The 72,089-nt window shown below is 40.4% G+C and overlaps 1 protein-coding gene across 1 annotated transcript; it reads right to left on the bottom strand.

The window, feature by feature from the left end:
* Positions 1-40,672: 40,672 nt before the first annotated feature.
* On the bottom strand, positions 40,673-71,493 carry LOC134624525 (uncharacterized). The gene is made up of 34 exons (XM_063469522.1): positions 71,388-71,493; positions 66,437-68,968; positions 64,968-65,029; positions 64,585-64,623; positions 64,056-64,475; positions 63,622-63,845; positions 63,217-63,392; positions 62,875-63,009; positions 62,165-62,263; positions 61,186-62,062; positions 60,183-60,284; positions 60,048-60,082; positions 58,711-58,863; positions 58,402-58,530; positions 58,151-58,189; positions 57,506-57,631; positions 56,938-57,064; positions 56,120-56,290; positions 56,001-56,035; positions 55,612-55,776; positions 55,352-55,486; positions 53,631-53,669; positions 53,409-53,549; positions 51,225-51,304; positions 51,088-51,111; positions 50,501-50,846; positions 50,073-50,126; positions 46,981-49,788; positions 46,813-46,891; positions 43,583-43,693; positions 42,348-42,638; positions 41,483-41,599; positions 41,277-41,398; positions 40,673-41,186 (listed from the first exon to the last, which is right to left on the bottom strand). The coding sequence occupies exons 2-34, from the start codon at positions 68,693-68,695 to the stop codon at positions 41,112-41,114; spliced, it is 9,795 nt and encodes a 3,264-aa protein (XP_063325592.1). The 5' UTR covers positions 68,696-68,968; positions 71,388-71,493; the 3' UTR covers positions 40,673-41,111.
* Positions 71,494-72,089: the final 596 nt, after the last annotated feature.

The following is a 72,089-nucleotide window of genomic DNA, read 5'->3' as shown; positions in this document are numbered from 1 at the left end:
TCTTTGGCAAAGGGTAGTCCAAAGGCTAAGTCCACCGGTAAGCGAGGTTGGTGGCCAAACATGAGCTCATATGGTGAGAAACCTGTAACATCATTTCTTGTGCAATTGTATGCATGCACCAGGGGCTTTACGAAATCTTTCCAATGAGATTTCTGTTGAGCTGTCAGTGTTCCTAGCATATCCAGCAATGTTCGGTTAAACCGTTCAACAGGATTGCTTCTTGGATGGTATGGAGTGGTTCTTATTTTGTGGATCCCAGCCATCTCACAAAGCTCTCGGATGATTCTGGATTCAAAGTCAGGGCCTTGGTCACTGTGCAAACGTTCTGGGATACCATAATGCACAAGAAAGTTGTCCCATAAACATTTGGCAACAGTCCTGGCTTTCTGGTTGGGTGTTGGCACAGCACTGGCATATTTTGTGAAATGGTCGGTTATGACAAGTATGTCTTTGACTCCACGATCTGGTTCCACAGAGAGAAAATCCATACACACCAGTTCCATGGGATGAGAGGTTTTGATATTGACCAGAGGTGTGGCTCGTTCAGACAGAGATTTGCGTCTCACACATCTTTCGCAGTGTCTTATTTTATTAACCACATCACTAGTCATCTTAGGCCAATAAAACCGGGAACGGACCAAGTCCAGCGTTCTGTCAATTCCCATGTGACCCATTTGATCATGAAGTTGGTGTAGTACAACTGGTCGATATTCCTTGGGTAGCACTAACTGGTATGTGAAGTCACTTCCCACTTGTCTCTTCCTGACGAGAAGGGTGTTATGGAGCTCCAGTTTATTTACTTCTCGCAGTAATAGAGGTAGATCGGGAAGTTCTTCCCTCAGAAATGGCGGTGGTGACTCTCCTTGCTCAACCTGATCTATGACATGCCGAATGACAGGGTCAAAGCGTTGTTTGGGTGCAAGGTCAGCTGTTGAGATTTGGGGGAGTACCATGGAGGCAAACTGGATGTCGTCCGTAAAACTGTCAGGCAGACTTTTGACATTGACAGACATGGATAACACCAGAGCAAGATCAGGATCAGTGCTTGAACTGTACACCAGATGACGGTCACAAACTGCTTTGATGGTATGCTGGTCAATAGAGACGTAATCTGGTTCATTGAGATGTTGCCATGCAAATCTCCAGATTCGCTCACGTTCTTTCTGTGACAGAGGATCATCAGACAGTTCACCATGAGGTGGAGGTGGGCGAGACAAACCATCAGCATCCGAGTTCTGTTTTCCTGCTCTGTAGATTAATTTGAAGGTGAAAGTGGACAAAGCTGAAAGTCATCTGTAACCGGTAGCGTCAAGTTTTGCTGATGATAAGAGGTATGTTAATGGGTTGCTGTCTGTCACAACTGTAAACTGAGCACCATAAAGATAGTCGTGGAATTTTTCAGTCACCACCCATTTCAAAGCAAGAAACTCCAATTTGTGGGCGGGATACTTTGACTCACTCCGGGAAAGACCTCTGCTGGCATATGCTACAACTCTGTTTTTTCCATCCTGCTCTTGATACAGCACAAAGGGGAATCTCAAAAGTTGTATTGTGGTTGAGATGGAGGTAACGACTCTGTAGACTGGTCTGAATACTGGATGTGTTGCTCTTTGGAAATGACTTCCTGGAAGGCGCTGATTTCTGCGATAATGGCTCGAGCTGGAATGTGGATTTCATGGTCAGACTCATTACTCACTACAACAGGCAGAAAACATGGCAGACGTTGAGGTAAGTCCACAAGGCAGGTTTTTACCATGAGTCCACCAGGCAGAGAACTGGAGGTGGGGTGTTCCAGAATAACTGCTTTCTCACCTTGGAATAGCCTTTTGACCAGGCATCCCTCAAGGACAGTGGTTTGGCCAGCAGTAATGGTATGTGGTTGGTCTGACTTCAAGATTACAGGAGCATACTGGTCATTCGAATTCTGGAAATGGCGACACTGGAGGATTTTATAAACTGCAATGTAACCAGAACCAGTTGGCAGAAATGACTGCTCAGAGTGGGTATCACAGTGTTTGCTGTAAGCAACATCAAGAGTGTTGGTGCCAACAAGTATCATTGGGTATGATTGCTGGACGTCAGGCACGACAAGGGCAAGTGTATCAACATTAATGGATGAACCAAGAAAATCAGCTGGGAACATCATGTTAATCTCAATGTATCCCAGGTAAGGTACGGCTTGTCCATTTGCTCCTTCTACTTCCAACAGATCATTTAGTGGTTTGATTGGATGATCTGAAAGATAAGTATTATAGAAGGAATAAGGAATGGTAGTAACCTGGGAGCCAGAATCAAGAAGACAGTTGAAATGGTTGCCCTTGATTTGAATTTGTCCTGTGCTTTTGGTCCCCACAAGTCCTTTTGGCAGCAATGGAAATTTGTTGTGGTTTCTGGGACTGTTAGTGCACGCAGCTCCTGTGTGTCCCACCACAGAAGCTGTTTCTAGTTTAAAGATGAAGTATCTTTAGCATCCCATTCTTGCTGTTTTTTCCTTAATTTTTTCTTTTTCTGTTCAACAAGACTGGGGTTTGCTCTGTTGTTGCAGGTGGAAGAAACGTGGCCATCTTCTCCACAGTTAAAACAGTACCATGGCTTGGGTTTGGTATTTGACTGAGGTGAAGAATGACTGGACTTGTTTTGTCGTGGCTTAAACATTGACTCGGTTGGACTTTTTCAGGACAAAAGTTGGGACATTTGCTGTTGGAGGGTTTGGAGTTGTTTTTTCATTTCTTTTAGCTCTTCATTGGCTGTAGAATGCCCACAAGTACAAGTGCTTTGGGATTGGATGTTGGCTTTTTGTTTTGATGAACCAATGTATTTTTTCATAAGTGACTCCTTAGCAATTTGTCTGTCTTCTTCTGTCCGTAACGACAACAATAAGTCAGAGAAAGGTGGTGGGTTGTTCTTTTGCTGTTCTAATTGTAATTTGGTTAGTATAGTGTTATCCCAACACCCACGATAAAACTGCTTCAGCAGATGTTTATCCATGTCAGCAGCCGCAAGTCCTCCTTGCTTTACAACAGTGCTGAGGGTTAGCTGCAGTCTTTGGAGGTAAGCAGATGGTCGTTCACCTGGATTTTGAAGAATATTTAAGTATTGAGCATACAATTCTTCACCATCTTGAATGGTTCCAAAAGCTGAGTCAAGTACACTTAGTATGTCTGAAAGCAATGTGTTAGACCTTTAACCAAATCAGCAGCAGGTGACAACAGGCTCTCTATAATACGTCTGGTGACGTGTAGAGCTGACAAACTGGGGTCGGCAAGCAGTAGATCAATTTGGGAACGCCATGATTTAAAATCTGCTTCACTACTTGGCTTAGGAATCCTTCCTGAAAAAGCACGAAGACGTAGTGAAGTTGTGGCGCTCATGTCTTGGTTTCGGACCACATGCTCAACAACCACCCTTTGTATTTGTGGCGGATTGAGATCATGTGCTGTGAGTGATACTCTTGGAGTTGGTCCAGTCTGGCTTTGACGGGGTCGTGCCCCCTGCTGGTCAGTGGAAACCTGTCTGGCAGGAGGTGAAGACAATTGCTGCTGCTCCAGTTCCCTTAATTCTTCCTCTACTCTAATGTCCTCATCTACTCCATTTTCCTCATCATATTCATGTTCACTTCTTCCATCATCATCTGCTCCTGCTTCATGCAAATGTTGACCAATCTGCCTCATTACTGTCTTCAAGACATCCTCAAACCGGTGCCCGCTGCGATCAGCAATATGCTTGAGCTCCTTGAGGTAGTTGGGAGGGGGACTGCTGCTGTCTTCTGTGGCGGCATATTCACAGGCCAAAACTGTGACGCAGAACACAAGGTCGGCAACAGTTTTAGAACAGTAGGTGTATGGCAGAAACGGCTCTAGAGTTGTAAAAGCAGTGGTATCTACAAACTCAGCTATCAGGTTTTTAAAGAAAGTACTCGCAGGATCATTTACGTAAAAATGACAGTTAAGATTACCATAAGTACACAAGTAATCAAGAATTTCGTTATCAGCTTTTGTGTTAGACACACCGGAGATCATCACAGACTGTGATATATTTATGCCGGAAAGTGCAACTGAATCCATTTTTGATTTTCAGCAAAAACAAAGTAATTAAGAAAAGAAAAATTGTATGTATGACCCCAAAATATTCACACACAAAGGCTCCTGGCTGGCTCGCCACTTGTAACGCGGTAAAGGACCAGGGTGCCTGACTGCAGCTTCATAGATAATGAGCAACCAGAAGTAGAGTTTCGACTATGGAGCCTGAGTGTGTGAATAAAACACAGGAAACCAAAATAGAGCTCAAAAAATATATATATATTATGTATGTTATGAGAAATATATAGACAGATGTACAAAAAAATAAAAAATATATATGCATATATATCACAAACAAAAATAATGTTGACAATACAAAACAGCTTATTAGGTTCCAAAAGGAGGTGGGATGAGGCAGAGGTGTCAGAGAATGTGAACTATCTGATAAAGACTTTAAGATAAACACGACATCACTGCTTTGTTGCATTGTCTGAGATATTGTCTGTGGCCTTTTTACAAAAGCTACAACTGAGTCGGAAAACTAGACCTAGACGCTATGTTACTCTGTTTGTGTCGGGTGACCCGATTCTTGGGGTGGACCAGTTTTTGGCGTAGCGTGTTTTGGGGTTTAAAAGCCAGAGAGACGCAGTGTTTATAAAAAATACGTCTCAAATGCTCCAATACTCCTGACACATACGGGATCACTACAGGTTTTTGCTTAGGCAGCGGTTGTCCTTCTCTCTTGGATTTGCTGAAGCTTTCTTTAGGCGCCTTCCCAGCTTTGACAAAAGTCCAGCTGGGATAACCACATTTACTCAGGGCCTTCTTGATGTGATGCTCTTCTGCTTCTGTGGGGATGGTGTTCGCTCTGTGTTGTAGCATCCTGATGACACCCAGTTTATGCTCCAGTGGATGATGAGAGTCAGACCTTAAATACTGATCCATATGCGTAACTTTGACCCAGACATGCTGGGCCAAAGGTCAGCTCGTGGTTAAAGTTTGTAATCCAGCCAGGGTGTAAATTCACTCAGCAGTCAGTCGTAGAGCTGAAGCAGGTAGCACCAACACATAAATCTACTCTACCCAGCTTAAATCACAAGATTTTTCTTGTTTGCACAAATGAATTCAGATTCACATTAATTCTGTTCACAGCTCCAACAAAATGAGGAAGAGGAGGGGGAGAAACACAATTAGGTTGAATTACAATTGGATGGAAGTTGAGAACACAGAGAAGGAAGCTTAGGATAAGGAGGAAGAGAAGCAGCAGGAGCATCTTTAGGGATCTCTATGATGTCATTGAGGTTTGTTTCATTAATATGGTCCTCTCACAAAGAAAGATGACTTGTTTTAGTTCACCTACTTCCTGTATTAAATAGTGGTGTGGAAAACGTTGTGGAAAACCACAGAGCAGGCACGTATAGGGCATCTGCAGGTAAATGAACATCAAATCTCTCAGACTAAAATCTGTATTATACTTTTAGTCTTAAGACCATATATTGTACATTTATCACCCTTATGATAAAACCCATGTCAGCCATTGGTTTATGGACTTTGTATTTTGAAGCCTCAACTTTTGCTTTATTGCTATTGCTATGTGGGTTTTTGTGAGCCTTTTGGGACCATATTAGGATGAGGGATCAGAATCTGGAGTTGTGCACACTATTGTTTCATTTAACGTGTATCCATAAGATTTGTGCAGCAGATCCAAGTTGTGCCTTGAAAACAGGAATGTTGTCTGCATAGAGGAGAACTTTAATAGAGATTGAAAATGTGACGTCATTCAGGGGTAAAACCGCAAAGGATACTGGGAAGTAGTGGCAAGAGGTAATAGCGGGCACAGGCTTTCAATAGAAATCAGTTACACAGCGATAGAAAGAAACATAAAATGGCAAGAAGCTGTTGTATTATTAACTGCACAAGCCGGGCGAACGGCAGCCGCGTGAAGTCGACGGGAAATGAGATTGGTTTTCATCGGATTCCGGCGTGGAAGAGAAATTGTCCAAGCCATGTCTCCGAAGTCACGAAGAGGCGACGGATGGCCTGGATTGCCGCTATCAGAAGACCTAATATAACGTTCGAAAACACTCCACCGCACATGTTAGTCTGCTCCAAGCATTTCCACAAAGGTAAGTGTTTTGTGGTAGTTAATATGTCTTATATGGCGCTGAACAGAAATCATCACGCTATGCTCCTTTGTTTATTGTGGCTGTGTGTAATGTTGGCTGTATTTTGTAGGCAAACCAGCCTACGAAATGCTGGAATGCGAGCCAGACTGGGCACCCTCTCTCAAACTGGGCCACACAGACTTTAAAGCTTCTACCACAGCGAGATTTGATCGGTTAAAACAGAGATCGAAATCAAAACAGCCACGAAAAGGCCCGCGTTCCTCTGGGGCAGAGACAGCTCATCCAGGCGAAATCAATGCAGGTAAAATTGTCAATGTACATAAATAAATTCCACTTTTTCCACATTAAGCACTGTCTTGTTTTTGCACATAAAATGATCTTGTCTTTGTCTGTGTGCATGTGTGTCTTTCAGCACCAGTCACTACGGAAACTACAGCTGAGATCGAACCACAGCAGCTAACTCCACAGCACGAGGATGAAGATCTGCAGGAGTGTAAAATGTGTTCTCTAAGGTTACAAGAAATAGCACACCTGCAGGAAGAAAACCTAATATTAAAAAAAGAACTGTCCAAAAAGAAATTAGACAAGGAATTCTTGAAAGATGATAACTCTAAAGTTAAATTCTACACAGGGCTGCCTTCTTTTGCTTTACTAATGGGGGTGCTTGTTTTGTTGTGCAGCTGTGTTTTTAAACAAATCAACTATTAATGCACAACGGTATACTATTTTGCCTTTGTCCTGTAAGCTTCAATAGTAACATGTAACACTGTTGTCAGTTATAAATAAAGACAGTCCTGATGAAAGACTTGTGCAACACTTACTTTATTTGTATTGGTTCTGACACTGTATATTAGTACAGACTAAAAAGAAAGATTGTGTTGGCCCATTCTGGACATAAAGAGATAATTTACAGCACAGCTGTAAAGTGCAGTGGTGTGACAGACATTTATAGCAATTTAAACACGTTCTAATAATTCACTGTGCATAACAGAACAACAGGTAACACAAACCATAAAGTGCAGAGTACAGGAAGATGGGTCCACCGTAATGTGACACTAAACATGAAATCACAAGAAAGTCCTTCAATATAAGAGTTGTCTCTGAATGGGTGTGACTGAAGTACTTTCTGGTTAGTTTTCTATGCAAGCTTTTTTCTTTCTTTTTTTTTTGTCACAGTAACATCCATGGAATGTGGCCCTTGTGAAACACTGGTTTCTGGATCACTGTAGTGATTGGCCAATAGCTCAGGCATCACAACTTTGTAGAAGAAATCCTGAGCGACAGGCAACATTTTAGTCCACAAGTCTACATCTGGCATCACACGTGTAACAACACAAGCTTTTGTTGTCCACACAACAAAGTCACAAAAGTGTGACTTTGTAACAAAGATCTGTGTTTGTACCTGCTTGTAGTAAATGTGTGTCTGTTTCAACTCCACCCTTCCATCTGTTAACCCCAAACAAAACCTGTCATCTTCACAGGCCTGCAGGAGGTTGTTGTTGCGGTGTTTATACGGGCACTTAATTTCCACACATCCTTCACCACAACATTCACATTTTACGAGCGCATCAGGGGTGGCACCTAATTCTGGGAATGAGGGGTTGGTTATGAAACCACACTTATCAACTTTAAGTTCTCTATGCTGCACCTTTCCCTGTGAGGTGTACCACTCTCGTGCTGTGTTTTCATTGTCTCTTCCCCACTTGAATTGTTGCGGTTCATGGTTGGAGAGCTGATGTGACAGTTTTTGTGGGTAGCACACTTTCTTAACAGTTGACAACGCAGGAGTGGCAGTGGAGGTGGACACAACCGCATGTATGTTTGACGCAGTGATTCTTCCTGCTCGTGCTGTGTGCCAAAGGTCACATTTGTGCTGCTCCCTGGTTTTCTCTTCCAGTGCCTCTGCCTCAGCCTTTGAGACAATGACACAGTGCTTCAGACGATCACAGTGCTGCAGAAGGACAGATAGCTCACAGCCCTTCATCTGTGGGTCATAGATACGTAGCAGTGATTTGGGGAGGACACGAGGCTGGACAGGGTCAGCATATAGGTGGCAGAAGTCCTCCATAACAGTGCATAGGCCTGACCGGTTTTCATGCATGAGATCTGTGAGAGGCTTTAAATCGGCCAGTGTACGCACTTGTAGTGAACTGCCACCAGTGCGAGTCCGGATTTTGGGATTTGGAGAACAGTCACTTTGTCCAGCACTAAAGGATTGGTCGAGTGCCCTTTTTCTTGCTGCACTGGTGGTGTAGTCAATTGTGTGGCCTGGTACTCCTTGCACTCTCTTGATGTTGGAGGGCATTATCCAGTAAGCTTGGACATCTGTCGGCGTGATATTACCTCGTAGACGCACAGTAGTGTCAACTTTGTAAAGGAGAGCCGCCACATGCACACACTTCTCTGCCACACCAGCCATGCATGTGCAATGTGCACTTTCAATGTCCCCATTAGATTGCAGAATAACCCAGGGCTGAAGAGGCTTTTGGCTGAGGCGCATGGAGTGATTTACCTGAAACAGTCAATGCAGAAAAACGTGTTTGTGAGGACAGAATGTACAGTAAATATGCAGCTTTGCATAAATGGTAAATTGTCCGCACAGAATGTTGCGTTTCGCTTCTGCTATTACCATGGTACATAGACAAAAACATATACTTTTATTCACAGGATATATGACAGATTTTTGTATCACTAATTGCCCAGTACGATTACAGCATACAATTTATTGTCACTGCTACATTTCTGTAATGCATACCAGAAATTATTTCTACTACTAATTAATTACCGTTGAGCTCAAAGGTCCTATTAATAAACGGTTAACGAATGTGTATTTATGAAGACGATTTGTGAGACAGGTAAACTTACCTTTGTTCGTACGATGGTCTTGTGTTCTACACGGTGCATTTCAGAGTCCTGTACCCATCCGTCGGTAAACTGCACCTGGGCTTGTTGCAGTGACCTGAAGTTACTAAAAACTTCATGAGTGTATGCACTCACTCCAAGAACCATATAATTATAAATCTGAGCGTGGTGAAAGTTGGGCAGCACGCTGACGTCTTTTGTCCAGTCTGTGTGCTCGTAAGAGTCTAACCCTTTCACTCCTTTGATTTTTTCCTCGTACCTTTTCTTTGCCTTTTCGTCGAGTCTGTCTTTGTACGGACCGGCATTGTTCTCCTTCGTTTTGTACATTCCTTTTTTGGTGAGGAAAGAAAAAGCAAGACGGTATTGGAACGTGAGAATAAACGTTTTGCGGTGCTGCAAATGCCTGCATTTAATGCGGTAATTTGAATGTCTTGCCACCACCTCCCGGCATGCAATGCGCGAAAGTCACGTGGTCTGTCAATCTCTATAGCAGGCTTGTACAAAGTGAGGCTTTGTGCTCACATTTGCTGCAAACACTCGTTTTAATTCTGTCACCCTGTTTTGATGCAGAATTCAGTTGAAATGAGGCAAGAACTGGACTTATTTTTTATAATGTGTTCTTGTGAATTGATTGTGTATCGCATACATTTGATTTGACTTTCTGCAAGACAACAGTCAGCCGCTGGCCAAAAAAGTTTTCTTTTTCACCTCCACGTGATCAAGCCTGGATTTAGAAAAGAATAGCATCAATCAAATGAATCAAATGAAATGAGAATAATGAGTGGAAAATGGCATTTAATATCAATATCTATATATCTATTAGGGGTACAACAATACTCGTATCGATATTGAATCGTTCGATACAGTGCTTTCAGTTCAGTACGCATATGTATCGAACAATACAAAATTTTTTATTTATTTTATCAACTTTTCTTCTGACGATGCTGTCTGTGTTGTCGCGCTCAGTGGATCTGCGTTCGACTACTCCGCCTAGGCTGCACTGTCGAGTGCAGATCCACTGAACGCAGCGCAAGCTAGCAAGACAGAAGCTAAGCTCGTTGCAACATGGCAACTGCCTCAACGCTACCCGAAATTGAACCTCCCCCACCCTCATTCAGATCTGGCGTTTGGAACTATCTTGGTTTTCATGTGAAGTATGACCCTGATGGTAAGCGCATCATGGACAAAAGTAAAACAGTATGTCGGATGTGTCACGCAATGCTCAATTGGTGGGAACTACTGCGTTAGCGCAGTTAGCTTGCTCGTTAACGTGTTGACGCCATCCAGCCCCACGCACGGGGCGATCCGCGGTAACACGTTAATGGAGATTTGCCGTGTTATGGCGTTAATGTCATTTTAACGAGATTAATGCTGACAGCACTAGTGGGAACACAATGAATATGACTGCACATTTACGCTGACATCATCCTAGTGCAAAGACAAGTGGAAGCAGACAAAAACAACAAGCACGCATGCTACAAACTTTACCCGAGTCATTTAGACAGCCGTTAGCACATGACTCTCATTATGGGGACCTGATATGTTTAATATGCTGCTGAGAATATACCCCAGAAGAAGCGTATAGTATAGCTTTTATTTTGGAAAGAGCCATTTCTCTGTAATAAACTCTCTTTTCCAAAGATGAGGGATTTCTCGATCAGATAGATTTTTTTTTATTATTATTTTGTTGTTTCAGCAACATTAAATTTAAAAACTGTACTTTTGAGTTAAAATATATATTTATAATTTTAATAAATGACAAATTAAAAAGGCATGAACATTTTTTTGTATCGAAAAAATATCGAACCGTGACACCAAAGTATCGAACCGAACCGAACCGAACCGTGAATTTTGTGTATCGTTGCACCCCTACTATCTATCTATCTATCTATCTATCTATCTATCATTTGTGGATGTGTGGGTGATTGGATGCTTTCAGCAATATAGTTGTCATGGTGCTGGGTCGTTGACCCAGCGTTTTGTGTTTATTATGATTATTTTCCTCTGTTCTAGTTATTCTGATTTTGGTATTCTGTGTGATTTTGGGGGTCCAAAATGGTAATAAATATTAGAGATGGACCGATCCGATATTACGTATGCTATCAGTCCGATACTGACCTAAATTACTGGATCGGAAATCAGAGAGAAATAAAAAATTTAATCCGATCCATTAAATATCACAAAAGCACCTCACAAAACTTGCGACATGGCATAACTCAGCTCATAACCTTAGCACGTCGGAGCAGTATGCATCACGTGATAGAGCGGCTGTGGCATGCGAGACCTCTCGGCGGTCTGGTTGAGCATTTAGAGCCTCGCATTTAATCTCAGAGAAAGTGATCCCAGAGAGAAGTAAAGTAAGTGTATAAGTTCATCTCTGAATGTTTGTAAAGCATTCCCACTTAAGCTTCACAACCAATATACGGAGCGACTGCCTCTCATTCCCTCCCTCTCCTGTTGCTACTTCAATCATGAAACTGATCAATGATCAGCTGATCGGCTTTTCTCGTTTGTCCTCATTTGTTTCAGGTTCCAGAAGTCATTTAATGAATTGATGCAAATTTTATTCTTTAATACTTTAGCTTGATTTATTTTACCAAGTTATTAATCACATGATCTGTGACAACACCTCCTATTAGTCCACAAACTACTACACCTGAACCAACACCTACTAGTCAACCAAACACTACTATGCCTAAGCCTTTTAAAAACAACATTCCCAGGCAATACAACAGTGACAGACAGTAACCATTATCAAACACTAGAGCTTGGTGTGGCACCAAGAGTAAAGATGAACTTGCTTGCTTTAATGACCACTGAAATCTTAACATAAATTTTTATATCAGTTTTACTTGATTCCAGGGAAACTGCTGAATGGAAATGGAGCTTGGAAAGAATAGCATCAAGACTTCTTTAAGTTGCTTGAAACGTCTTCAAGCAACTTAAAAGAAGAAGTCTTCAAAGAAGAGAGGTGAAACATTTTCAAGCAACTTAAAGTAGTCCAGATGCTTTTCTTTCCAAGCTCCTTAGACTACAATGACCTGGGTAACTGAGAACCTTCACAGACATATTGCTGAATGGAAATCATTCTGTCATGGCAGTGCTGATCTGTCAGAGCAAAGATGAAGAAACTGACTTGGATTTGATTTGTGTGATACTATATACTACTGGTGTTGGCCAGAGGGGCCGAAGGCGCGATATGGCAGCCTCACTTCTGTCAGTGCGCCCCAGGGCAGCTGTGGCTACAACTGTAGCTTGCCTCCACCAGTGTATGAATGTGAGAGTGAATGAATAGTGGAATTGTAAAGCGCTTTGAGGGCTCCGAAAAGTGCTATATAAATGCAAACCATCATGATATATATATATATATATAGTGGCAGACATCCAAGAAAGGGTCTCCAGTATGAAGAATTGGACAGCACCAGGGCCCGACATGGTTCACGCCTACTGGCTGAAGAAGCTGACTGCACTCCATGAGCGTCTGGCAGCACAAATGAACCAGCTGCTAGTTAACGAGAGACACCCGGAATGGCTAACGAAGGTCGGACGGTCCTGATCCCCAAGGACCCCAAGAAGGGACCGGTCCCATCCAACTACTGACCAATAACCTGCCTCAGTACTACATGGAAGCTCCTGTCAGGCATCATATCGGCTAAGATAAACAGGCACATGGGTCAATACATGAGCGGGGCACAGAAAGGGATTGGCAAGAATACCAGAGGCGCAAAACACCAGCTACTGGTAGACAGAACAGTCAGCCGAGACTGCAAGACCAGACTGACCAACCTGTGCACAGCCTGGATTGATTACAAGAAGGCCTATGACTCAATGCCCCACAGCTGGATACTGGAATGCCTAGAACTGTACAAGATCAACAGGACCCTAAGAGCCTTCATCAGGAACTCAATGGGGATGTGGCATACAACACTAGAGGCCAACTCCAAGCCCATAGCACAAGTCACCATCAAGTGCGGGATCTACCAAGGAGATGCTCTGTCCCCACTGCTGTTCTGCATAGGCCTGAACCCCCTCAGTGAGATCATTAACAAGACCAAAGAGAGGGAAGGTAGTCAGAACTGAGGGGATTGAACTACCAGAAGGCAACATTGCAGACATAGAGGACAGTTACAAGTACCTGGGGATCCCGCAGGCAAATGGGAACCATGAAGAGGCCGCTAGGAAAGCTGCAACCACCAAGTACCTGCAGAGGGTCAGGCAAGTCCTGGGGAGTCAGCTGAATGGTAAGAACAAGATCCGGGCTATCAACACCTACGCCCTGCCCGTGATCAGGTACCCTGCTGGGGTAATAGGCTGGCCAAAGGAGGAGATAGAAGCCACTGACATAAAGACAAGAAAGCTCCTGACCATGCATGGAGGGTTTCACCCCAAGTCCAGCACCCTGAGGCTGTACGCTAAGCGGAATGAAGGAGGCCGGGGACTGGTGAGTGTCAGCACCACAGTCCAGGATGAGACAAGAAACATCCACGAATACATCACGAAGATGGCCCCAACTGACAGTGTGCTCAGTGAATACCTCAGGCAGCAGAAACCCAAGAAAGAGGAGAAAGGCGAGGAACCATCATGGAAGGACAGGGCCCTGCACGGTATGTACCACCGGCAGATAGAGGAGGTGGCTGATATCCAGAAATCCTACCAGTGCTGGACAAAGCTGGACTGAAAGACAGCACAGAGGCACTAATCATGGCAGCACAAGAACAAGCTCTGAGTACAAGATCCATAGAGGCTGGGGTCTATCACACCAGGCAAGACCCCAGGTGCAGGCTGTGTAAAGATGCCCCAGAAACAATCCAGCACATAACAGCAGGGTGCAAGATGCTAGCAGGCAAGGCATACATGGAACGCCATAACCAAGTGGCCGGCATAGTGTACAGGAACATCTGTGCCGAGTATAACCTGGAAGTCCCGAGGTCAAAATGGGAGATGCCCCCAAGGGTGATGGAGAATGACCGAGCTAAGATCCTGTGGGACTTCCAGATACAGACGGACAAAATGGTGGTGGCTAACCAACCGGACATAGTGGTGGTAGACAAACAGGAGAAGACGGCCGTAGTGATCGATGTAGCGGTTCCGAATGACAGCAATATCAGGAAGAAGGAACACGAGAAGCTGGAGAAATACCAAGGGCTCAGAGAAGAGCTCGAGAGGATGTGGAGGGTGAAGGTAACGGTGGTCCCCGTGGTAATCGGAGCACTAGGTGCGGTGACTCCCAAGCTAAGCGAGTGGCTCCAGCAGTTCCCGGGAACAACATCGGAGATCTCTGTCCAGAAGAGCGCAGTCCTGGGAACAGCTAAGATACTGCGCAGGACCCTCAAGCTCCCAGGCCTCTGGTAGAGGACCCGAGCTTGAAGGATAAACCGCCCGCAAGGGGGCGAGATGGGTGTTAGTTATTATATGTATATATAATACACACACACATATATATATATATATATATATATATATATATATATATATATATATATATATATATATATATATATATATATATATATATATATATACATATATATGTGTGTGTGTGTGTGTGTGTGTGTATTTATACATATATGTCACGATGAATTTGGTGGTTTGTTCATGTTCAAACTCTAGCCAGTGACACACTCAGGTTTTAATTGATGTTTAACAGAACAGCAGCAAACACATAATGCTGGACCCTTTTCTTTTAAAGAAACTGAAGCCAAAGATCGAAATGAGCAAAAAAAAAAAAAGATTTAATAAACTATTAACGCCTGTCAGGTACATCCTTAAGACATGTTAACTAAACCCCCCAGAAAAGTCAGAAAACAAACATCGTTAGGCCAAGAGTGTGATTTTGTGTACTGAACGGTGTGCGCATGCGTACCTGCAGGTTGTCGTAGTGTTTCTGGCTGCAGCAGTGGAGTTCCTTGGCGGTCTTCTCATTCAGGTAGAAAACAGAGCAGATGTTACAGAAAAATCCTGATTTTGGGACCACAAACTCCTGACCTGCAGAGGAGCGGAAACAGGAAAATTAGACAAGTATTAACATAACATTTGAATCGTGTGTGTGTGTGTGTGTTTCAAAAACTGCTGATGGGCTGGGATTCTCCCACAGAAGCATCTCTAGAATTTACACAAAATCATCTGAAAGAGAAAATATCCAGTGAGCAGCAGTTCATTGGAAGAAAATGCATTTTTGAGTTCAGAGGAGAATGAAATAACTGCTTCAAGCTGATAGGAAGGCCAGAGTAACTAACCCCCCCCCCCCCCCCCCCCACACACACACACACACACACACACACACACACACTTATTACAACCAAGGTATGCAGAGGATTATCTATGAACGCACAGCACATCCAACATTGAAGCAGATGAGCTACAAAAGCAGAAGACCACACTGGGTTCAACTTCTCTAAGCTAAGAACGCAAAATTGAGGGTACAATTTACACAAGCTCAGCAATGCTGTAAAATAAAAACGCGGCCTGGTCTGATGAGTCTCAATTTCTGCTGTGACACTAGGATGGCAGGGTCAGAAAGCTTGGATCCATCCTGCCTTGTATCAAAATGTCAGGCTGGTGATGGTGTGGGATATATTCTTGGCACACACTGGGGCCCTTAGCACCAACCACATATGTAAAACATATTACTACCACCACAAGGTAGTGGAAATGCATCTTAAAGCTATTAGTAGGCTAACAGTAGCAGGCTGAATGTATGTAGCACAGTAAGAAACACAAACATGAGACTGGAGCCATAAAATATCACAACTTTTCTTTTCATATTCAGTTTACTGTGTTTTCGCTGTCAGAGTGATGTTTTTTGTTGATTTGAAGCAGCTCTTTGTACCTTTAATGTCAGCCGTGCTCCATCCATCCTTCTCCTCTCCCTCCTGTGTTTTGTTATCAGCAAGCAAGCAATTTATTTACATAACACTTTCAGAACAACTCCCAGCTGAAAACAAAGTGCTGTACACTTGACATGCCAAAAACGATACACTGAATAAGTTGAAAAAAAAGAATAAAGATAAAAATAAAAAAATAAAATGATAATTAGAATAAAGTTGAAAAAACGTGTTTTAAAAGTGGACAATGAAGAGGGCCTCTCTAATGTGCTGGGGCAGATTGTTCCAGAGATTAGGAGTAGCAATGGTGAAGCCCCTGTCCCCTCTGAGCTTTCTCTTGGACCTGGGTAAGTGATGTTACACCCATTCATTTGTTTCAATTTTCCCTGCCCCGCCTACAATTCAATTGATAACAGGATCATCAGCATCATCACACAAATCAAATCCAGGTCAGTGTCTCTCTATTTTTGCTCCCAAATATCAGCACTGCCATCATACAATGATGAGGATTTCTATCAAGTATCTCTGATACAAAAATTGGCTGTTAAGATTTTAATGGTCATTAAAGCATGCAAGTTCAGTTTTTGCTCTTGATGCAACATGTCTATGAAGCTTTATTGTTTGGTAACAGTTACTGTCAGTAATTCATACTCACAAACTGGAGTATTGCCTGGGAATGTTGTTTTTGAAAGACTTGTAGGAGTAGTGTCGGTTCAAGCGTAGTAGTTTGTGAACTAATAAGAGGTGTTGTTAGAGATGATGTGATTAATAACTGGGTAAAATAAATCAAGCTAAACTATCAGAAATAAAAATTACATCAACTCAGTAAATCATCTGAAACAAATGAGTAAGGACTACAATCAGCGCTTGCAACAGTGACAATTCAAAGATCAGTCATACTTGCACAGCACTCTGCAAATAAATAAATACCTTGAGTCCATTTTCGATGTTATGATATGCTTCATTAACAGCTTGAAAATATTTTGATGTATTTCGTTTCCAGATAAATATCAGCGTGACAGTGTTGTTGGCTCAGCTCTTCTTACTATTATTCGTTTCACAAAATTTCCAGATTTATAATTGTTTATTTCCTTGTAAAGCTCTCACAAAACCAGTAATTATATTAACAATAATCTCCCTTTTACTATGACGATAATTTACTGGGTGATGATTACTATGTTTATTTATGTTGAATAAAGTAGTACTCCAAATATAAACACAAAATTTTTGATTGTAAAATTCATAAAACCACAGTGAAATGAAAATAAAGACAGTTCCAAAGCACCCATTAAAAGTACTGATAAATATACAGAATGACAATTAGAACCAAATAAATTCAGATATTTAACATTGCATTTAACATTATATTTTTCTGTACTTATTTATTTTGATTACATTGGTTGGAACAAAACTTAAAGAAAAAACTTGAAAAAAGTTATTTGTGCAGAGTCAGATGACATTCATGTTGTAACAGTAGAGGGCGCTACCGTTGCATCAATCCAGAGTCAGGTACATCTTCAATCTAGAAGGAAATTTGAAACAGTGAATTCATAGAAAATATTTTTTAACATTTGAGATAATCCTCAGATTGGAATGTTAGATATTTAATGATTGTATGATGTGACTCATTTATGGAATATTTCATGGAATAAATTGTCCTTTGTGTGTCATTAGTATATTTTGTGAATTATTTGTATGCCCCTACAGAGGTTGCCATAGCCATTGTGTGTGTGTTCATAGTTTTCTGTAGCTCAATCACTGGATATCAACACTACTACTTTTAGCAATACTAGTGGTACTATTAGTACTTAGTGGTAAAGAGCAGTTATTGATGCTATGGTAGAAAATTTGTTTGTAGAAGAAGAGACTTACCTCTGATTTTATCCATATTCAACTGAGACAGGAGACAAAAACTCAACATCAGAATCATGATCAAAGGGGTTGATTTTGATTCAGTTTAAAAGTTAATAATAGTAATAATAATTTTATGGGCCTAACACATTTAAAAAAATATACAAAATGTCACATTTCGGGGGAAAAAAGATCTAAATATGCAGACACATACTTACATGGAAGGGAAGGCAAGAATAAGAGTTGAAAGGAAAGAGCCCATGACCAGGACAACTAAAACAAGTAGAAAATGATTAAAGAACTTCTGACCAACCACTTTCCATTTAGAAACACACACAAGATTTAGTCGACCTGATTGGCTGACAAATGCTGTCATAAAGTATAAAAACTATATCTATATCATATCACCTCTGGATTTAAGGCATTTAAAGATAAAATAATGTCTAAGCACTGCCCTGAGCACAAATCATTTTATGAGCAGGTAAACAGCTATAAAGCTGACTTCAACTCAGTTTCAGCTAGGTGTAGCCTTGTTAGCATTCTCCCTGTTAAAGTTCAACCATCAGATAATCAGGACTGGTTCAACTGGTGCAGGGGTAATATCAAAGGTCACAGTGCACATAATAACTAGGTAACAGAAAATCATTTCTGCCTTCAAGAAAATAGATAAATATGAAGAGAAATTCATTTCTGTTTGCCAGTTGTTGAATGATCTGGTGTTCACCAGCTAACTTGCTATCATGGAACGTTACCTTCCTGTTTTTAGTGTTAGCTAGAGCTCGAGCACAAATCAGTTGCATCTGTATAGACTCATTGCATTTAGATTTGTGTTTTCGGTGTAATTTTGAATACTCCGACCAGAGAATAAAATGTTAAACGTCTAACACATTTGAATAATCTACAGTGATTTATTCTCTTTTAGATTTTCATTTCTAATTAATGAATTTTGCAACAATGTCAAAAATTATTTACAAATTTAGCAACTTTATATATATGTTAACAGTTTCTTCCTGTCATTGATACTTACAAGCTGAAGCACTGGCTGGGGTACCATTTCCAACAGTCACGCTGACACATCGAAGGTCTGAGTGATACTTGGTTTCCCTACAGAAATAAGATTAAGATTGTCTTTTCTGTTAATGACACAAATCACATGTACAAGTAATATGGGTGTGTTTGATGAACATTTCTAGATGACTCTTAGTTTGCTGCCAGTCAGTAGACTCATACATTGATCTGCATGATTAAAGCATTTCCTGCACTGCAACTTTCCCTTCTAACAGATAAGCTGTTTTCCCTGTATTAGATAAATTACCCATTTTCACATAATCTTGTAATTTCCTTAGATAAACAAAACAAAACAGTTACTAGGACTGCTAAACCTGTCAGTCAGCAGTCCTGGGTGTAAAACATTCCAAACTAACATGTTATTGTAATCTGATTATATTTTTAACTAATGGAGTAATATATGTTACTGTTCTAAATAAAGCATCTCCACATACAGCAAACTAAGACATGAAGAACCCAGGGTGATGTTAACGGGGAGTTTGCTTTGTGTCATTGGCTTTGCTTTTGAATGTAAATGCAAAAAGAAAGATGCTGAATGTCCTCATTAAAACAGGGAAAGTGTGTGGGTGTGGCCTAAGGTTTGTATAGATAACTGATAATCATGACATTACATTTCAGGTCATGTTACAGAATAGTGCTACAGTAATGTAAGTAGGGAAAAAATTCCTTAAGTGGGTAAATAAGACACTTTATCACTTTTAACAAAAACAGTGAGTAATGTGTAGTAAGTTTGTTTCGAGCCAACATTAAAGTGGGTCTTTGTGTAAAATCTGCAAAACAAAGCATATAGGTGACTTTACATTTGTCCTTGAGTTCACCTTTTTCATTTTAGCAATTATAACTTCATATCTCTGTTGTACAAAGTCATTCCATTAAAAATCAGTTAGTGAACCCCATCTCACCCCCACAGAGTTATCTGTTTTTTGTTTTGTTTTTTGGTTGATATTTATTATTTTTACATTTCTGTTATATTTTTTAGCCTGTATAACTTTGGAAGTACAGAACATGTCCACATGAAATTTTCAGGTCTGAAAAACATGTTTGGGCTCATCGGACGAAAGGTGCAAACGCATAGAAAAATCTGCATTTTCAAAAATACTCGCGTATATGAGGAAGTAGCTACAGTTAGTTTTCTTGCCATGATTCCTTCTGGGATTGAAATAGCTTTCTAATAGTCCGATTTAAACATTCACTAATATAGTTTATGGCTGTAAAATCGTAAATGGTCTGATTCTTATATAGTGCTTTTCTGCTTTATGTAGCATTCCTCATTCACCCATTCCAACAAGCTCTTTTTTCTATGCTTAAGTGCTTTCTGCCTAACATTCATGCTCTGATGGATGCATCTAAAGTAACTTGAGGTTAGTATTTTACTTAAATATATTTGGCATGCAGACGGGAGGAGCCAAGGATTAAACTAACAACTTCCAACTAGTAGATGACCTGCTCTATCTCATCGGCTTTCACACGTTTTCTATAATAATTTGCCCATTTCACATTTACCAGACAACTTAGGTCCTGAAAAAGTTTATCAAAATCATTGGTGGGAACTTTATGGCTCTAGTGGGAATTGTCTTTAAAAGTTACTGACTTGGAAAGTGCCTGGACAACAAAGCAGAAGGGGAGGGTGTCGTTGTCTTGTGATTTAGACGGCGTCCATCTCAGGGTGAACTCTGCTGGTCCAGTTTTATTCTGAATTGCATCATATGAACAGCAGCTCAGAGATCCTTCAACAAAGAGACAAGCAAAAATTTAATCAACTTAATTTTTAGAGCTTTCTCAACTACAAACAAAGCAAAGTGTTTGTCTGTGAATGAGCACGACTTTGAATGGACACTTTACCTGACTCACTTCTGTTTGTTTCACGGGTTTGATTATTGGCTCATGCTGCTCCTTCATATTTGTGTGACCTGCTCCATATCACCACTGTTTCCCGCCCTCTCAGATCCTCATCTGCTATTCATCTTACTGTTCCGTCCTCACGCCTTGTTACTATGGGGAACAGAGCTTTCAGTCGCTCTGCTCCTCGGCTCCGGAACTCTCTTCCTCCCCAGCCATAAGAAATATTGACTCCCTTTCCGTATTTAAGTCACAGCTCAAAACACATCTGTTTAAACTGGTTTATTCGCTTTAGTGCTGATTTTATCTGTTGTCAAGCTCTGTTTTGCAATTTTAACTTGTTTTATGTATTTTATGACTATTGTTCCTTTTATTAATTTTGTTCTTTGTAAGGTGACCTTGGGTTTCTGAAAGGTGCCCCAAATAAAATGCATTATTATTATTATTATTATTATTATTATTATTATTATTATGATTATTAATAATAATAATAAAGCAAAATAGCCTTAAAACACATTTGATTTCTCTTTTGGTTAAATATGTGTTTAATGTGCTGTTTATATCTCATACAGCCTTGTATATATCTGACTGTGTTACGCTCTTACGTGTCTTGTTAAACCTGTTTTATGTGCCAGTGCAGGACTGATGCACAGATTAAACAGAAACATGACAGGAACTCACTGACATGTGAACGTATTTCTTGTCTAACCTGAATCAAATCAAATCAAATCAATTTATTTATATAGCACTTTTCACAGGATAAAAACCACAAAGTGCTTCACAGTAGTATAAAAACAGAAATACATAAAATACATTAATAATCAAACATACAGCACAAATCTAATTAAAAACCAATCTAAATAAATGGGTCTTAAGCTGCTTTTTAAAAGAATACATATAATTAAGGCAACGTAATGATGGAGGGAGAGCATTCCACAACCTGGGGGCCACCGCTCTAAAAGATCTATCTCCTCTGGTCTTAAAACGAGTTCATGGGACTACCAACAGCCTTTGATTCAATGATCTCAGGCTGCGAGAGGGAGCGTGGGGTTCAAAAAGATCAGAAATGTAGGCAGGGGCATCACAAAAACAATGTCCCTGCCTATATCCCACAGAACTTAAAACAGTTCTGTGGGACTTAGTTAACCTTACTTTAAACTATCAAGAATGTCAAATGTGTTTTTCTTTGACTTACGTGGAGTTTTTTGCCTCTGCACTGATGCTGATTTCCAGAGTTTTATTAACAGGGGTGTAGAGCCGAGCTCTGTTGTTTGGGGTTGGAGGCAAGAATTTGGGCAAAAAGTCTCCCTCTGTGCAGGAAGAGACCTGGGGATCCACTGAAAGATGACAGAAAACCAACAAGTTTTTTTCAGGGTGGAATTCATAGTTTGACGTTAGAACAGTATTTCTAAGTTTAGATCAGATCTTTACAGGTTCAACTCCTTCTATTAAAATATGGACTTGTACCTATCAGAACAAACTGGATCGGCACTTTGCTGAGAGCATCGTTAGGTGTTTGTGTTGTTTTTGTTCCATTGACTCCAGTCATGGTGATGTCCTTCATGGGAAAGTCCTCCATCAGCAGCTGTACTCCATAACGGCCCTGATTACTGTCGGCAGTGGGGCCGAACGACAGAGTACAAGTGGACTGCATGAGGAATAAAAAAGGAAAAGAGATCAACTTATTGTTATTACAACTATCCTTCTGTCTAATTAAACATTAGATTAACAGTCATGCTTACTGATGAGAGGCTGAGGACAGATGGTGGATCACAGGCGTTACACTCAAAGAGTGAGGCGTTTCCATATCTGCATTTAACCTGATCCCCATCAGGGTCAAACATCAACAGGCTGAAATCTCTCCGACAGTTTGAAGGAACTCTGAGAACGAATTACAAATACAATCTTCATTTTCCAGGATTCACTTCAGTGTGAAGTGAATGTGCAGCTCCATGCATTCACTCTTGAAATCTGCCAAATATATCCACAGCCTGATCACTGGAACTGAAACATTTTTTGGTTAAGGGCTTTGCTCAAGAGCATTGCCTTTTCACACAGGCCATTCACATTCATGAGTCATCTAATTGAAGATCACATCATGTGCCACTCCTGTCAGAAGTTGTGATTCACTTAGGCTCTGTGAAATGGACAGTAGATTGGAAAAATGCTGCCTGGTCTGATGAGTGTCAGTTTCTGCTGAGCTAGAGATGGTAAGAATTTCGCATAATTAACATGAAACATGGATGTTGGATGTGGTGGGTTCATATCAGGGATGTGCAACTGACAAATTGTGTGCAGCATTTGTTTGATGCTATTATTATTTTTTCATTGAGTTTATAATAAATTTCCTTCATCTGGATACTGGAGTTGACATGGCTGCTGTGATTCAGTCAGGCTGCTTCAGCTCTGTCAGACCTCACTGAAGCTGGTGAACCTGTCTTCTCTATTGTGTTTGTGTTGGTGCCATCTGTTCTCCTTTTCCATTATTAGCGGCAACAATGGTCACTTCTTATTCCAACAAAGCAATATGGCCACAGTCAAAACGATAACAGTGAGGCCTCTTTTTGTGGAGCGAATCTAATTATTGTTACCTCTGTCTTTATTTGCAATCTATTCAACACAAACTACAAGTTTCCTGAACTGTCCCAAGTAGTTTTAGTGTTTCAACCTAATCAGAAAATGAAAGAAAAAAAGCCCCAAACATGACAAATGAGTTCTCCTGGCTGATTAACCTGATATATTTCACCTTTTCTTCATTCACCATCAGTCATAAGACTTTGTTGTTCTTTAAAAATACCTGGATAAATTATTTTCAATAGTTTATGTTTATTGGTCATGTCTGTAATTGTAAACATGGCAGCATTCACATTCAATGACTTCAAAATAAAAGTTTTAAAGTGTATAGTTTATATATTAAACAAGATTTCATTTGAAGCATCTTTGAACTACTTAAACATTACAGCAAACATCGAGGAACAAATGACAGATAAATGTACAGTTAATCATTTTTACTCTATAATTTGCTGCCATAAGGAATCTTTCAGTCAAATGAAATATCTTGTTAAATTTAAACTTGCAACAGATATAAATAACTGCATATTTACAATTTTATGTCTGACGTTTCTCAGAGGAAAACGTTTAACTGCACTTCTCTTTTTGGGAGTTTTCTGACAGGAAGTCTGTTTGTTAAACTAAACTTAAAAGAGATTTTTCTCATTTGGTGACAAAGTCATTAACTCATCTTCATACTCGTCCTCATTTTCTGTTTTTTTCTCCTTTGGAGCCAGGAGGTACTGTAAGAGAAGCTCTTGAAGGAAAGAGTTATGGGATTACAATTAAAACCTTTAAATGTAAAAGCTTTAGTGTGGAAACCGTTTATGGTAAATTATTTTTGTTTATTTAATTAGTTTACTGCCACTCTATTACAGAGGCAGTGGTTGTAATGGCTGTTAAAGTTGACCATGCACAAGTTAAATATTAATAGTGTTTTGTCTATATTTTTAGACTTTAGACAATATCAGATTTTAACTTTGTTGTAATGCCGTGGCCACTTTTATCTTCCTACTGCTGTTGCTCTTTTAGCAGAGACACAAACAGTGAGTTTGCTTACCTCATGTTAGGGTTCATTGTTGAGAGAGGAATCCATAAATAACCACAGATCCGGTCCTGTGTGCAATTAGACGACATTTTAATGAATACACATGTGTGAGTCCGACCGCTGTGCAGATTTCAGCGTCGAACTGAACTTACAATCATTAGACAAAGGTTTTATAGGGTTAAGATAGTACAGCCCCCTCTTTTGCAAAACAAACACAATACAGCTCACGTCAGCCTAAACCACAAAATGTTCCTGCTAACTTTTAACATATTTTAAAATACATCATGTCTCATCTCCATCCTGGTGTCGCACCATGAGCGCCTCCTTATCTCCCCGGACATCAGGTGCACTTCCTGTAAGCATCAGACAATACGCCGGCACAATTTGCACTTGCAGCAAAAATACATCTTCACTTCTGCCCTACCAAAATAGATCTACTATGGTGTGTATGTGTGTGTGCGTACACGTGCGGGGGCGCGTGCATGCTGTGTACTGCGTACGTGTCATGACCTCTCTCACTATAGGTGTCTGTATGTGTATGTCTCGTCTATCTGTGCGTGCAGAGTTTGCATCTGCTTTCTGAACCTTAGTTGACCTCAACTTAGGCAACCAGGCTAAGGCCATCCTGTGTGTAATGATCTTGACTTATATGTAAAATATATAAAACACCTGTTTCAATCTAACACAACTACTTAAAGCTTAACTCAAAGATAAATGCATAATAAACACCCTACTCCTTGGCTTGCACTCACTCTGCTTTCGGTTTCACTTCTGCAAAAGCACGCCGTTTCCTGTCAGCCTGCAACTCAGTTTTCTCACCCACTGAAGACTATGTGTAAGAATATAAAAACATTCAAAAACCTTTAAATTATAGATTCAACTGATTATAACTGAACCTGTAATAAAGACTAATATAATACCAATATATTTGAACATCTGAATGCATCTGAATGCAACATCACTCTCAATCATGAAATGGTAATGATGATTATAAAATAGCAGCAAATAATAGCAGGAAAATATTCCTACTCCTCTCACTCACAAACGGGATCATGGTTGACTGGGGTGAGGAGTTTTCTTTGTTGGTGTCAGAGCGATTCCTCAGGTCGAATGCTAATGTTATTTTTGATGCCACTTACCCAATTAACACCAGGGACCCTTCGATAGATAATAGTGGGAGAGTCAGTTTTCAATTGACCATGTATCAAAATGACAAATATGAGTAATCATTTCATTTTATATATTATCGAGGCACACTCACCTGAGTGAACCAACCACATTAATGGGAGATGGCTGAACAGACCTAAGTTCATTCTGACACCACTCTCCGCTGCCTTCTTGGTCGACCGTGCGTACCAAAGTGCTCACATACCCACAGCTGCTATTTTGGCAATCAAATGAGAAATCGGGAGTGCAGTTGAGATTGTTCCCCATTAGGCGAACGGTCAGCTGTGGAGTCACAGTGAATAGGAATTTACTTAAGAAAATGTACATTTCAAAATATAAACACATTTTAGAAAAAAAAAACCTGTACATACCGAGGAAGAATCATTCACATACTTCTCTTTTGTATAAAAGTTGATTGCGCCAACAAAGCCATTTAAATTGCTAAGGAAAAAAATCAATATTCTGCGAGTTGCAGACCGTCAGATGAAGCAGCAGCAGCAGCACCGCGGAGAGCAACATGGTCAATCGGTTAGTCTGTCTTCACAAAGACACTTGTATGTCCAAATACAGCCTCTCTCTGACTCTCCTCCTTTTATCTATTTGCTGTTTCCTGGATGGCAATTTATATAATGTGCACTAAGCTGTTCCAATGAGGAAATGTTTCATGGTCATGCTTGAGATGATACATGATGAATGATAATGAATGTCTCAACCAACTGTCAGTAAACGAGATTCATTTCAAAACTGAAAATAAAAATGTTTTAATTGCTGCTTCAGTCAAATGTAATCAAGAATTTTAATGTGTGTATTAATTTTATTAATTTATTATTTGAGATTATTTATTAAAGTATTTGTATTTACAATTTGATCTCTTTGTTATTTTATCACTTTTGCATCAATTTTTCCTATTCATGCCCAAAAAAGGGCAAAACACACAACAACCTTGGCCAAGGCAGAGGACCTCCTGCTGCAATCTGCTAATAAAGAATTTCTATAGAAAAATCAGAGATTATGGGAACTGACCAAATACAGTGTCCAGCTGAGGGAGAAGAGTTGGGAACTAGGTAGATGATTAATTTGTTCAATACAGTTTGTTAACAAGAATGTCTTCCGTGACTTCCCAGTCTCACTTTAAAGTTTCTATTACAATATCATTAAACAGACTTACGTTACTCATATAGAGAAAATCATGTAAGAGCACAGTAAGCACAAATAATAAATACAGTTCTGGTCAGAAGTTTACATCCACTAATCATGGGAATGAATATCATGATAATTTGGGACTTTTAATGATTTATTTGAGATTTAATAACAAGAATACAAAAATTGACTATAGAAGTTTGAATTTATTTAGGATTTATTTAGGATTTTCCAAACAGGTTCAAAAGCAAATATAGGTGGTGCTGAAGGTTATGACTGGTAGTTTTTGCCAGCATGAAAATTATTTGTTTGAACAACTCATTTCATGGACCAAAAAGAAATGGAAACGTCCAGTAGTGATTTGTCGGTCGCGAACGAAACGGCTCTTAGAGCTCTTAGAGCTGACTCTTTGACGTGAGCCGGCTACTTATTGGGAGCTGTGTTTTTCTTTCTCTCACCCTCTCTCTCTCACTTTTTTTCTGCTTCACTCCGCACGTGAGCCTTGTGCTTTGCACTGGGAGGGGCGGTAGTTACACTCGCAGTAGCACAGGAACAGAGCAGGAGGGAGAGAGAGAGAAAGAGAGCCAGGGACAACAAAACAAGACAACATCGTCACATTAAAAAGGTATAGTAATCATCCACAACTATTTTCAGTTGCGGAGCGTTTTGGAATTTGCACGTGCTTTGTCTCTAGGGGCCACCGTAAATATACTTTTATTTATTCACTCCACATAAAATGTAATAAATAAATTATAAAATACAAAAACCAACTATTCACATTTCAACTTTTAACTATTTAATTTTTCAGCTTTTTTCCTTTTAAACAAATTTAAAGTGAAAAAACACAATATACTGGAAACCACAATACAATTAAATATAAATTAAAATATGCAAAACAAAAAGAAGATGCACATTCTCTGTCATATAGGCCTGGGATGATTTTTTTGGGAGAGTGTTTTCCTGCTTGGAATTGCATACATAGGATTCACCGCATGAATAAACTTTCTGAATCCTTTATCATCCGCAACTGAAAATAATTGTGGATGATTACTATGCCTTTCTAATGTGACGATGTTGTCTCTTGTTGTTGTCCCTGGCTCTCTTTCTCTCTCTGCTTTGTCTCTGGGGCCACCCTATATATCTACATATAAACATATTTAAATAAAACCACAGGGGTTTTTTTACATTAATAATTCCTTTCGTGCATAATTTTATATTGCTGTTGATAATAAGCCGAAAGAGCCAGTTCTCTAAAAAGAGCTGGACCTCACATCACTAACATCCAGGGAACTCAGTGAAGCTCTTTGAAGGAAGATTGTAGATATACAACCTATTTCTAAGTGGACTGTTTTTATATAGCACTTTTCTAATCTGCTTGAAAACTTAAGTTGTTTTAGTCATGTCTCTATCGCCCATTTACTCAGACTGCACTCTATCTAGCATTCATGCACCAATAACTGCACTGACAATCATCAGCTCAAACAAATGTACCTATGTATAAGTTATTCACACTTTGTGCGTCTGGAAGAAAATCCAAACTATCACCTCCGGATGAGGGGTTTTATGAGGGTAAAGGCATATTTAAAGAGTAAAGGTATTTCTTTTTGGCACTATATAAATAAAATTGAATTCTTCGCAAAACCTAAAAACAACATATTTGTCATCTCTGACATTACTTCTTGTCAAAGATCTCTCAGTTGAACCAATATTAAAGAAACCAAATTTGGACCCATCTCTTCCAAGCAGTTACAGGCCAATATCAAAATTACCATTGGTGTCAAAGATCTTGGAAAAAACAGTTGCAGAACAACTTAACAACTTTTTGGAGAAGAACAATGTTCTGGACATTTTCCAGTCTGGTTTCCGCAAATTGCACTCCACTGAAACCGCTTTGCTCAAAGTATCTAGTGACATTTTGATGGCAGCAGACTCTGGAGAGTACACCGTTCTGGTTCTGTTGGATCTCAGCTCTGCTTTTGATACTGTTGATCACAGCATCATGATAAATAGGCTGAAGGACTTGTTTGGGATCACTGGTGTTGTTTTAAAATGGTTTATGTCGTATCTGTCTGAGAGATCCTTTACTGTCTGTATCAATCATGTGTTGTCTGAAACGTCAGTTCTGCCTTCTGGGGTACCTCAAGGATCTGTTTTAGGTCCTATTCTCTTTTTGCTGTATATACTCCCTCTAGGCCAAATTATCAAACGTTACAGTAATATTTCTTATCATCTCTATGCTGATGACATTCAGTTATACTGTTCTTTCAAAGCTTCTGAGTTTTACAAATTGTCTTGTTTAAATAATTGTCTGTCAGAAATCAAACAATGGTTAAATGACAATTTCCTTCAGTTAAATGCAGATAAAACAGAAACCTTGATTATTGCACCTGATCACATGCTCTCAGAAATTCAGCAGCATATCAGTTTTTTAGACCCTTCATTTCAGTCGAGTCTCAGAAACTTAGGTGTTATATTTGACAGTTCAATGTCTCTTGAGAAACATTCAAAACAACTTGTCCGGAACTGTTTTTATCATTTAAGAAACATTTCTAAACTCAGACTACTAGTGTCAAAGACAGAACTTGAGATGATTATTCATGCTTTTATTTCTTCTCATTTGGATTATTGTAACGGTCTTTTTACGTGTCTCAACAAATCTGCTCTGGATCGCCTTCAGTCTGTACAGAATGCAGCGGCAAGACTTTTAACTGGTACAAACAAGAGGTCTCACATTACTCCAGTTTTGGCTTCTCTTCATTGGTTGCCAGTAAATTTTAGGGTTCATTTTAAAATTTTAGTTGTAACTTTTAGAGCTCTGCACGGTGAAGCTCCCCAGTATATCTCTGACCTGTTGAAACCTCATGCTTCATCCCGAGCACTTAGGTCTTCAGGTCAGAGGCTACTGCTGGTCCCACGTACTAGGTTTAAAACACGTGGGGATCGGGCTTTTCAGGCACTGGCACCTAGGCTGTGGAACTCCCTGCCGTTGTCTGTACGCTGTCTAGACTCTACTGACTCCTTTAAAAAGCAGCTGAAGACATTTTTATACAAACGGGCTTTTAATTAATTTTAACTTGTGTGTCTGATCTTATTGTGAAGCACTTTGTGATTTTTATCTGTGAAATGTGCTATATAAATAAATTTTACTTACTTACTACTTACTTCAGTGCACAAGAGGTGATAGCACAATAAGGAGCCAGACATCATTCCTAGAGTGTCAGCTAATGCTGCTTTGTGAGCTTTTTGCGTATCAGGGATAATCACAAATTGTTTGTTGGCACCTTTAACTCTCAGTAAAAGTGATAGCGATCTTAGTTTTAACTCCTTACGTACTCTGTTTATGGTTAATGAATAGCTCTGGGCATCACATTTGGTTAAGCTTGATGTCGTGAAATGGAACTTAAACCGAAAGCACCGTCTTTTCCATCTTTATTGTTTCTAAATCTAAAAAAACATGAACATAAAATAAAATAAAACAAAATAATGTCTTCTGGTTGAAAATATTGCACTTTTTACTTCAGCTCAGAAATAATGTGGTAGCTCCAGTAATGTGGGGTATTTAATTTTAAAAAAAAGGTAGTAAAATATTTATTACTTGTAATGTAGTAAGTAATGCAGTGTGTTACTTAATTACTCACCAGATAAATTTATTACACTACTGATTACATTGCATTACATTACTTTCTTTTTCACTCCATTAAATTACCAGCAACTCATAATTACAAGTTAACAACATAAACCTGAAGCTACAATCCAACTCATAAACAAAAACACACTATCCTGATGAGGAAACAGATAAGCCCCTTTTCCATTAATACCTACTCAGATTGACTCGGATCGACTGGTTCTCTCTTACAGAGAGCAAGACATTTTATTCTCATTTAAAATGTCCAGCTTTTAACAAATTATCTGAATCTTACAACCAAAGTTTTTATCTGATGTAAAATGTATAGAAATCATAAATATACCAACAAGACAGTGTATATCACTGTCACAACAGTGTTTGTTTTCATTCAAAGGCTTTATGGCTTTTCCTATAATACGTGGTGGGCCGGTCTCTAGTCAAAATGCCCGGCCGGTTTTTTGTCCCAGTCCAGCCCTGGGCACGACATGCAGTGAATTAATCTGAGAAGGTGCATTAAAAAATAAGGCCAGCGGTGCACATTGCAAATTAGCTCGCATAGACAGATTAGTTGTGCTGCTTCTTAATGACGGTATGTTAGCTAACAACCCCAACTACCAGATTCAACTTGTAATTGGTTAAAAATAACTCGCCCACCGGTGAGAGGGACGTTGCTAGCTGGCAGTTTTTTCAAGCGATGTTGAAATTTCCACATTCCGACACTTCAAAAGCTTCAGGAGCTTTCCGCTCAGCACAGCATCAGCACCATGGAAATACACGGATACATCTGTAGACTCAAGACAGAATTCACAATGCTTTTTCGGGACTTTCAGGTGTATGGACCAATGTTTTCTTTTCTGACCAAACCAGAAAGCTTCAATGAGCAGCTGGATTTGTCTCGCATTAACTGGGTGAGTTAATGCCAGTAATGCAACATTGAAATGCAGCTGATTGAAATGAAAACCTCGACTCTGTGGGGGTCAAAGTTTGCAGAACTACAGATGCAGCTGGAATCCACAGCTGTGCGTGTTCATGGAGCTTGCATTTTCACCTGCTGGACATCACTACCTGACAAGTTTAACTGTCTTCAGAACATTGCAGAGGCCATGTTGACAGTATTTGGCTCTACATATCTGTGTGAGCAGATTTTCGCTCACATGAGTGTCCTCAGGTAGCCGTCTGAACGCTGGACACTCGGAGACCTGTGTCTCTGAGTGGGAGACCAGAGATCACATTAACATGTGTATCCCTGTATTAACAAACATGCCATATTGGCCCAGTTTATTTTTCCTATCATTGTTGTGAGGAGACCATAGATAGCATTTGCATTTTCTGTTGTACAGTTCATTTGCTGTTATGGAGTTCTTGTTATGGATAAAAAGTGTTTTCTTTTGCTTCAGAATAGTTGATAACTATTCGCTGATACCTGCCAACATCTGCGAACAAATATAATTCTATAAAGTTGTTCTACATAGTGTGTAACTGTTCATATAGAGCGTTATTAAATTTATTGCTAATGCAGTCATATGGCACATTGACTTGGGAGTGGCATCTTCATTTTTACTAAATATGTTTTATGATATGCCATCCTTTATTAGAATATGCACAAACACAGTATATATAAATCAGTGTCATGATTGTAGCTTAACCCAAAACACAGACACTGTTAATAAAGCCTGTAAATTTTACCATATGTAAGATGATGTTGATGTTGGCAACAGGGAACTCCTCGCAATCAAATTGGCCTTGGAAGAGTGGCGCCACTGGTTGGAGGGGAATAAGCACCCGGAATTGGTCTGAATAGACAATAAGATTTTGGCAAACCCTTAGGCGGCCAAGCACCTCAATGCCCGGCAAGCTAGGTGGGCTTTGTTTTTCACCCGTTTTAATCTCAACATTACTTACAGGTTGGGGTCACACAACACAAGGCCAGACGCCCTCTCACACCAGTTTGTGTCAGAGGAAGAAACAGAGGAGAGGGAGAAAACTATTCATCCAGCCACCAGGTGGGGCGCGGTGACATGGGAAATTGAGACACTGATCAGAGAGGCCCAGCCGCAGGAAACTGACCCTGGTTCAGGTCCGGATGGCTGACAGTTTGTCCCTACAGCAGTTCAGGGCGAGGTCATCCACCGTGGGGCACATGCAGTGAAGTTCGGTCACCTGGGCAAGAATCGCACTATTAAATTCTTACAACGTCTGCTTTGGTGCCCATTTCTCCTTAAAACAAAATTCTGAGCTCCCCACCTTTGACCTGCGACCACCCTAAATCCCTAAACGGCCATGGTCCCACATTGTCCTGGACTTCGTCAACCAACTTTCGCCTTCCTAAGGTAACACCACCATACTCACCATCATAGACTGTTTTTCCAAGGGCTCTGTCTCGGACCGGGGTCCCCAGTTCACCTCCCAGGTGTGGAAGGAGTTTTGTTCTGAACTTGGGCCCCAAGTCAGCTTATCCTCTGGCTTTCACCTTCAGACAAATAGCTAAACAGAGAGGGCAAGCCAAAAGCTGGAAGCCATGCTGTGCTGCATCGTCTCCTCTAACCAGTCCACCTGGAGTGAGCAGTTAGCATGGGTAGAGTATGTCCACAAAGCCAGCACCACAGCTGCCACGTGAGTGTCCCCCTTTCTGGGATACCAACCCCCACTCCTTTCAATCACTAGTTGAGTTGGCTGTTCCTTCTGTGCAACATTACATATTTCGCTGCCAGTGAGCGTGGCGGGCTACCAGGGTGTTTAGGACGACAGAACAAATAAGAGACTGACTGATAATCGCTGACCTCCAGCCCCTGTCTTTCGAGTCGGCCAAGAGGCGTGGCTCTCTTCAAAACATATTCCCCTAAGGACTGAATCCAAGAAGTAAGCTCCCGGGTTCATTGGCCCATTCCCCATTCAAGCTGTTCTTTTAACTCTTCCTCGCAATATGCAAATTCACAATGTGTTTCGTGTTTCTCAGGTGAAACCAATCCAGACCAGCCTGTTATTTTGGCGGAAAAATGCACACTTCCAGAAGCCTGGGCAACATTCGACCTGGAAGAATTTCAAGGCTGAAGCCATCAAAACCTGTAGCTAATCGGACCTGACCAGCTGCCACTAATTATCCACCATCTTGAGTCTGCCTATTTAACAGTGTTATCGGGCATTAGTCAGTGCTGGATCACTGGGTGTAACTTGGTAGTAAAGCTGTGGATATTGTTTGGAGAAATTTCTCATTACCTTTGGATTGCCTAGTCATTGTGTTGTGTGCTTGTGTCACTAGGAATCGGGACTGGAGAGGAGTTCACGAGAGCTGCACCACGGACAAAGAGCTTACACTTGGGAGTCACTGTGTTTCACTTCATTGTCACAAGCACTGTTGGGAGGTGGGAGGAATCACTATTGTTTAACAATGTGTACTGTTTAACAGACATTAAACAATGATTGAACAACAATTACATACAGATAACCCCAGAAAAAACTGAAAGTTTGATTATTGCACCAGATAGTGCAATCTCTGATATAAAAAAGCAACTGGGTGATTTAAGTTCCTCACAGAAGCATAACCCCAGAAATCTAGGTGTCATTTTTGATTAAGCTTTTTCTTTGGAGCAAAACTTAAAACTTAATAGCAAGAACCTGCTTTTTTCATTTGAGGAACATCTCAAAACTTAGATCTATGGTGTCAACAAGTGAAATTGCATGTGCATGCTTTTGTCTCCATAAGGCTCAACTATTATAATAGTCTGTTTACCTGTCTAAACAAGAAAGGGCTGGCTCGTCTCCAGGTTGTTCAAAACTGTGCAGGGAAACTACTGACTCGCTCAAACGAAGGCACAAATTAAACTCTTGTTTTAAATTCGCTACACTGGCTACCAAATCAGTTTTAGGTTCCATTTTAAAATTTTAGTTTTAACCTTCAGAGCACTACAAGGACAGGCCCCTCCCTATATTGCTGATTTGATTCGTATACATAGCTCTTCTCGTAACTTGAGGTCGTCGAATCAAAACCTGTCAGTGGCCCCCCACACTAATACACTAATTTCAGAACTGGAGGGGACCAATCTTTCCTAGCTGTTGCATCCCAACTGTGGAATGCACTTCTTCTATTTCTATGGCGTCTGGACTCAGTTGAGCCCTTTAGAAAGCAGCTTAAGACATTTTTGTTTCAAAAAGCTTTTCATTAGACTAGGGTTTATATGATGTATTTATGACTGTACTATGTTTTGTTACCTTTCTTGTAAAGCACTTTGTGACATATGTCTGTGAAAAGTGCTATATAAAATTGTTTTTACTCACTTACTTTACTTATTGGGAGCTGTTTATTGCACACAGAACTATTGCTTATTTATCGCACTGTAAATAAATCACTGTCTCTTCCTAAGGAGCTCCACATTTGAGTCCGCTCATTACCCCCACACCTTGACACCTTTAGCTCCCCTTCTATGTTCACCATTCCTGGAATGCATTACAGTTAACAGTTTAAGTTGTACCCAACAGCACAGTTAATGCTTGGCATTCGGTTCACTGAAAAGTGTTCTTTAAATAAAGTTTGATTTTCATATTCCAATCTGAGCCTCCACCTTTATCTGCGTTTGTGTCCATTCCCTCGGCCTGGCTTTTTCGCTGTAACAAAAGGAGCTTATTATTGTAAGGTAAAGACCCTACAATAACACAGAAAAAACCAACAATCCGACAACCGCCAGCGAGCAAGGATTTTGGCAGCAGTGCAAAGGAAAGGTGTCTGTGTTTGGGTTAAGCTATGATCATGACGCTGATTTATGTATACTGTGTTTGTGCATACTCTGATAAAGGACAGAGTATCACAAAACATATTTTGTAAAACTGAAGATGCCACTCACAATTTTCACTCTCAGCCTCAAGTGACACTTAGAAATGTTTGAAATACTGAGTAGACCACTTCCTTAATCATTTAAATGCCGTTGCTTATTGTTTCTGCTGGATTGACAAGTCTTATTGACAAAAACCACCTGAAGCATGCAGACTGTCATGCAGAGCTTTTTAGTTTTTCTCTCACACCCTTTTCTATTTGTTCTCATTCCGTCACTGTCATGAGTGCGTCTGAAGAAAGCTTTCAAAGCATTTATACAAAAGTGAGGCACATGGTTACAGGGGATGATTTCCTTTGTAACTTTCCAAAAGAAGAATGGGATGGCTTCGACCTCTTTCATGTCGGTGGGGCTCTGCCGGCTGCTGGATGGTTCTATTGCACCAAATCACAACAACATTTCTAAAAGAGTGGGTGCTCAAAGTAAAAGCAGGCATACAGAACCAAATTCAATAATACCAACCCACATTCTTTAAGAATCTAATATGGAATCGCATCATACTGTCATCAGGAGGAGACAATGTAGTGTACAGCAAACGTAGCCTATAGTTTACCTGATGGGGACAATGTTGCTGTTGAGCTGTTGCCGCTGCTCCTGCTGCTGATAGTGCGGGAGGGCAGGGCTGTGTTGATCTGAGACTGTAGACTGTAAAAAGGACAGATAGTAGCTGATTAAACAAGTGTTATGAGATCATCATAAAATGCAAAGATTGATGACAACGCTTGGAACCATAAGGCAACAAAACTATCAGAAATAAACTCGGCTCTGCCTATGAATCACTCTTTGCCTCTCTTCTTCCTTCCATCTCCTCATCTCATCTATCACTCTCCACTTGCTGTGAATCTGAGAACAAGGACACAATTTGCTATTGCATTAATCTATTATTTAATTATCCACATTAAAAAACTCTTGCACCTAATCCATAATGAAGTAATAATAGAAAAAAGTTATAGAACCAAAACATTTTAGGTGTGTTAATTATTGTTTTTATACTGGAATACCTCTGCAATGCAACAACTGGTACATGTGTCATTGTTACTTGTGCTCTTTTTAATCCAGCTGGTGAGGGATCCACTGCCTTTAGCAGCTCCTTTTATCACTGTTTCATCCTCATGTTCTTACAGATACAGATCATGTCTGGACAATGTTATATCATGAGTAATATTTTTTTAAATCTATACACATAAAACACACACACACAAACACACACACACACGCACGCACGCACATACAGTGACATTTTATACCTTCTCCAGAATAGGGGGCACTTGGGGCCTGTGAGCAAGTATTTTGGCAACAGTGCAAAGGAAAAGCGCTCTTTTAACGGGCAGAAACTTCCAGCAGAATCAGGCTCAGGGAGGAGCAGCCAGCTGCCCTGACTGGTTGGAGGTGAGGGAGGGGGAGACAGGGGAAAGAGTAAAAGAGCCAGAGATTAATAATAACAAATAATTAAATGCAGAGTTGTACATAAACACGCACGCTAACAAACCAAAAATGTGAGGGGACAAGGCGACTAAAGACGAAACACATCATGTGAAGCCCCCTGTAGCCTAAATCTATTGCAACGTAACTAAAGGAGGATTCAGGATCATCTGATCCAGCCCTACTGTAACTATATGTTTCATTAAAAAGGAAAATTTTACGCCTAATTTTAAAAGAAGAGGGGCCTGAAAGCTGAAGACCCTACAAAAAATGGGATTTTTTAAATCCCATTTTTAATTCTGTCAGCTTTTTCAATCAGAATTATTATCTAAATGCACTCTTGTGCCAAACAAATTTGGGTGTGGAAAGGGTGTGAGAGAAAAACTAAAAAGCTCTGCATGACAGTCTGCATGTTTCAGGTGGTTTTTGTCAATAAGACTTGTAAATCTAACAGACAAAATAAGCAACGGCATTTAAATGATTAAGTATGCGGTCTACTCAGTATTTCAAATGTTTCCGAGTGGCATCTTCAGTTTTTACAAAATACGTTTTATGATACTCTGTCCTTTATCAGAATATGCACGAAAACAATATACATAAATCAGCGTCATGATCATAGCTTAACCCAAACACAGACACTGTTAATAAAACCTGTAAACTTTACCATCGTAAGATTTCAAGCTTGATTAAAAGGACATTTCATAGTAGCAAGTGAAAAGCGAACTGTCTCAATCCATTCATTGCCTTTCACTTTTCCTTGTCAGGGTCAGATGGGGACTGAAGCCTATCCCAGCTACAATAGGGTGCAAGTCTGTCGCAGAGCTAACACAAAGAGACAGACTATCAAATGCACGCATAGGCAATTTAGAAATATCAGTTAATTATCAATTTATAATTAGCAATAAACCTGGCCCCACTACCTTCATGTCTTTGAAGTGTGGGAGGCAGCTGGAGTACCTGCAGAGAACCCAGTCAAACACGTGGAGAACATGCAAACTCTACACAGAAAGACCCCAGACAGGTGTCGGAATCAAACTCAGGACTTTCTTGCTGTGAGGCAACAGTGCTAATCACTAATACACACACACACACACACACACACACATATACATACATACAATTTACTAAAATAAATAAATTCACTAACCTAATGCTGGTGGGACAAAATGGGGAATGGCTCTACTCACCACCTTTAACACTCACATTGTCAATAAATATGTTAAAATAAATTTATATTTATATGGCAACTCCACTATCTACATTAAAAATGATATTTATATATGCATGGCATGGAATGACACTCAAGGAGGGAAAGGACTCACATACAAACACATACACACAGAGGGGGACAAAGAGGGCAAAGACACAAGCGGAGCCTAAATGTACAAAAAGCTAACATAGAATAAACTCAGGATTACCAAATGAACTTTAAATAATCAACACACAAGAAACACAAACTGTTGGGTCAGAAAGACCCAGAACCATGAGAGACTGTCCCAAAGCAGGGAAATTTGCAGATGTACATTGCTGTTCAACAGCATGTTATCGTCACACTGAAGCCTGTTTTTGGTTTTTATATTTAGAAAAGGAACTTAACTGATGAATGTTAATGAAAAACAATAAACAACAAAGTTATAAAAAGGTTATTGAAACAATTGTTAGCATAATTCTTTTCCATGACAAATTGTTATAAATGCTTTCACCTGCCATCAAACTCAGACTTCCTTTTATTTTCTTTAGTTTCTTTCAGTTGTTGGATAAAAAGTATTTTTATTTTTAAATAACTGGTTTTGTTGACTCAATATTAGGCTTAAAACTGTTTTGATTTCGCTTGTCTTATCTTCTCTTTTTGTCTTAAATGCAGTATAAAACCAGTTATGCGATTCTGATTGCTACTGTCTTTTACCTGTCTCATGCTTCACTGTTGGAAGTTCCCAAACAAACTTTCCCAGCTGTAAAACATGGCAGATGCTAATTTCCCTGAATGACATTGTTTCAAACTGAGCTGAGCTTTGGCTTAATCCTTTATTTTTAAAGAAATTATTTTGTATATCTTTATATATTTATTTATATTTCTTTTCTTTTGTTCTTTAGCTGCTTTCATCCAAAAGAATCATGCTAAAATTGTCTTGAATGCTGCAAGAATACCTTAATTTGAGTAACATAGTTTTTTCTCTTCATTGCGTTATCCTGTTTTTATTCTAATATCACAGATTGCTATTTTTTGTAAAATATGTCACTGTGGTTCAACCGTATGTGACATGTTGTACATGAAATTTAAATGGATTTACATTAATTAAATGTTAAGTACTGTTTCATTTTACACCATAAAACCAGCTTACTTTAGTTTCTGTTCATCACAGTAACTGAGTTTGAATGTTTCTTTTTGCTTTGATGATTATACAACTTACAGCTGCATACAGTTTGCAAGAGTTGCTGTCTTGTCAGACCAGTCTTATGTGGGTGTTTCATAACACCACTGAGAAAATTGCATTCCTCTTCATCTGATCACCTAACTGTTTCTAAACATGTGGTTATGCCTTTCATGTTTAACCAGAAGCGGTCTGAACATATTTAACCTTTAGTGGTTTTAATATAGTTTCTTTTTACTTCCATTGAGTTTTTAACTTTGCACTGATGCTGATCCGGTTGACAGTGTTTTAGAGTAGAGCGCTATTAGCTGTGATTCAAGGCACTGATTATCTTGATGCTCTTAATCCTTCTGTGGAGTTTTAGCTTTTAATGGTAACTCAATAAAGTGTTTATTCACTACATTGTCTTATGTTGTTATTGACTGAAATCTCTGTTTTCTGGTTTATTCGCTGGCGTATTATGCACCAGTCTAACACTGTTTACAGTCCTGTCGGCCACTGTTTGTTTATTCTTTCAAAGATAGACAGATAGATAGATGGATGGATAAACTGGAAGTAAGTTCTCTTTAACCCTTGGATGCACAACCTACCAATACCTACACTCTTCCACAAATAAAATCAATACATTTTGCTATAAACTCGGTTGTTGTTCTTCAAAATCTTCAAAACGAAGAGTTGTTTTATTTTCATATTTGAGGTATTCCTCATAAAACATGTTTGTGACGAGGCCCTTTGCATTTTTTTTTTCATTAATTTTAAGAAATGGCAGTTTTTGTATCACTTTTGTATGCTTGCTCTGCATATACTGCAGAAGCTGGGTCTTCCCTCTGAAAGGCATAAGTTGTTCATCCACTGTAACACAATCACTGAGGATGAATTTCTGCCTGCAGTTGACCAGGAACAAGCTCCATATGTAGCGGAAAGCTGCCATGTGATTTGTTTTCAGTCAGTAGGCTCTGGTCCTGTCATCAAAGTGCAAGAAACGGTGAATATCTTTAAATCTTTGAATTGACATAGTGGCCTTGTACAATGGGCTATGCAGAGGACTCCCAAAAAACACACCGACTGGTACATCCCAGTTCTTCTCACTTCCTGCAAGAAGGGTGAATCAAATGAAGGCCAGGAGCTTATGTTTGATTACACTTTTCCACTCTTTTCCCCTGTCTGTGGCTACTCTTCGTGCCTCCATGTTTGTGCATGTCAGAACCTCTTCTATTATATTATCAGACATGAACATCTTCTATGCATTTACTGGGGAGATGGTACTAAACCCAGGTCCAAGCCCTGGCCGACTAATTCAGAATATTGCGGCTAAAGCAGTAAGAGGGGCTCATTCTGTTAGACTAAATATCCATTTCCTTTTCAGAGGACTCATCAGAGGACTCCTCTGTATCTGACTCGCCTTGTTCAGTGGGGGGGACAATAGTCTGGGTCCTCTGTGTCTGAGATGTCAGATTCTGCTCTTCATCCCATCCGTCCTGTAGGGCTAGGTCCACAGGGATCCTAGCTGGCCTCATAGCAGCCATGTTACTTTAAATATTTTAAAAATGTATGCATTAACTTCACCCGGGTACCACAGATGTAACCAAAGTTGATTAAAACACTCAAAATTCAGTGAAAGAGGTGCTCATCACTTTTATATGTTCAAGTGCATAGTGTGGAGGATGTCATAAGGCCTCGAGGCAATCGGATGTAAAACACAATATTTATGAGTGTTTTAACTTGTAAATCGGTCAGATTTGACCCAAACACAAGAGGAAGATAACAGTCTAAATGTTAAAATGCTGAGTTAAAGCCTGGAAACGACGACACATACAATTAAAATTCTCTTAAATGTTTCTTATAAAGAGTTCAGCTTTCTCATTTTGACCTTGCAGCTTCTGACTGAATTTGGTGGTTTGTTCACGCGCAAACTTGAGCCATTGAGTCTGGAAAATGTGCGATACACGCAGTTTTAATTGATGTTTAACAGAACAGCAGCAAACACATAATGCTGGACCCTTTTCTTTTAAAGAAACTGAAGCAAAAGATCTAAATGAACAAAAAAAAAGAAAGAAGATTTAATAAACTATCAACACCTTTCAGGTACCTCCGGATGACCTGTTAACTAAATTAATAGGGACAATTTTTCAATAATATTTTCACATAAAAGATAAAATAATAACAGAAAATTAAAACTGCTCTTCACCAGCTTGTACAAACAAAAACAGAAGCATTAACTGAAAGGCTGGGAGACAGTTCATGAATGAAGACATATCATTTACAACAAAATGTGTCACATGGCAATTAGTTTAGTTTCTGAACTAGTAGGATGAATGACCATGGCTTGTTCTCCACAGTGATGTATTAAAATAATCAGTAGATCAGGTCCATCAGTCAGAAACGGAGCCCGGAGACGTCTGAGATGACGTTTTTGAAGCTCTTTGTCGACGTTTCTCATAATATTTCTACAAAAGAAACACAGAAAAATGAGAAACCAAACATTGTTAGGCCAAGAGTGTGATTTCGTGTACTGAATGGTGTGTGCGCATGCGTACCTGCAGGTTGTCGTAGTGTTTCTTGCTGCAGCAGTGGAGTTCCTTGGCAGTCTTCTCATTCAGGTAGAAAACAGAGCAGATGTTACAGAAAAATCCTGATTTTGGGATCACAAACTCCTGACCTGCAGAGAAACAGAAAGAGGAAGATTAGACAAGTGTTAACACAGCATTTGAATCGCGTGCGTAGGTTTATGTGTGTGTCTCACCGAGGGGGTTATTGGGGTTGAACTGAGGCAGTCTGAAGTCTGCTACAACACACGGAGACTGAGAGCGAGATCGCTTTGCCTCAGGTCCGACAAGCTCCCTCCTGCGTTTACCCACAACTGAAAATGGAAAGAGCGACACGTTAATCATCAACAAATCTGCTGCTAAGGGAGCCACTGGGTTTATAAAATATTAAATTATAACTTAAGTAATTAAACAAATGATTTTTGATTTATTTAAAAAGGTGAAATGTTTATCAGCCACTTTATTAGGTACACTTGTTTGACTGCTCATTAATGTAAATCTCTAATCGGCCAATCACATGGCAGCAACTCAGTGATCTAGGTATGTAGACATGGTCAGATGACCTGCTGAAATTCAACCTGAGCATCAGAATGAAGAAGAACACTGGGTTCGACTTCTCTAAGCTAAGAACGCGAAACTGAGGGTACAATTCACACAGGCTCAGCAACGCTGTAAAATAAAAAAACGTCTCAATTTCTGCTGTGACACTAGGATGGCAGGGTCAGAAAGCTTGGATCCATCCTGCCTTGTATCAAAATGTCAGGCTGGTGATGGTGTGGGATATATTCTTCACACACACTGGGGCCCTTAGCATCAACCACATATGTAAAACATATTACTACCACCACAAGGTAGTGGAAATGCATCTCAAGGCTGTTAGTAATCACTGAAAAAGGAAAAAAACTACCAGGCATCACGCAGGCTGAATGTATGTAGCACAGTGAGGAACACAAACATGAGACCAGACCCATAAAATATCACAATTTTTCTTTTTATAGTCAGTTTACTGTGTTTTCGCTGTTAGAGTGATGTATTTTGTTGATTTAAAGCAGCTCTTTGTACCTTTAATGCCAACCATGCTCCATCCATCCTTCTCCTCTCCCTCCTCTGTCTCTTTATCAGGACACTTGGGCTCCGGCTGTGGTCCAGCAAGGGCAGGTGCAGTATCAGGCTGGGTCTCTGCTTCCTCCTCGGTCCTCTGGGTCTCCGCCTGGCCGTCACCAGGCAGCACAGATGAGTCTCGGTCCTGTGATGAAGTGGGATTAACAGAAGCTGGAGGCAGTGGTTCTGTTGTTTCCTCCTCTTCTGTCTCATCTTTTGTCATCTCTGGTTTCCCTCTAGCAGATTTTCTCACTGTGGGAGGAAACAACAGATTAATTAAGCTTCTCTGTCTCAGAGCTCTGACATGACATTATCCCAGATGCCAGCCATTGGAGAATATATGTACCAGTGTTATGTATTTAAAATGCAATATATGAGTAACTGTATTCAATTATAGTTACCGCTTAAATAGGTGATAATTAGACTACAGTTTGTTGAAATTAATGGATTAAACGGCAGTCTTTTTCTGTTTCATATGTTAGGCCCTCTCTTTTGGTAATTAAATGCATTGCCGGAAACCCAAACAAAACACGCAATAAGAGGGTCTAATGTAAGCGTTCTGTGTATGTTGATGGCGTCAGTTACACAATGGACCCAGAGCCAGCACAACAGCGCCAGCAGTGCATGGGCAGGGATGCATTTCTTACTTGGAAATTCCAATTTCATATTTAAAGAAGAAAGGGATGAGTGAAATCTGAAAGTGCAATGCAAACTCTGTTTGCCAGCAACCAAGGTGCTCTCAGCGTCAAAAGGGTCCAACCTAAAGAAACATGTGGAAGTAAGTTATTTTTTAAAAACTAACGTTAGCCTGCTGCAACTACCTTGCTTTAGTTGTGGTAGCTCCCTGGGTTATGTGCCACTTCAGTATCTACGTGACTATTACTGAAGGCTACTCGCCACCAAGCTAACATCTTATCTTATGTTAACATAAGTCTTTTCTCCCCTACAGTAAATAATATTGTCTATTCAGGGAGATTTGGGCTTACAAGCCAAAACCAAACAGGAATATGCAGGATGTGATTGCTACATTCATGTAGTTGTGAAAAGCATGACAATATACTAAGTAATCCAAAGTATTCAGAATACGTTACTCACACTGAGCAACTTAACAGAATACATTAAAAACTATATTTTGGTGCATGTATTCTGTAATCTGTAGTGGAATACATTTTAAAAGTAACCCTCCCAACACTGACCAGGGGTCTGCCTGGTTCTCTTCCTGGGTCGACCTCTTGTCCTGGTAATTACCGCCTCCTTCTCCTCAGCCTCTCCCACCTCGTCCACCGTCACAAAGTTGAGCCTCTCCTCTAAAACAAGAAATCAGAGGTTACAGGCAGTATCGGCAGTAAAAACTTTAATTTCCTGTTGAAATATACCCAAGTTAAATGCTGTCTTCTAACAGTGCGATGTGGGAAAATCTCCATTTAAATAAAACAATATTTCTGTCAAGCATAAAGTTTCCTGTTTCTCCTAATGGATGACATAGGATTAAGTTTAATCTAAATACTTTTGTTGAAGTTGAACTAGTTGAATGAGAAAATTCTTAGCAGGGTAGATGACTACCTTGCTAAGAAGCAAGACAAGTCCTATTTTTCCAACTTTCCTAGAGGACTTCCTCTAACTCTGGTCTAACCACATGATTAGGTTAGTGTCTGATTGTCAACAGTCTTTTGCGTTGTCTGTCAAAACATGGATGAATCGAACTTTGTTGACTACAGTGACTGTATTTCATGTCGCTGTCGAGGAAAGTTTTTGCACACTGATAATTTTTATTGCTTTTTTAGCAGCTCTACGGCTCCTGCTCTTTATTTCTATTTCATTGTGCTCTGGATCAGTAAAATATTAATCTAACTCACTTTTGGAACGAGGGATTGCTCTTAATGTCTCTATTAAGTTTGACCCATATGGAAGCAAACTGATTTAAACTTCAGATTCTCTGGTTATTCAACTCATAAATCGCAACCCAGCTTCCACACATACTAATGCTGTCTTTTAACTTCATGTTCTTTAGTCTTTTACATTCTTCCTTTGGATCAAATACACAGAAAAAGTGAATTTGAACAGCCTTTAAACACCTGACGATACTTTAAAATGATTTAAATGTACTGATAAATCCAAATACACGACACCAACCAGGGCTCTAGACTAACTTTTTGCCACGGTTGCACTGGTGCGCCTAGGTGCACCCACATTTTTCAACCTCATCGCTTAACACCGCAGTTTTACACTTTTTTGAGGGGGAGATCGATGTCCATACAGACAATATTGATTTGTAAATGATTAACTAACAATCTTGTGCTTGTGCTTAAGGTGTGTTGGCACACTTTGGCAATATTGTAGACAATATTAAACTTAATCACCACATTGACCTCCTCTGACGACCTGTTTGCTGCTGCCTGCCGCTGAAAGGCAGTGGGGAGAGGAGACACTTAGGCACTGCATTCATCACTGATTTCTATAATCCATTCGATTCCGATTCACAAAGTCCTGATTCGATTAAATTTAGCCTCAGACAGTCAGAAATATTATAATTCTGATCATTTATCAGTACTGACACTTGTGAGTAGGGCTGCCACAAACGCTTATTTTGATAGTCGACTAGTCACCAATTAGTTTTGCGATTAGTCGACTAATCAGATCATGCATCCATTGGACGTAAAACGCACAGCTTATTGCACCAGCATGCATCTGCTCTTATATAACTATCATTAGCTTACAGCTTTAAGTGTTTAAAGTATGTGCTAATTAAAAAAAAGACAAGATGATAGTTAAATTAAATTGTTTCGGTGAAGTTTAATAAACTCCTTGCTATCTAAAATATAACGGGACACTGGAGTATATTCTCGAGCATCTCACACTTCTGATAATCAGCTGTCTGCTTGACGTTTATTCAGCTGTGTAAAAACTATAACTTTAATCTCAGCTAAACCGATTTACTCAGGAACAAATAAAATACAAAAAAAGCCAAATAATATCATTTTTAAGTTATCTAAGTGACTTATATATCATGTTTAACCTGAGTAGCGAAAGACAGCGGTGGGTTTGAAAACAATTTGACGGGAGTCCGGTGTTCTCACCGGCTCTACTGAGCCTTGCCCCCGGCTAGATATCAAGCTGGTGGGTAACAGACGTCTCCGAAAATGGAGCACTTTTGAAAATATGTGGTGTCTTGATAAACTGAGCAGATATTTGAAGTTTACACAGCTACATTCTTGCCTGAAATTATGTTAAATGTTTTTTGTGACCCAGAAAGAATAATAAAAATAATATTAAAACTAAGTAGCTGCCGCCATTATTGGAAACTGAGCTGGGCTGCGCTATGAATTCTGGGACACAGCTTCTTCTTCTTCGGGGTTTAACGGCAGCTGGCATCCTTGTACATGCAGTGCTGCCATCTTCTGTTTCAGTCCGTTATTACACTCTTAAATGCTACTACTTATTCCTGCGTCTTTTGGGATCTTACAAAGCTTCAAACGACGCGTCGACTATTAAATTCGTCGTCGCCGATTTTGATAGTCGACGTAATCGTGACTAGTGACTAATCGTGGCAGCCCTAATCAGCAGATATCCAAATTTATGATATTGCTATCGGGACATAAAAAAGTGGTATCGTGCCATTTCTAGGTGGAAGCAAAACAGCAAATGTCAGAGGGAATTCATGACGATGTTTATCAAATCTGTAGTGTAGTTTGGATCTTCTTTTGCTGCTGGTTCAGTGGATTTGGGCAAAAAAGACGTAAACATAAAGCGCGGACCCGATGCATCACAATCATTGAGCTGTCGGCTCTCAGCCCCGACTGCATGTCCATCTACGTGCCGTTGGTGGTTGTTGAAAATAGTTTTGTGAGCTTTAACCTGAGAGTCTGGCATTTCTGGCAAAATACATTTATATTTAAAAGTCGATTCAGGATTTAATGAATCGATATCGCTTTATTCAAGCTACTCAACTCTATCTCCCTGCACTTTAAAACGTGCACGAAGGACTACAGGAATATCTGGACCGTGACCAATCAGAGATGCCCCGCCCCTGACTATATATGATTGGTTTACACCATAATAAGGGCATAATGTGTCTGTTGTTGACCACACGGAGACTTTCAGAGTTGCAGACTGTTTTTTTTGCTACTCAAACAGCTGGTTGCACTGGTGCGACTTAAGGTTTTTTTTAGTCACACCATTGAAAGATTTGGTCACATTTGAGACCAAATTGGTCGCACTCTAGAGCCCTGCCAACAAAAACTATGCTGTACACATTCGCTTCTCCTCCACAAAGCCAGGGGATGTCCTATTGGGAGGAGGCCCCGGGGCAGATCCCGCAATGAGGCCAAAAGGGACGTCTGAACTTCCGACTGCCCCCACGACCCGAACCCGAATAAGCAGTTAAAAAAATGGATGGATGGATGGATGGATGGAGAATGAAACTGACCTGTTTCATCATGTTTGCGTTTAGCAGATCCTGATGTCTTCTCTGCTTCCTCTTCTACCTCAGCTGCTGTCGCCAAAGTCTAAAAACAAAGACACAAAATCACAACCATCGAGTTTTCTGTTTTTACTAAAGAGGAAACAAAGATCCACAAACGAATCTCAACATTACCTCTATGTTTGAGGCCTCCACTAATTGGCTCTCCTGTATTGGTGGGCGGGGCTCCACTGTGTTTTCCTCTGCCTTTTCCCCCTCCTCCTCATCTTCTTCAACAATCTCATCCAGAGTGACGAGCTCTGCAGGTTCTCCCTCCGTGATCTCCCTGCTCCAGTGCTGACCCTCCACTGCTCTTTCCTCCCCATCATCATCTGCTCCCACCTCATCCAGAGTGACCAGCTCCTGGGTGTCATCCTCCAGATTTGTCTTGTCTTCTGGTGCAGCAGCAGCGTCACTTTGGGACCCAGTGGCCTCTTTAGTATCTGTTTTTGGCTTCTCTTCCTTCGTTGCTGTACCAGACCCTTCTTCAGCACTAACCTCAGCAGTGTGATCCAAACACTCCTCTTTATCGGCCACCTCCGCAGCCATAGCGCCGCATGTGAGAGCGTCTGCTTTTTTACCGAGTGCCTCTCGCTGCTTTGTCTCTCTGTCTGATGATTGTGCATTTGTTGGGTCTTCTCGGACTTGATCGTCTTCTAGAGAATCTACAATCTGATACAACGGCTCTTCCTCCGCCTCATCTGCATTTTTTGGCAATGCTGAGTCTTTATCGTCTTTAGGCACTGTTGGCTCTTCTGTACTTTGGTCTTTGGGGGGCTCATTGTCATCCTCAACCGAGTCAACAATCTGATAAATGGCCTCCTCTTCATCAGCCACTTTACTAGATGCAGCATTCTTCATGGCAGCTTGTTTTTTAGTTACTTTACTGTCCTTCTTTGGTCTTCCCCTTCTTCTTTTTTCCGGAGTTTTGGCCCGTTCATCCCCTATAACTTCATCCTGCACTAGGTCTACTACTGTAAAGGTAGCATTCTCCTCACTCTTCTTTGTTGGTGTGCTCTCTTTCGTGGGGCCTGTCTCTTCAGTCTGCAGAGGTTCCTCCTTGTTTGGTTCCTGAGAATCTCTGGCAGGTGTCGGCCTCCTTCTCGTTGGTGTCTTTTCTTTTTTTGAGACGTCTTCTTTAGGTTCCCTTCTTCCTCTGGTTGATCTTGTTGTGATGGTCGGTTTGTTCATGGCAGTCTTACCCTCCACTGAGTCTAGGATCTCGGACGTAGATTCCTCTTCCCTGACGGGTTTTATACATGCAACTGTGGAAGTGGGTGTCTTTTTATCTTCTTTGTTTCCTCTGGCCGACCTCCTTCTACCAGGCCTCTCTGTGGTGGAGACATCTTCAACAGATTCATCTTCAACAGAATCCACTACCTCAAAGATCATCTCCTCCTGTGTCTCTTTCTCCTCTCTTTTAGATGTTCTGGTTCTCGGTCCACCCCTCCTTGTTGGTCTTTCAGCTCGTTTAGCCGCTTCAACATCTTTCTTGGTTTTTTCCTCCTTGTTCTCAGCCTCTGCCTCGGTCTCTGTGGTCGCTGGCTCTTCTTCCACAGAATCAATTATCCGGTAAGCTTCTTCCTCTTCTTCAGTTCCCTCAGTGACTGCTTTAGATACCTGCTGGCTCTGAGTATTACGTTTCTTTCCGTCATCTTCTCCTCCAATGTGATCATTGACTGAATCTAACTTCTCAGCAACATCTGCTGAACTGCCTTTGTTTTCTTGTTTTTCATTATCTGGAGTTTGACAAAATGATTTAAAAGCTTTGTTTGATTTTTCTGAGAGCATCTCGTCATTCATTTCTTTTCCATCTGCACTGGACCTTGGAGTTTGGTTCATGCTTGGATCCAACACTTCTTTTTTATCAGCTGCATCTGGTTCAGCATTGGTATCTTGAATTTTTTCCTCAGACAACTGCTTTGCTGTGGCACCTTCATCTTTGACCAGATGACTGTCCTCTTGGACTGTACTGCCTTGGTCTTCACTAACGCTGTCTATCACATAGAGAGAAGCATCCATTTCAGTTTTACTGGACTCCTCTGAGCCTTTATCATCAATGCTGTTCAAGACCTGACTAGCCCCCTCATGCAAACTCTGGGTTTGCTCAGGTCCGGATGACTCTGTTTTAGTCTCTTGGTTTGTGTCTTCATCTATCTGTTCATCTGTTGGCTCGTCGATTGAATCAAGGATATGGTAACTTTCACCATCATCTTCCTCCTCCTCTGGATATTTCCATGCACTGTCTTTTTCCCCATCTTCTCCTTTGCTTTTCTTTGACTCTTTGTGTGCGTCATCCTTACATTCAGTCTCCAGACTCTGTGTTTGGCTCTTCATCCCTAATCCCTCTCCCTCTGCAGGTGGCTGTGTCTCTAATGATGTTTCCATTTTAGTTTGATTTTCCTTTGCTGACACTTTGAGGTCAGACTTTGTTGCTGCACTCTCTTCCTTTAGCTCTGCAGCAACGGTTGAAGCCATCTTTGATGAACGGGTCCTATAACCCGAGGAGAAAGGATGCGACGATTTGTCTGGAGATTTGTTTGGCTGTGTTTTGTCACCAGAAAAGGAGACGGGCTTACTGACACTTGCAGAGGATTTGGGTTTGGTGGATTCAGATGGGTCTTTACTTTTTTGTAGTGAGGAGGTTGAACTGCTTTTCTCAGAAGCTTTCGTGGGCTTGGATGAGGAAGAGACTGAGCTGCTGAAGTCTTTGGAGGACCTTGCTGAGGTTCGTTTGGAAGCAGGTGACGCATCTGAGCTTTGACTTTCCGTATTCTCTGTGGACTTCGGCTTAGTTGAAGAGGAGCTTTCATCATTGGGGTCTGTGTCTGCTGTCTCGTCGTTAATTTCATCAACAGTGACAAAGTCATCCAAATTTAAATCCGGCTCACCAAAAGGGCGGCTCTCTGAAGAAACTTTCTTCTCTGAATTATCAACTTGAACCTAGATGGAAAAACCAAAAACAGTCTGTGGAGCCATGAAACAGCTTACACTATAATCAGAGTGTAACCATCACAAATATAACCTTACTGACATTGTATATGGTTGTAGCATTTATATACCTATAACACCTTAGAAAAGCATCACATTTTAATTTAACAACAATAATGGTCAAGAGGCCATATAAGAATACAGGCAGTGAAAGACAATCTACACTGAAAAATTACTTTACTATTTTAAATTGGCCACCAACAAGGGAAATCCTCACGGGTCTGATGAATGTTTACCTTTTCATTTGGTGCGTCTTCATCCTGTGCCCTACTAGGGCTGCTGCTTTTGGTCTGGAAATGATGATAAGACAAGAAAAAAAATTAAACCGAATTGATTTTGTGTTATTGTGTGCTGGTTTAGGCAAACACCTAAAATATAGCCTAAAATGTGTTTAGTGAGTGGTGACGCTAAGGACTGGAAATGCACAAGCTTACAAAAAATAAATAAGACTTAATGTAATGATGACCTTTGCTTTAATTTATCTGGTCCAGATATAATACAAATCTAGAAACGGTATCAACAGCATTATTTATTCATACAGCCTGCAGCTTTACCGCAACAATCAACAGTGTACTACTATACAATGCTCATATGTCATCTCCAACAGAAGGCTTTCAGTGTCTTAACATATTTTGGGACAAGACAGTGAAATTTAAAGTGTTACCTCTCTGTCCTTGCTCTGTGCCATGCTTCCTACACCCTGCCTATGCTCACGAAGCGCCGCTGTAATTGCCATGAAAATGTCCTTGTTGATGTGAGGAAGTTCCGAGTCTTTTGCCTCAGACTTGACTGGGCTTGTTGCTGAAGGAGCATCGCTAGAAGCAGCGGGGGCGGCATTTGCATCAGGAGCAGTGACCAAAATCTGTGGTGGCCCGTCCTTCACTGTTGCTTTCTCGCCTTCCTCACTTGGCTGAGGGGCAACGGTTGCTTCTGCGGCCTTCTCGGTTTCCAGTTTGAGGTTAACTGTGTTCTCACCCGAGTCTTGCAGACGCTGTTTCAGGCTCTTCAAACTGAATTTAAAAGCAAAGATGCCAGTAGGTTACCATGAAAAGAGGTTTGTTGTCACAAAATGTTAATGTGAAATATGAAATTCCATTTCAAATTTCTATTCTAGAGTTATTTATGTCTAAATCACACTCTTCTCTTTTTGCATTATTGGGAACTGTTTACTATAGCACGATTTTGAGGAGTGTAGCAGTCATCATGACTGTTTTGACTCTGCCACTAAACCTGAAATAGAAAGATACTCACGACTCAATACGTCCGACTTTACTCCTATGAAGAGGAGAGAAAAAAGCACAAGGTCAGACAAACATGAAGACACTTTAAAGGGGAAAAAAACAGTGTAAAATCAATTTCTCTCACTTCTGATTGTGGGACACACTTACCAAGAAGATAAATAGTCCTTGGTGACATTGCTCTCCATCACCTGTGTTAATCCACCCGGTTCAGCCATCTCAATGCATATCTGAGAAAACAGAAACATATTACATCAGTAAAAGTAAAAATGTTTTCTTCCTGAGAATATTTGAGCAACACCAGTGGTACTCAAAGGGTGCGCTACAGGCCCAATTTGTATCGTACTGGAAACAGAATAAATTAAGACATAATTAAAAACACAGTTTAAAAACCATTTGATCATCACAGTCAATGTTCCCTCTAAGCTGCGCACGTGCGCAATTGCGCACTGCTGGCACGGTCTCTGCGCACAAAAAATCTGCGTTGCGCACAAAAAAAAAATCTCTCCTGAATTGAAATTAAAACTTTAACAATTCTGTTTTGCAGTGTTAGTCAGTAAGTGACTGGCTGCTCCCGTATGGGATTAGAACGATGCCACCTTATCCCATAGTCCAGCCAATGATGCGATTCACATTCGTATATGCAGCTAATCAACGTCATTGGCAGGCTATGACAGCGTCCTTATGTGCCGACACCGGCGTTTTACCTAGCAAAGCGGCGTGGCTGATGTGGAGTGAAGCCACGTTAATGACAACGTGTACAACCATTGGAGATGTGAGCAGGACAGACGGAACAATTGACGGAAAAAGTGTGGACTTTATACCAGTTTTTAAATTGTGTTGATAGGCCACGTTGCCATAAATGGTATGGCAACGTGGCATCTAGTTGTTAAGAAATGGGCGGAAGTTTTAGGAGTGACGGCGGTGTTTTGAGATTTGAGAGATTTGTGACGTTTAGCGCAAATCTTGTGTAGTTAGTGTGTAGTGTAGTCAATAGTTTTGTTGTGTGTGTCAGAACAATGAGGCGACTGCTGAATGTTACAGGGGTGATACATCTGCTGCTGTCAGGCCTGCAGGTATCAGGCTGTTGTTCTCCTTTATCTCATAGTGGACAGAAATTATTTTTTGGAGTGGCACAAATAATTTGTGTGGCATCAAATTTGATACAGAACAGCTGATTGTTCTGTAAATAGTTTGAAATGTTTATTTAAAAACGCATTGGCTGCATTTTTAAAAAAAAATAGCTGCAAAAAACTTTATTATTTGCCAAACTGAGTTACTTTTTTGAGGAGTAACTATATAATTAATTGCCCAACATTGGTCTTTATATACTATATTTTGCAGACAGAGTTACAGGACTCTCTCCCAGACCACAGACTCATAATACAAGACAGAACTTTACAAAAAGAAAAAGAAAGTTGTGTTTTCGAAATTGGTTATTTTTACTTCCAATAGTGTTAACATACTACACAGGTCAATGACTAGATTTCTTTCACATTTTCATTGTAAGTGGGCTAAAGCAGTTTAAAAGTAGTCTAACATAAATGTAAATGCTGTAATTTGATTATTTTAATAAACCAGGTAACTTGGATGGATTAGATGCTGGCATGACCACAGTGCACACGTCTGATGTCGCTCACAGTGGTCCGAGGGATCGCTCAGGGAGTTTGTGTGTTCGCTCAGACACATGAAAAATTAGAGGGAACATTGATCACAGTATAAGAAAGTTACACCAGTTAAACTTCAAGGATGTTCTGTTTGACCATTTTCACTGCCATTGCAAAGCTACACAGGTTTTCTGTTTATTGTCCACATATTGCTCTCCTTATCCTCCCTGATTGAATTTTCTCTGCGGGTGGAATTGTGCATGCAGTCAGCACTCAGGTTGCACAGGCAGGCCAGCTCCTCCTGGATGGCAGCCACAAAAAGATCTGCTGTGTCTAACAATGCACCCTCGAACGTGTGGAGAAAATATCAGGAGATGGTGTGTTTTGCACAAGGAGAGCTAAATAAGGCCATAGAAGAGCAATGACCATTCAGCAGGTATCCTCTCCTTTGTACAAGCAGAAGGACTGCTAAATCCAAACTTTAAAAACTAAAGTTCCCTGAAGTCTAACTGAATGTGTTATTCTGCAATGATCAAGTGTTCCCTTAATTTTATTAAGCAGTGTAAACTGAACCAAACTGTACCAGCTTTGCGGGTGAAATTTAAGACTTAATACCTTCTGAAGACTTTTCAGTAAAAGCTGCATTTTAAGAACAGCAGACACCATGACAAGCCTTGCAGCCTTGTGTAAAACGTGAAAAAAGTTGCAGGTGTTTATGAAATCGTACCCTGTTGGCGAGCGGCAAAAATCTGACAAAAGCAGCAATGGACGCTACCACTTCCATGATCATCATGAGAAGGTCCACATTCACCTCCGAGACCTCCACACTCAGCAGCCGGTCCTCCAGAGACTCAGACTCTGGAACATGCTGAAAAACAAACAGCGTTGAGATCAGGGAGACCCGAGCCTGCTGCTTTTACAGGACAGATTTATGTGACTGCTGACTTACAGTGCTGCTCCATTTCATCATGCTTCTGTACATGCTCTCCTGTGAAAAGAGTAGAAGACGAAAGCGGATCACATCAATTACTGATCCTCTATATGTAAAATAAGTATTGAATAACTCTCCTCCTGGTTAGAGTGTTTTTAATGTTCTATTGACCACATTTAATAAGATAAAGATTGGACTCCACTGTAAGTGAGAAGTAACTCGATCCCTCCGAGATGTGCTACAACTCCTGGTTTGCATCTTTGTGGCAAATGATTCTTACTTCAGGATGGCAATGACACAACATATATTTGGAACTATTTGATGCTATTTGAGTCTCAGTGACTTTCCGCAATAGTCGTCAGATAGGGCTGTGCGATATGACCAAAATCCCATATCGTCCGATAACGATATAAATCACAAAAATGTAACATTTTCTGTAAATTCTGTGAATCTCGGGCAGCTCGACTTGCGTGAAGTGTTTCCAGCTGGGCGTCGCGTACCTGTAGTCGAGTGTTTTAGCTGATGCATGAAACGATACATTTTTAGACATAGGTTGTAACGGCCGCCGTTTTCTTTGTGAGTATTTATTACACGGCGTGCTGCGGGGAAAAGCCTGTTCTAACGTTTGAGTCTGAGGTTTATTTTTTAGCACCTGACGGCTCTTTTTTGCTTCTCATCCGTAAATACTCTGCATCTTTCACGTGATTCAGTTTATTTTGAAAAGTCTCAACAGAGTCTTGAGCTTAATTGTGAAAGGTTTATGTGGAAAATAAACAAGCGGACACGCCGTGGTTTTACCATAGTTGTTGCTAACGACAACGCATAAAAACAAGCGCTTGTCCGTCCGTAGTGTGGTTATATTAAATATAAGAGAAAGAGAGAACTTCAAGAAATTAATATAGCCGCTACAGTGACCATCAAAATGAAAAAAATATTCCCGTAAACAGTTTATTTTGCGACACCACGAAACAAACGATAGCGTAAAATGAAACGATAGATGTATCGTCATCCGATATATATCGTTATATCGAACAGCCCTATCGTCAGACCTCAATTCCTCTTAACATGTAGCTGTGGAGAGAGTTCTCACAAAGGGCCTGAATAGCTAGCCCACAAGGTAACCTGAGATGGGAAATGCTTGAAGCTAAAAGGTTAGCAGCGACTGAAGTTTCAAAATAAGTAAGGGCATTGCTTAACAGTCAGTGACAAACTCTATAACCTATGTCTGGGTCTTTAAAGTTTCCACAGGAATGACTTCACAAGAAGCTCTGTGGAAACTTTAAAGTGGTGGTGGAATGACGTGGGTTGTCGTCTATGGACAGAAAAGTGGATAAAGTTCATGCAGCTTATGTGCTGCTGTCGCAAAAAGGAAAGAACTACAGACAAAAAAATAAATACTTGATTTGAAACTCATGCATATTTTCATTTTTTCCATTTCTTATTCAGATATTTATCAATAAGTGACTTATATGTATGTATATATTGCATACGTTATGCTATTCCTTACTTCTTGTATTGTATGTCTTTGTTACTGTTTGTACTGTAACCAACATAATTTTCCCTAGGGATCAATATAGTATTCTGAGTCTCATTCTATTAATGTTAGCCCACAGATGGATGATGCTGTGCTCACTCCTTAGAGGAGAAATCTGTTTTGATTGGGATCTGAATAGTTTGAGTGAACCAGGAGCATGCCCCTGATTTAACAGCCCCTGATTTTCCAGCTCCAATATTAATACCTCACTTGAACCAGGATGCATGTCTTGCAAAACAATGTGGATTTTGAGCATCCACTCTCCAATAGTAACTGGATTTTTGAGGTAATCTCTGGCAAAATCGCAACACGCATCCCAGCTGTTAAAAAACACAAAGGCCTGGGGAGGAAGAAAGGGGAAAAACATTCAAACATTCAGAGGAAACATTCAATATTAATCATTAAATTGAATTAAATTTGCAAATGCAAATTTCTCTGTATCAGCCTGCTGGGTCTACTCCTCACCCTCCTCTGCAGTGATAAAACGATTATGTTGTAGTACAGAGTCTGAAGAGTCTGATCAGGGAAGTAACGCCACACCAGCTTAGCGACATCCTCCTGTCTGTAGTTTCCTTCTGGCAAACCGGTCAACATGATGGTGGAGAACGTAGAACCTTGAGATTGGGCCTTCTACAAGACACAAGGTTCAAGAACCAAAGTTTATGTGAAGAGAAACTTTGCAGTACTTTAAAAAAATATATTACTATAACTGACCACATAGAGAAGACAAAATGAAACCAAGTTTAGCAGAAGAAAAAAAAAGAGGTCGGTATTTGGAAAAATAGACACCTCTTGGTATTTACTCAAGGATTCCTGTTTAACACATGAAACCTGGGTTTATAAAATGCACTCACCTCAATGTCATCAGGTTCCCTGACACTTAAATACTCTAGAAGTGTAAAATAAACACAGTTAGTAACAGTCAACACTTTATATCTGGAGGTTAATTTTAGTTTTCAGCTGTTTCTCTCACCTGGGATTGTGAACCAAGGAGAGACAGTGGGGAACACAAAGGGACTAGTTGTCATTGTGATCCAATATGGTGAAGTGCTGCGTTGTGGGATGGTAATATCTTCTGTTGGGACAGCTGCCCCGTCAACAGCAACCTCGCTGTCTGGCAAAGCTTTGTGTGGCAATCTTGGTGCTGCACAAGCAAAAATAAGTTTTGTTTAATTTTTTTTGTGTGTGTGTGTGTGTGTGTGTGGGGGGGGGGGGGGGGGGGGGGGGGGGAAGGAAAGATTAGTGGTGCTCAACAGGTTTTTAATGTTTACAATGATTCAGTAATATCATAGTAATGTTTTGACTTTTATTTTAACTTTAAGCACCTTTACAGATATCCAAGATATCATAGGCATCACAAAAAAAATGATTAGGGAGTCAGACCAAATGCCAGTCTGAAAAAGTGCAATTTAAGTGATGGCTCTGGTTCATGTGTCTAGGGCAGAGACAATAAAAGAAGGGAATTGACCACTGATGGAGCAAAGATTTCTGGAGGGGCAGGAAAAGAGGTCAGAGAGATAATAAGGCAAAAGAGCATCAAAGGATTTGTGGGAAGGAGAATCACAGTGTTAGTGGATAAAAGTTGAGGGAATGTGTCACAATAATTTATTGTGGACAACAATAAAAGCAGCAGTTTTGTCTTCACTTTATCCACAGCCCAGGGGAGAACTTAAAAATATATTCATGAGTGTTTCACAAACAGAAAGCGATAGAAAGGTCTTACCAGATGACCTTCCATCAACTTCACCCATCTTTTTGTTTTTCGTTTAAAACCCATTTAAAAACACTTACGCAGTGAGGTACATCCACTGTGTGGTATTTCCAGCCTTGACAATTTGTGGCCGGTGGCCCGTTTTAGAAGGCTGTACCAAACACCAAGGCGATCAGCATCACGAAGAGACTCAAATTCGATAAACACCTGAAACACAAGAAAGAAAATTTATTCTGAACATTTTAATTTCACGTTCTAAATGTTAGAAAACAAGTGCTAAGCACACGTGGAAAGAATGAACTAAGTACAGCTTTATTGTGGAGTTCACTGGATTCAAAAGTCAGAAATCTGGCTCAATGATGCACTGAAGCCATGCTCAATGTGACCCCTGCACTAATGCTGTAATGTGATGAACACTAGTGCGCATGAGCATATGAAGAATTGCTCAGCGAACAGCTTATCGGCAGTCTCTCTTTACTACCTCTATACTTTTGCAGTTGTGCTTTCCTCAAGATAAGTAGCGTCCAAATCCAGACACAAATCCACTTTTTAAGGATGGATTTATGAGGGTTGGTGCATGTCATTTAGTTGTGTGTGTAAGCAGTTAATCTGTCAATTGCACTTGTTGGCATTTATGAGTGTTTATACCTTGTTGAGAAGAGGCAGGTAGTTTCTTACAAAATCCATTTTTTTCAAAGCTTCTCTGAGATCCCGGGACTCGCCTGGTGAGATGTTCCTGATGTAGATTGTTCGTGCTCCATTGTCAGTCACTTGCTGCTTCGAGAAAACCGGGTTAACATGAAGAAAAACCCCACAAACACTATGACATTCCAAACATTTTTATACTACAGTTCCAAGATCAAGGTCATAAGTTTGCACTTATTTTCACACAGCAGGTATGCACCCTGGCAGCTATCTTCATTATCCAAACAATTTATAATTGCAGCTCTTGCTGTTTTGGAAAAATACTAATGTACACACAGTGCCGTGAAAAACGCATTTGGCTCCTTCCCAATTTTGTAGTTTTTTGCACACGTTTCAAATCATTAAACAAATGTTTGAAAAAAAACATACAAAATGCAGTTTTAAATGAGGATTTAATTTATTCCAGGAAAAAAGTTCTCCAAACCTTTCCTAGCCCTGTGTGAATATCTGAAAGAAAGGGTATGTCCCCATTTTTCAAGGTGTTTTGACTTGGATGTGAGTGCTTCCAGTTATGACTTTATACTCTGACCAATAAATCTAAAGGTATTCTAGTGTAGTCTTTGTTCCTGAGGTATGTGCGTTACTTACATAGCATAGCCGTTTCATCAGAGACTTATAAAACTCAAGCTGAAAGAAAAAAAAATAGTTAAAAATCATTACATCAATTTGGATTCAGTTTGATTTATTTCAGCTTAAAGATATTTTTTTTCTACAAAAAGAAAATATTTTTTAAAATTTATAATCACACTTCAAACAAAAAAGCAGAAACAGATATTTTCGAATAATTTTAATAACATCTGTCACAACAGTAGAGTGCATTATCTGCACACAGTGCTTACCGGCGTCATTAAAATGTCGCCCTTCTCAACCTGCAGTTGAAGTTTAGACCCATTGAGAATAAAATCATGTTTTTCTGATGCTAGCACGATGTTTTTAGCTGCCACTGCTGTCGGCATGAGGGCAAAAGCCTGAAGGAAAAACAAACAACCAAACACAGATTTCTACTGAATAATTATGAAGACAGGCACTCACAAAATATGTATTAACGAACTAAATGTTAGTTAGGTCGTCTTAGAAAAGACATTTAGAATCCCATTAAAATGAAGGTAATAATCCAGCCGAATGCAAATTCATAACCTGGTGCTTACCATGCGTGCCTGCGGTATAACGTACATCATGTCGTCGTAATATTCAAATCTGTGTCGAGTGAGCAGACCAGCAATGTCCTCCTCTGCATAACAGCCATCGTGATACTCTGGCAGGTTGCTTATTAACAGCACCTTGTAATCAAGCGAAACAAGCTGTGCAAAAGAAAAGAATTTCAGAATCAGCTTACAATTGCAATTGAAGAAATTCCAGACAGAAATCTGAAAAATGCAAACATTCAGTTATAAACTCTGCCTCACTTTGAGCACTGTCTAAAACTATAAACACAATGAGGTACATCAGAATAAAACACTGAGTACAAAATGTTTCTGATGCTGATTTTAGTTTTTTTACGTAGTACAGCTCTACCTTGACTCACTGACCAAAAAGGCAGTAAGAGTCAGATATGAAAGTACTTTTCATTTAAGGTAGATCCTTAAAGAGTGATAACTGATTGACAAAAGGCAATGTGTAAACAGCACTATTGTGCTTTTCAAACTCAGGAAGGAAAAACTGTTTCTGTAGTAGACTGCTTAAAAAGAAAAGCTGGGCTTCTATTACTTTGTGAGGAACTTTCATGTCTTATGCTTCTTAAAAGGTTCTTTAGTTCTAAAACAACTTGCTGAGGTATTCAAGCCCCCTACTTAAACCACTATTTTTAAGCACTCAAAACCACCATGTCCTGGATGATTGTGCATATAATTTGAACATTTTAAAATTGGCTTTTTAATAACAGACTTTTAATATGTGTTAGTATACAAGATAATTTTTCGCCATCTTGCAATGCTGTGATTGCAGCCATTCCCCAACTCTCTGTGAATGGTACTCATGGCCATTGATCAGTGGGTTTTGATCAGTGGTCATGAGAATTTGCATAATTAAAATTAAGGGACTGATTTCCCAGCCCACTGTTCTTTCACTGGGCTGGTTTAAGTCATTATCCAAATGTACTGTTTATAAGATTGGGGAAACCTGCAGTCAGCTGAGACTGAAGAAGTCACCTGGATGAGTGACAAACCGTTTCTCCCACAAAACGCTACGTCCAGATCAACAGATTCAACTTTTGAAGATACACAATAATTATTTTGTTTTGGTACTAAATTGGTAACCACGCTTTGTGTAATTCTATTAGTGTATGTAAATTTCTGCTATTGTGACATCCCTACTGAATTTTGTAACATTTTTCTACATTTACACCTACTTGAGTGTCACCTGACAATGAGATATAAGCCAACTATAAACCTTTAAAACAATTTTAACTAGTTCAGATCAAAACTTAACCACTTTAAAAAAGCATGTTTTTCTTAGAGGTATAATGTAAGTGTTTTTTTAATGTTACCTTTGAATTGGGAAGTCTGACTGTCTTGAGACAACCTGTAAAGTGCAGAGCAAAAGAAAATCAAAAAATAATTATAAAATAGAAAATATCTTCACATTGAGAAATCTTTCATACAGATCTTTGGGGATTTCTTACGGATTCTTTCTGGACGTAGTTGCTCTTGTATCCGCTCCCCAAATGTTGGGTGGGTAACAGCGACCGGCTGATCCTTTGAGATCTTCTCTGCAGTCACTGAGACTTAGAATAAAGGAAATGTACTTAAGTTAAATAGTGGTAGTTTAGATAGGATGCAAATTACTAGGGCTGTGCGATATGACCAAAATCTCATATCCCGATATTAAGACATCTATCGTCCGATAACGATATAAATTACAAAAATGTAACATCTTCTGTAAATTCTGTGAATCTCGGGCAGCTCGACTTGCGTGAAGTGTTTCCAGCTGGGCGTCATGGACCTGGAGTCGAGTGTTTTAGCTGATGCATGAAACAATACATTTTTAGACATAGGTTGTAACGGCCGCCGTTTTCTTTGTGAGTATTTATTACACGGCGTGCTGCGGGGAAAAGCCTGTTCTAACGTTTGAGTCTAAGGTTTATTTTTTTAACACCTGGCGGCTCTTTTTTGCTTCTCATCCGTTAATACTCTGCATCTTTCACGTGATTCAGTTTATTTTGAAAAGTCTCAACAGGATCTTGAGCTTTATTGTGAAAGGTTTATGTGGAAAATAAACAAGCGGACACGCCGTGGTTTTACCATAGTTGTTGCTAACGACAACGCATAAAAACAAGCGCTTGTCCGTCTGTAGTGTGGTTATATTAAATATAAGAGAAAGAGAGAACTTTAAGAAATTAATATAGCCGCTACAGTGACCGTCAACATGATGAAAAAATATTGCCGTAAACAGTTTATTTTGCGACACCACGAAACAAATGATAGCGTAAAATGAAACGATAGACGTTTTTATATCGTCATCCGATATATATCGTTATATCGAACAGCCCTACAAATTACCCAGCTAATCTAAATAAAAATCTGAGAACTGTTCTTGTCAAGAAGCACAGTCTTTAGTTAATGATTCTATCCAACATCCTGCTGTCAACGATACTCCACACATGAAGATGTTTTCTGTCCACTTACCTTTGTCCTTTGTAACCGTTTCTACACTTTCAACTGTCTGCTTTGCCTCCACAGAAATCTCAGGTGATTTTCCTGCAGTCTGCTGTTGTGTTTCTTCTTGTACAGCAGAATCTGAACTCTGCTCGGTCTGTTCTGAAGCTTTGAGTGAATCTTCTGGACTTTTGATGGCAGTTTGTGGTTTCTGAGGTGGATCACTAGGTTTTGGTGGTGATATATTTGGCTTGGTCTCAGCTGCACTAGTTGGTAGTTGATTCTCACTAGAAATAGCTGGTAACACCTGATTATCTTTGCCTTCAGCAGAAGCTTCAACTTCCATAGGCTCTGTGTGGTCCTCCCTTCCAGAAGCTGATGCTTTTCGTGCTTCACCTTTAGAGCCCATCGCAGATTCATGAATCTCTGTTTCAGGTTTCTTGTGTTTTGTCTCTACATCAGGCTTATTCTCTGACGTTGTTGATTTAGATGGATCCACTTTTTCTTTTTTCACGGTTCCTGCTGTTTTAGATTTCTGCGTGGTTGAGGCCATTTCTGCTTTGGAAGTCAAGACTTTTGGCTCACCGTCAACTGCAGCACCTTTAATGGGTTCAACAGCCTTCATAACATTGGCTGTATTTTTAGGTGCCATCACAGCTTCTTTAGCACCGGTTTGAGACCCTTTGGGTTTAGGTTTTCGTTTCAAATCACTGGTGTTAGGCTGCTTTTCGGGACTCTTTGTAGATTTACTCTTAGATTTTTCGAGGCTTGAAGCTGCTTCTTCAGCCTTATCGCCAGTTTTTACAGTTTTAGCTTTCTGCTCAGCTGAGATGTTTTTCGCTTTGGAAACCGAGACTTTTCCTGTAGTTTCCAGTTTACTTTTTGTGGTTTTCTTGGCTGCAATTTCCTGTAAACAAAGATTAATTCTGGATTAATCAGATTATGATAATTTTGCCACAGAAGAGCAGTGATGTTAATATGTGTATTTCTCAAGGGAAAACAAAGTTACCTTTTCATTAACAACACTGACGGTTACTTCTTTTATGTCAAAGTTCTTTAAGCTCTTCAGTTTCTCAGCATCTTCCTGTTTCTCGAAACACACAACTGCCTGGGTGTGCACAAACACACACACACAAACAAACATTAGTTTGGATTACTACCAAAACTATTAAGTTACTACATTCACACTAACAATCATACATGAGCACTTCTCAGTAGCTTACAAGTATTTACTGACAAGTTTGAGTTTTCCATGCAAACTACAAGCAACTGTGATAACTTGCAAGCAACCAGTGCGATTCCAATGATGTTTTCAGTGCAATATGTATATATAGTTTAAAAATGCATAATGCAAAGCAGCAAAATAAAAACAAAATACAGTGTCTATGCTTTCATAGGATTAGACTTGAGCGAAAACTTTCTGACATGGGGATGTCTATATAAAAGCTCAGTATAATTCTGAATCATGAATGTGAGGGCTGCAAGACCACAGAAGAAATGTAAGGATAACCAACAGACTTTAAACCGCATAATGAATGCAGGACTACAACCATGAACGGACAGTATATTTATAGAGAATTGTAGCTACGGTGCATAAATATCTATCTTAGATTACAGAAGCAAACCAGGAGACAAATAACAGAGGAATTTTCTCTAGATTCACAAGTAGGTCAATGAACTCATCCATCTATAACAGTGAACAAATTTCAGTGTACATACCTGTAATTTTGACCTAAACAAAACAACTGACTTGGTTTTTCCAAATTTCTCCACAGCAGACATCACTTCACTGTGAGAGAGATTACTGACAATCCCTTGTAGCTTCACCATGGTCGGAGGGGAAGATTTAGCAGCCTGTGGAAACACAGAGAAGAAAAATATTAACAAACCAAATACAGATTTCAACATGACAACTGGACTCAAAGTATCTGCTTGTAGAAATTTGTGTTGAAGGATTTAATCTTGGTTTCGTGGCATCAACAATCGCGTCATCTGTCACTGACCACATTATAAATTGTCCAAAACTGTCCATTCATGAAAAAAGGCATAACATGAAGTCACCTTTGTCTTCTCTGTGCTAGGCCTCCCTTTAATTGATTCTGGAGATGCAGAACGTGAGGACGATGATGATGATGTTGATGGGGATGACTTCCTCTTGGCTAGCTCAGCCAGCAGGGCAGGAGCCAAAGTTTTGACGACAGTCTCAAGGTCAGACTGTTTTGATAAGGACTGGAGAGCTAAAAGACCGCATGTGCAAAAGAGATTCACACTTTAGTGGGTGCCAAGTCTCAAAAATCATCATCTGTTTCTGAAAGTTTTATAATAGTAGAAAAAACTATACTGACATTTCTGGTGGTACTGGTCTTTATTTATCCTTTGCATTAGTAAAGTTAAGGGTGTGTGTGTGTGTGTGTGTGTACCTAATGAGTACATACGAAAAATTACAACATGAAGCAATTTTCAAACCTGATGTTTCCAGCAGTTTTTTTGCCAAGATCTTCGAGCTGCTCAACTTTCGCCTAGGAGATGACCTCTCAGTCGAGGATCGCCTCTCCCAGCTTCTCCTCGGTGATGAACGTTTCTCATCTCTTCTTCTCGGCGAGGATCGCCTCTCGCGGCCCCTTGAGCGTGATCGATATCGTGAAGAGGAAGGACGGTCATACCATGAGGAGTCAGAATGAGACCGGGACCTGAAAAAAGTATGGATAAAAACACTTAATGACTCATAGACATCTCAAAACACACACCCAGCATGGAAACAGAAGGTAAATACTGTCCACCAATTAAGTGTTTTTAAGTTTATATTTTTATATACATGTTATATTTCGCCCTTTAACAATCCACTAGAGAGCTAAATCTTCTTGATTGATCCTAGTTCTCAAAATGTATGTTGGACAGACCTGCGATTACGTCTGGAGCTGTAGGGAGATCGTGATCGGCTTCTGTGTCTCTCCCTTCGGGGGCTGCATGATCGAGAACGGGAATGACTACTTCGTCTGTCCCTCCTACGCTCCAGGTCACGGCGGCGACGTGGGCTGCCAGAGCGGGAACGGCTACTTGGTCTATTTCTTCTTCGCTCCGAGTCACGACGAGTGCGGGGGCTGCGAGAGCGGGAACGGCTACTTCGCCTGTCCCTGCTACGCTCCGAGTCACGATGACTGCGGGGGCTGCGAGAGTGGGAACGGCTACTTCGCCTGTCCCTGCTACGCACCGAGTCACGATGACTGCGGGGGCTGCAGGAACGGGAACGACTCTCATGCCTGGTTTTCTTCTGGGAAGTGTCAGCAGAAGTTGAGGAAGAGGGCTTGGCACCTGATGCACTAATAAGTGCATATAAAAAGAAAGGCACAGTTAAATGAAAGAAAATGAAAGGCTCCAATGCTGGCATGTTTTTTTATTCACCAAATGACTTTAAATGAAGATATTTACCCTAGCAGTGATGCTATTTCACCGTTCCACTCTGGGTATCTGTGGAAAAACACAGGTACATTTTTGTCAGATATTGCCAGGCAGAATGTCCTTAAAAATATATTATTGTTCATTAATTCAGAAACTCAGAAATGTATTCAGCCTTTCAACAATTTAGGTTAGGGAAAATGGCTCATGGTAAATGCTGCAAATCACTAAGGTGCTTTAAAGGAACGCAACCAATAGGCTACAAATATGATAAAGAAAAATGAAAAAATACAAATGAACAGTTCTTAGGAAGATATCCTAGCATTACAACCCCGACATCATTTTGGCACACCCATGGTTGTGCTGCCCCAAAGATATCAGTTCATAATCACGAAGTACAGAGAAGAAAGATTGACCGCTTTCGCAGAAGTTTGCAGTTCTCGATGTGAAGGCTGGTTTTCTGGTGGGACACCCAATCCTAGTGGTCACAACAAAAAACAAACATTTAGACAAGGTTCATTTTTATCAGGAGCAACGTTTTTCATTGACATCACTTGCTGATAAAAGGTCACTAAACTTTGCAGTGGCCTTAAAAGAATTCTTAAAATATTAACAGTTAGTCCTTCACTGAACGGAGAAGCATTATAACATTAGCCAGGAGCCTGGATTGTACTTAGAAACATTCATAGACCAAAAAAAACAGGAACAAATAAGCATGACACATTATACCTTTCCTGGGATAAAATTTTAAAAATGAAATTATTTAGTATATATAGAAAACACAAGTCAAACATCTGATTACAAACAACCAAAACAAAAGGATCATCTTAGGCTCTGGATTCTGGACTCTCAGGCTCTTCTTATGGCATCAAAATTTCCCAAGGTTCCAAGAAGGTCGTCTCAGGAGAGGCCTATGACGATCACAGTTGGAGTAGCGACAGGAAGATGACGTTGAAATAGGCCAGAGGAGGAAGGCGTTGTTACTTTGATGAGGAGCCCAAATGTGACATTTGGTGCAGCAAACGAAGGCAGATCCATAAAGAGAGATTCAACAATCAAATTAAAGCTGGTGCTTGGGTAGCTCATGACTGGGCGCAGCGGGTGCTTATGTTTGTGGTAGTAAATGTCTTGTGACACAGAAACACTAACTTAAAGTATGAGTAAAGAAAATCACTATTACAAAAAAACAAGGTGCCTACTGATATGAAATAAAGGACAAAACACACTATTCTTAACTCTAATGACAAAAGACAAAAAGGGGAACTTTCACATTCAGCAACAGTTCCAGAAAAAGCAAAGCTGAATGTGCACTGTGGAACAGTAGCCTAAGGACAGAGACAAATGAAAAAACAGCCATTTTCCAACATTTTCTGATGTACAGGCTCTTCATGCTTGAAGATTCCTCCTCATCACGGCATGTGAGGCCTTGGTTCCATTGTCAGCAAATCCCTTGAATCTCTCCGCATCAGTTTATGTCAAGTTAAAAGACATTAAATCTATCAATTACAAGCACAGACTGCTGAAGATTCTGAAGGTCTCTTTGAAGTAGTGTTTTTAAATTACAATATCTGGTAGACATAGAGTTAAGTTTAGTCTGCCCTGTAATCCTTCAAAAATTCTGGTACAGAATACTGAATTGCAGAAATATGTGAAAATATGTCCAAATGTTTGCAAGCCAAGTTGGTAGTCTTCCTACAGTCATCATTATGCAGTAATAGTGAATAAAACAAACCAAATAAACTTTAAAGTAGCATCCATGAAGCTTTCTCAAAAACAAAATCTTAGAATGGGATCCAAAATCAAATAAAAAACATAACAAAAAACATTGCATGTCAAATAAATAAAACTGACTGAAAGCAAAAACATCAAACAATCTTCCACTTACCTTCGTCTGATTACATTCCTTGTTACATAAAGAGCAGGTATGAGGAAAGACCCTAGGTGAAGCGGCAGTGTAGTCTTGCATCTGGGCCAACACTGGGATGTTCGTTGTCACTTCTACCTTTGCTGGAAGCTGCTTGGTGGAAGCAGGCTGCGGTATATGAATGAAATTCATGAGGTTCTGCATTAGCGGAGAGAGACCCGGAGGAACAGGCGTCATGAGCCCTGGCATGTGGGACTGCTGTGGAACTGGCTTTGCACCCGAAAAAACTTGAGACTGCAAAGCTTGTCCCATATGCACAGCTGGCTGAGTCTGCATCTGCTGATACCCGATCGGCAGGTGAGGTACCTGGGCCGTCTGCTGCTGCTTCAGTTGCTGCTGTTGTATCTGCTGCTGCTGCTTTAGTTGTTGTTGTGTCTGTTGCTGCGTCAGTTGTTGCTGTTGCGTCTGCTGCTGCATCAGTTGTTGCTGTTGCGTCTGTTGCCACGTCAGTTGTTGCTGTTGCGTCTGCTGCTGCGTCAGTTGTTGCTGTTGCTTCAGTTGTTGCTGTTGCGTCTGCTGCTGCTTCAGTTGTTGCTGTTGCGTCTGCTGCTGCTTCAGTTGTTGCTGTTGCGTCTGCTGCTGCTTCAGTTGTTGCTGTTGCATCTGCTGCTGCTGCTTTGACTGCTGCGTCTGCTGTTGCTTCAACTGTTGCTGCATCTGCTGCTTTGGTGGTGGTTGTTGCATTGTCTGTTTCACCTGTTGCTGTTGTACCTGCTTCTGCTGCATTTGCTGTTTGTTCATCTGCTCAGAAACATTTGGTACTTGCCCGTGAGTCTTACTCTTTTCTTTGATGTGAATGTCGCTGCTGCTGCTGCCAATGAGTACAAGGCCAGGTCGGCTGGGATGCACACTACGAACTATATTGGGAGTTAGTTTGCTTTTTGATGCTGACTGACGATCTGGCTCTGGATCTTTCAAAGAAAGGGCTTTAGTGACTTCTGCTTTAAGAGGTCTTATGTCTGTGTCTGTGTTTGGCAGAGAGAAACCTTTGAAGATTTCTTGAGATGACTGGTTCGGTTGGGTGTGCAGTTGTTGAGCTGGACCACTGCTTTGCATTGAGCCATGACAGGTAAAAGAGCTGCCTTGATCACAGGAAGAAACCAAGGTGCTGTTTTTCACCTCTGTCATACTTTTTTGCAGTGGTTCTCGACTGAGACCACTGCTATCATAAGAGCCCATCAGCAGCGTACTTCCACTTCCACCACTACCAGCTCTACTGCTGCTCCTTCCAATCTCATCCCCAAAGCTTCCAGTATATTTGCCAGTATGTCCATAATCAATCACTTTACTTGGTTGGACAATAGGTGACAATTCATCCTGACGCATCCCTTCCCCTCTTGAAGTACTCAACCTTTCCCTTCCACTCATACTTGTGGTGGAATGAGGATCATAGTAGGATTTTGATGGACCTGCCGTTGCAGATCTCTTTGCCTTTTCCATGCGGATTTGTCGTAAGATAAAAGGCAGGTTGTCAGGAGTGATCTGATCTTCGGGGTATGAGATCAGATGTTCCAGGTCCTCTTTTTCAAGTCCAAAGTGCATAAGGATGTTCACAGCTGTTTCTGAAGTGTACTTGGGACGAGTAGAATCTGCAGAGCCCACAGGTTTGTCTGGCACTGGATAGTCATAATCACCTAAGCCTGGAATGGATTGCACATTGCGCTCTCTTTCATTCGAGGCATTAAACCTACCGTCACCAGTGCTTTGATAGCTCAATGAAGCAGATGATGAACAGTATTTAGCCGAATCACCCTCAGTTTCCCGTTTGTAGCTTGGCAACCAGTCCATGGAGCTAGTGCTACTTGCAACAGGGGGTCTTTGAGAGGTTGAGGACAACACGTAGGAAGTCACATCTTTGCTTGAAGAATGATACTCATCTCTTTGAGTAAAATGACTGCTCTTGTTTACAGGCTGATTCCTCACCTCCTCTCTGGCTCTGCTTATATGCATGTCTATGGACCTCTTTATGTCCTCATCCATTGAAGTCTTACTCCCTTCTGGCCTGTAGCTCATTGGCATAGTTAGCAGTGATGTGATTGTTCCCCCAGATTTTGCAGGAGTCGCAGATGAAACTCCAGAAGAGCTAAAGCTGGACCCAGGCCCAAGATGAGATGTCGTCTTATGAGAGTCTCTCTCTGCCTGCATACTGGATTGTCCATAGTGCCCCTGGGCTGAACTTTGATTCCCAGAGGCATAGGGGTTATATAAGGGATGGGACATGGTGTTAGCAACCCTCAGAAGGTTAATAGACTGATGGCTGCAGCTGTCGGGGGTGTTGTGGATACAAATGGGGCGCGTGTATTGGTTCGGCCACCAATAGCAATAGCGTTATTTATCTGTGTCAATGCAAGGTGGGCTTTCAGCTGAGCCAGCCGCAAGCATGCAGCTTGCTGTCCGATCAGGAAAGAGCTCCCTGGGAGCCCACCAAGTAGAGGGCTCTGTTCGGGCCCTGGTGCAGGAGAAGGGGTGTAACACTTCGATGGCAATGGAAAGCTGGAAAGTTAAAAATAAAGAAAACAAAGAAAAAAGGTTAATGAGTTGTACTGGGCCTCAGAATCTTGGAAAGATGAAATCCATCATCCGGGAGGCCTTTTCTTAATTTGCAGACTCTGCTTCCCGAGGATTCATTCAGTCATACGGATTCATTCTGTCAATATCATCTTCAGGTCTTCACTAGTAAGAAGGAAAGGTGGAAACAAAAGCATCAAAAACAGAGAAACAGAGAAAACAAGGGATTTAAACAATAGAGACACGGGAGACAACAACAAAATAGAAAGGAGGTGTTAATCTTAGAAGAATAAGGTTAATAGATCTTCCAAAGCAGCTTATTTTATCTTGTCCTCCTCTATCCTTTTCATGTCCATGATCTGTGGACAGAGACATGGAACATGCACGCTAATCGTCGAACTTCCAGATGTTTCTAAGAAGACCCATGATTAGTACCCAATGAAATCGAACTAACATATGCACACAACTTTGAAAATTTTGCTACACAGGTGTGGTATTTTTATTATGACGATCTTCAAGTCCAGTCCACAATTTGCAGTGCTGTGCTGGGTAGGCAGCATTCAGAAGAGAGACGACGTATGGCTTGGAAAATTGGTGAAGGAAGCTGGATCTGCTGTTGACTTTCTGGTAATGACAGCACACAGATGGACCTCGACCGGTGCAAACTGCCATAAGTCATGAACACATCCTCCCACCCCCTAAACATGATCGCAATAAACCAAAGGAGCATGCTCAGTGGCAGGTTGGAGGCATAGAGCAGCTTATGATGATCTTCTGTCTCCTCATGAGACAAGATTCGACTCCATGCTCATCTTGAATTGACTAAAGTTGAGTACCATAATTGATGCTCTGTTGTCTGCTTGCTCTTAATTTAACTGGTTACATTAGCCCTCTGCACTTTAAGTGACTTTAGTGTCACTGTAAAATCTTTTTGCACCGTGGAATAATTTAATCAATCTGTACACTGTCTGTACAGACCTTGTACCTGATCATTATGCAAGTACTTTTGACAAACTAAGTTTTCACATATGCAACAGGTTATGTTCCGAGAAGTGCAGTAAAAGCTTCCCAACAATTCTTACATCAAACACAGCAACAGTGAGAGAAAGCATTGTCATGAATGAAAACCAATGACGACTTTTCGAAAACCTTTGCAAAGCTCCATAGAAAAGTAGTTGGTAAAACTCCAGCTACAAACTACTGAACATTTGCTGTTTGCTCCCTTTGGCTACGATGGCTCTCTAATTTTAGGGACAAACTGATATCCAGTACAAAACTGGATTGGTGCATGTCTTCTATATAGAGCCTTGCTACCAAAGTCATCAATGATGACATCAATGCCAAAATCAGAGAAAATGACAATATTTGGAGGACAAAAGTGAACACAACAGATTTCCCTCAATGTGACTGTTCTTTCTTCTTTTCTTTTTTTTGCATTACTTATGTTAGCTATGTTATGCTCAAAAGTAATTTAAGAGAAAGTGAATTGCACAGATACACATCCCTACCAGATGTAAAGAAGAATAACGTAATAGGAGAAAAGAAGGAAATAAATAAATGTTTAAAAAATATAGACCCTTAAGTGGTAATATAGAATTACACAACTACCCAACATCTCAGCTGCACACAACATGATTAGTTGTTAATGATATCTGTAGTTTTAGTCAAGGATTTAGTCAGCCTTCATTACAGCATTACATTACTGCCTTTAAGTAAGCACCTGCAGCAGTGGATAAGTGATTTTGGCGTGGAAGCAGGTTACTGACAGGCGATCTTTTCCATAGTCTGAGCGTCCAACTGTCTTAAAGGTTTAATGCCAGGCCACTGATAACCAATGCCATCACATCTGGGATGGGTCTTAACGGGGGGGGGGTTAACGTGCATCACTAAAGGAGAGAAAACCTTAATACAAGCCAGGTCTGTGGAGCGGAGTGTGGACTTATCATAAGTGAAGGACAAGTGGTTGTTTTTCTCAACCAGTAGAATTCATGTTGTCAATATTTGTTGTAAATGCTGCCTTTCATGAATGCATTTAAAATGTGTTGTGGGATTGTGTAGTGTGGCTGTTCCCCTGGGTTTTCACACCTAACTAGCTTCCAATGAAAATAAAGGAAAACTGTGATTGTGGGGTTACATAGGACAACGACAGTCATGCCACTGAGTTAAGTCCGGCAGATTGAACAAAATCCGTGCAGCAGTGAGATATGAGGCGAGACCATAATCCACCAGTCCAGCCACAAGGAGGCAAAAAAGGCAAGGCAATGTATGCAGCTACCGAGGAGCACAGCAACCTCCTGCAGGCCCGCTTACAAACTACCACCACGACAAACAGCGGCTGTAAGGAAAAGCTGATCGCCTGCGGGTTTGTTTGTTTGTTCTTTTTACAACGACTCGGTGTACATACCGTGCTTTATATGTGTGTAATCCCTTTGTTCTGATGTGCTCAAATGTATCCTCGCGAAGAACTTCTTGCAATCTACAGCTTTGCTAAAGGAAAGGAAACGCTAAACGCAGGCCACGTGACCCAGCGAAACGATTTCCATTTCAATGGTCTGCTTTCAAAATAAAAGCACGAACGGAAACGGCAACTTTCAAGATATTGTAGTAATTCCACTAACGCATTCCGTGCATTTTATTATTATTGTTATTATTATAAGGAATTAGCACTTGTTTTTCTTTTTTATTTGTTTACTTTTTAGTAAAATACAACTGTGTGTTCTAAATTTTTTATTGAGTTTGTTATTGGAAGTTTATCTACATCTTTCTCTGTGATGGCTTATAGTGGCCTCAGGATAAGTGTACTATAATTAATTTTTCACACGGTGGCACTATTTCCATAGGAAAACAATTCATATATAAATGTCCTTGCTGATGATCTATCATATCTTTTTTTTTTTTTACCACTATAACACAGCCTGAATTTTAATATGTGAAATTACTTTTACACCCCATCACAAATCCTGCACAGACTAATTTTACATTATAAAATTATTATTTCTGTTGTGACTGTGAGACATAAACAAGTTTGCAAAAAGGAAGCATGGGAAAGGGGGAATATGGTATGATTCTCCCTGAAATAAGCTTTCTGCCAAATAATTATAATACT

This window comes from Pelmatolapia mariae, linkage group LG3_W, assembly GCF_036321145.2.
Source record: "Pelmatolapia mariae isolate MD_Pm_ZW linkage group LG3_W, Pm_UMD_F_2, whole genome shotgun sequence".
Classification (NCBI taxonomy): domain Eukaryota; kingdom Metazoa; phylum Chordata; class Actinopteri; order Cichliformes; family Cichlidae; genus Pelmatolapia; species Pelmatolapia mariae.
The sequence above is the reverse complement of the archived record's forward strand: the minus strand, read 5'-3'. Positions and strand labels throughout refer to the sequence as shown.

Bases quoted from the DNA above. Each gene is read 5' to 3' on its own strand.
- LOC134624525 (XM_063469522.1), bottom strand. From the start codon at position 68,695: ATGTCCCATCCCTTATATAACCCCTATGCCTCTGGGAATCAAAGTTCA. The intron at 63,393-63,621 runs GTTTGAAAATTG...GCGGTCTTTTAG, and splicing joins AAAACTGCTGGAAACATCAG to CTCTCCAGTCCTTATCAAAA. The intron at 43,694-46,812 runs GTCAGTTTCATT...TTCTTGTTTTAG, and splicing joins ACGCAAACATGATGAAACAG to AGGAGAGGCTCAACTTTGTG.